General features: G+C 42.5%; 1 protein-coding gene and 1 long non-coding RNA gene across 8 annotated transcripts; one reads left to right on the forward strand and one right to left on the reverse strand.

Annotated features, from left to right (window-relative positions):
- Window positions 1-907: 907 nt before the first annotated feature.
- Ddi2 (DNA damage inducible 1 homolog 2) lies at window positions 908-45,355 on the reverse strand. Of its 6 annotated transcripts, none has more exons than XM_058571134.1 (9): window positions 45,023-45,353; window positions 34,557-34,686; window positions 31,087-31,323; window positions 28,937-29,063; window positions 26,102-26,229; window positions 22,027-22,155; window positions 16,292-16,395; window positions 14,565-14,754; window positions 908-9,260 (listed from the first exon to the last, which is right to left on the reverse strand). In XM_058571134.1, the coding sequence occupies exons 1-9, from the start codon at window positions 45,158-45,160 to the stop codon at window positions 7,441-7,443; spliced, it is 3,003 nt and encodes a 1,000-aa protein (XP_058427117.1). In that variant the 5' UTR covers window positions 45,161-45,353; the 3' UTR covers window positions 908-7,440. The 6 variants fall into 6 exon arrangements, with proteins under 6 accessions (XP_058427117.1, XP_046324881.1, XP_046324882.1 ...); XM_046468925.2 differs by having other exon boundaries at window positions 31,087-31,326; window positions 45,023-45,352; XM_046468928.2 differs by lacking the exon at window positions 908-9,260 and adding an exon at window positions 12,223-12,282 and having other exon boundaries at window positions 31,087-31,326.
- A 354-nt stretch (window positions 45,356-45,709) lies between these two features.
- Window positions 45,710-49,188, forward strand: LOC124110257 (uncharacterized). 2 transcript variants are annotated; one of them, XR_006857234.2, is made up of 3 exons: window positions 45,710-45,981; window positions 47,382-47,491; window positions 47,614-49,188. It is a non-coding gene; the product is annotated as an uncharacterized LOC124110257 (long non-coding RNA). The 2 variants fall into 2 exon arrangements; XR_006857233.2 differs by lacking the exon at window positions 45,710-45,981 and adding an exon at window positions 46,008-47,280.
- Window positions 49,189-57,393: the final 8,205 nt, after the last annotated feature.

The raw sequence follows: 57,393 nt of genomic DNA on the forward strand, positions 1-57,393 counted from the left end.
TCAGACCATAGGAGTTGCAATCAAGACCGGAAGGAGAGGACAGGGTACCACTGGTGACTGTGACTTGTCAGTGGGATGCCAGGACTAAACATAGGGCCACGTCCTTTGGGGAAATGGTATGTGTGGTCTGTGAGTGAGGAGAAACTGAAGGACTACTACCTGACCACCAAACTACTCTGGTCTTCTGGGCACAAAAGTAGATCACACATCACAGGCCCTTGCAGTCTGGTATAGCCACGTGACCGAGTTGCAGCCAGTGAATTATGGGTGGGGAGGCCATGTTCACCACTTCCAGGCCTGGTCCACACCGCATCTCCTTCCCTGGCACATCAGCTGGGTGGTCATGTCCACGGAGGCTGGGAAGCCACATGCTGAAGAGAGCCGATCCTGGCAGCTGGCCTAGGACACTGCCTGCCTGCACCAGGAGGCCCCTCCCCAGGGCACACGACTAGACAGCTATCCAGCCTCTGGGAGGTCAGCTTAGCATCCTCCAAGCCCTGAGGTTAACACTCTGAATGACACTCCTCACATCTAATGAGCCCTCTGGGTGCTATTCTCAGCACTTTACATGCATTCACTTCTTCGATCCCAGCACCACCCTGAAGAGCCTTTGGCTTACAGACAGGAAACTGAGGCACAGAAAGTCAGGCAACTTCCCAGTCACTCCTAACAAGCAACAAGCTGGAGCTCACACCCAGCAGCCTGGCTCCAGACACATCTCAGTCACCACACCCAGGGCTATAGAGGGCACGCCTTTTGTATCAGAAGGTGGCTCTGGGCTGCTCATTTCTGTTCAGGCACACAGTCACAAATCACAGTGCCTGGGTATAAGGGGCAGGGACACGGAGACAAGGACAAAAATGAAGTCACCACCTCAATTTAAAAGAAATTGATCCAACAAAAACTCTTATGATAAAAACTTTATTGTCTTAAATATCAAATGTTTTTACACACCACTTTTTTCTTCAGAAAGTTCCTATTAAAAAAGAAAATAAAGTGTTTTGATCATTTAGGGCTGACTTACATTTCAGTATGTGACAAAAATTCAAACTCAAAGGCATCTATTTTGCTCAGCTGCAGACAGATCCTATGTTCAGCCCTAAACCCTAAATGGCACAACGCAACCGACTTTGGGATTCCTGAGTTTGGTTCCCTTAAGTTCTCAAGAGTTTTCCTAACTCTCAAAACCAAAGCATTTGGGAGTGAGTGAGCCACTGGCAACCTGTCTTGCCAGCCTAGTTCTTAAGATGCAGTAGTCTCAAAGCTCAAAGAAAAGTCAAAATATCTTGCAATATATGAGCAACTGCAAGAATAAGGGAAAGAAAAGAAGGGTTTTCATTTTACTACAGCTTGCCAAATATGGCTATAAAACTGGTAAACGACTCCTTCTTGAGTGCAAAGACCATTAGCCCAACTTGCCACGAAGACGAGATTTGGAATAAAAACATAGAAATTATTTTTCATGATAGGTACACAGTGACAAGGCAAATTCAGTCAACGTGTTGAGTTGCTGTGTGGATCACCAGGATTATCTCAAAAGGATGATCAGGGCAGTGAGAACAGAAATCTACGCAGTCAGATGGTCATGTTTGGGATGGGGAACATAAACTCAAAATCTGTGGGGCTTTAAGGAAGGAGTAAGTGGTCTGGCTAAGGAGTGGACAAATCAATCTGACTAGCTCTGGCATGAAATGCAGGTCCACCCTGTAGGCTACAGATGTGTTCCTTCAAGGTAAAACAAACTCTTGTAAAGAAAATCATCTCCGTTAGATGCATTTTCCCAGGAAAAAAAATGCCCCAGCACAGTTCCTCCCTGTATGTAGCTAAGGAAAACCTTTGCATGGTTTAGAGAAACAGTTCTGTGAACGGCTCCTCATCTAGTGTTCTGTACCACCTCCCCATCATCTACACAGTAACTTCTTTAGGTAGAAGAAACATTCTCTAATGCTTACGCCCAGGGCCATCTCCTTGACAGGGTTCCTTCCATAAGATGGTGTCCTAAAACTTATTAGCGGGACCCTCTCCTGTTGTATAGCTCGAGGATCTGGATTGGTAACCAATAAACCCTTGGGAATGTTTCCTAGCTGTAAACCTCAGAAGTCACCAAGAGCTTAAGATTCAGAAATTCTACCTCTATGCTTCAGGACAACATATATTGTGACATTTTAAATACTGGGTTAGAGAATGTCTCTTTGATGGAGCGGTCCCGAATCCTTCTGTATATTAATCCTCCCTGCCACCCGGTCCCAAACCATCATTTGCTACACTTTCTGTTCTAGATTCCCATTTTCACATGTGGCACTTGGCTGCTTTAAAATAGCACTGTGCTCACTCCTGGGAGCCCAGATGGTCAGTACTCCAGAGCAGCCCCACTCAAGGGGTGTGGGAGGGCACTGCGGCATGAAAGGAGGTCTGGGCAGAAGAGGTGCACACGCAGGGTCACCTTTCACAAACTGACTTCAGTCCTGCCCACCTACCTTCAGCATGCTAACCTGACTTCTCAATAGGTGACCTCTTCAGGCACTTCTAACAGATGTCACCTTTTTTCTTCCTGATTTTGCTCTTAACATAAAAATTTAAAGAGTAATTCTAGGTTCACAGCATCTGATTCCACTATGAGCTTTCCCCTCAGTTGACTGAATTGGAACCCGCTGACTTTTAAAATAAAAAAGCATGCTATTAAACAAAAAATACGTCTTGCTTTTGAAGCTAAAATTTGCTTCGTGTCTCCCTACCAAAAGCTTCACAAGGGCAGGGTATTCCCATCTGTTTTAGTCACCCAAGTTCATCAGTGCCTGGCATGTGGGCATTTGGTGTTTGATGAATCAAGAAGTAGCAATAAATTCTTGTTCAACCTGATTGCATAGGCTTGAAGGGAGTAGCCAACTACCTTTCCAACATGTATGATTTGATGGTACAACAAAAAAACTTCTAGGAAGTGCTTTTGGTATGCCTGATGTAAAAACCTACGTAGCAACCCTCCTATCCAGGAAACCCAATGATGACGGTGAGCCAGAAAACCACATTGTGCCCTCCATCCCCAGGAGGGCTTCTTTCAAAACATTGGATTTCTGTGATATTCCCACTTTTATTCCCCACCAAAACTTGATACTGCTGCTATTTTGAGAAACTAAGGCACAAAGGAAAAGCAAGTACATCAAAAGGCCGCCCTAAGTTCTTCAGTTTATTCCATGAGCTCCTAGGACACTCTACAGAGTATAAAACTTGAACCTAGACTTCACCTCTAATTCTCAACGACAGGTTTTGAGTTGACTTTGTTAAGAGATATTGGCATTATTCTCAGGGGAACAAAGCCATTTCTCTTTTATAGACCAGTAAGAAGTACGTTCATCTTCTAGGATGAAAACTTGTGATAACTGTATTTCTATTTCAGCCGCAGACCACACTGTCACCAATCTCAAATGAGAAATTTTGGCTTTTGGCATTTGTGCTAGAGAATGCTCATTCCAGCTGGCATTCCTTATTTATATGCTTGTATTTTTTGGTGCTGGGGATTGAACCCAGGGCCTCATGTGCACTGCCGCTAAGCCACGCTCCCAGCCTGGTTAGCTGCCAATGGTGCTTGCCCCTGGTTGGAAATCTGAGCTGCACAGTCACCCTGCTCACCCCGGACCATGGCAGCTACAGGAAAAAGCATTCAGAATACAGTGTGACTCTCCAGGCTGGTTGCTTACAAGGCAGTTTATTATACAGATGGTGGGCAAAAGCCACCATAAGTGAAGAATGCGTCTAGATATCAAAATTGCTTGTTTTTAATCTATGTAAAATCAACTGTAAGACATCTGTCAATCACTGTACGTATGATAGCTGACACATGTATTTATAGACATGAGCTGAAAAGTCAAACCAACTAAATTTCTATGGCTTCTGCTAGAGGCGAGAAAACTGGTGAGGGAAGAACAGACAGCTCTCACAGGAACTGGAAATATTGAAATCAGTCTCATGTGTCCTTCCTAGGCACCCCCCTGCTAGAGAAATGCTTTGGGAGAAAATGTGGGGACTAGGAGCCTGCAGCCACAAGGCTGCAAGATAGAAAAGTGACCTTTTTTGCTGGGGTGGAACCCAGGGCCTCACAGGTGCCAGGCAAGTGCTTCTCCACTAAGCCACCCACAGCCCCTGGCGGGAGTTCCACGCGCTCACCATCTGTGCAGCTTGCTTGACCAAGCAACTGGTGACCTGTCACTGGCTAAAACCTACGCTGCAGGCTGAAGGTTCCTGGGTGGCTGAGGCCTGAACAGGCACAAGTGGAAACAGTTCGTACTGCTGAAGAGCCCAAGGAAGAGCTGTCAGGTTACCAAATGCACCTTCCACACAGGAACCCAAGAAATAGCCAAGTTTTACAGGAAAACCCTCTGCTCTTTGGTGAAGAGACCACCATTGGAGATAAGTATTGGCCACAGAATTGAGCACTGTCAGTCATGTAAAGGAGCTACCCACTGCTTCTTATGGCTGTTAGGTCAGCTGTTGACCAGAGGGCCAATAAGGAATTTTTTTTTTTTTTTGTACCAGGGATTGAACCCAGGGTCACTTAACCACTGAGCCACACCCCAGCCCTTTTTAATTTTTTCAGACGGTCTCACTAAGTTGTTTAGGGCTTTGCTAAGTTGCTGAGGCTAGCCTTGAACTTGCAATCCTTGTATCTCAGCTTCCTGAGTTGCTGGGACTGCAGGCAAGCGCCACCATGTCCAGCCCAATGATTTCATCTTATTCTTACAAGCCGATCTAGAATCTCTATATTCCTGGAGTTGTTTTTTTTTTTTTTTTGCGGTACTAGGGACTAAATCCAGGGGCACCCTTACTGAGCTACATCCCTAGCCCTTTTTGAGACAGGGACTTGCTATGTTGCCCAGGCTGGCCTTAAGCTTGCAATCCTCCTGCCTTAGGCTCCTGAGCTGCTAGGACTGCAGATGTGCACCGCGTGCCTGACTTCCGAGTTCTTAAAATGCTAAACACTGAATAAAAATGGGACAATGAAGGTTCACTAGTGCAATGTTCCGTAATACCCTCTGCATGTTCCAGAAGTCACTCGAAGGCCCTAACAATGTCAACTTTATTTTTAGACAAATGGATAAAGATTTTAAAAATCAAAAGCAACTATGAAAGAAAATGACAAAAGGGACGAGGATATTTGGCAAGTGGGTTAAGCTCATTTATAGTACTCCTAATAACTATATGACTACAGGTCTATTTGATTTTCTCCTAAAAATAAATATACATATACATACATAAAAAGCTACTGTAATGAAATCCTTTTCCAGACTGATATTACATATCCCACTTGGAAGTAATTCCCAAATATCCATGTTGTAAAAACTCAGTGGCCATGGCTCACCAAGCAAGCTGCGAGCCCATCTTCCCAGAGGGCCTTTGGAGAGAAGTCTACTATCATCAATAAATTCCCCCCCACACCCTGCGGTCCCAAGGATTTATAGGCTTGAGATACCCCCAAACCACTACCCATCAAGCAGACAAGGGGCCCTGCTGCATTGCTGCTGGAATTTGTCTCAATCATAGCACCAACTCCTCAGTACAATCACAGCTTGAAGAGTCAGCCGACAAACCCTCTGAGCAGTTTCCTAGTGCATCTCCCATCTTTGGTGTAGGGCAGGCAAAGGGTCCACAACATGTGGCTGTCGATAGGAGCACCCTAAGGGCAACTGGCTGACCTGCTGTTCAGGGCACCCTCTGGAAAGCAGTGAACCATGACTCTTTCCGTCAGCCTTTTGCTCACTTTAGAAAGGATCATGTATGTGACTTGCCATCCCCCTGCTGAACTCTCTCAGCACACATACAAACACAGCAAAAAGAAACTGGGATGGGGAGTCGGGAAATGCCTCTAAGCACCCCTAAATTAAAGTTCTAATCAAAAGCTCCTGAGATATGAGCCTCCATTTTGGTTGTGCTCAATGACTTGAATTCTGATGGGAAGAATGAGTTTTCAGAGAGAGATTTTAGACAAAATCATTTAACATGAAGATCAGAAATCACTCTTTGAAAGCTTCTGGTTCAAACAAGTTGCAAACTATAACCTGAAGTCAGGGATTATCATTCTCAAAATTCTTTTCAAGAAAACCAAGATTTCAGATTCCTGCTAGGTCCAAGGAGAACAGTTTATTTTCCAGAAAAGTTACCTAAAACCTATCCAATAGGATTATTGCACAGTGGGGCCCACAGGACAATGACTTCCAAGGGCTAGTCTTTATATTAAAAAAGGCCACAATAAATACGTCTATATATTATGCCCCACTCTAACTTGACATGGTAAACATAAATATAAGTCTTGCTTAAAAAGAAACTCCTGAGGAAAGAAAGGGATGGAAAACTCTACCAAGGCCACTTGGGTCAGAAACTACAATTACTATTTTCACTGCCACGAAGGACAAACAGACTGACCATTCTAAGCACCAAGATGAACCAGAGACAAGGTACCTATCACACTTCAGTGTTATGCTCAGATCACAGTCCAAAGCGAGCTCTTAAACCTCCTAGAAGACAGGTTAGAAATGAAGTAGGCTGCTGGCATTCAACTTGTTGGTGGAATCTGCCTTCTTCCTCAGTCATTAAGGGCTGAGATGTCAGTGAGATGCGCACAAACCCAATCTCTAGTAAGTTCCAGTGTTTACCTATTCATTCAGTCCTTGACATTTACAAAGGGAGCTACGATTGGGTCTTTCTTCCTTCCCTTTTTAAATCTGGGTAGCACCGTGTTTCACACTAACATTAATCCCTCCACCATACCCCATTCAATGTCCTAAGATACCTGGCAAGCAACTCACGCAGCAGCCTGTGACGCTCAAAGCAGCCTGAGCTTCAAACCCTTCTGCTCACCCTATTAAAATGTCAAAGCCTGAGTACACAAATAAAAACATACTGCTCTAGGAAATTAACTGAATTATTTGTTTCCTATTACAATTGGTTAATCATGACACATAGACAATGGGTATGATTCCAAACACCAAACTGTGTGGTCAAGTTTCTACACTGACGACTGAGTCAACAAGCCATCCCTGCCTACAGCACGGCCGCGGCATGAAGCCGGGCAGTCTCTGTTGCCTGGGTGGTGGGAGTTCTCATGGCTTCTGCTTTTCAAAGCATTCACTCTCATTCTAAAATGGTATGCTATACACAAAACCTCCATTTTATTCCAGAATACATCATCTTCAGAGAATAAAAAGCTTTTGTATGCACATTCTGCCAATACATTTAAAAAGGCCCAAATTTTAACAAGTAATATAGACAAATTCATCAGACAAGAGATCATAAATTACTTTGGCCGAAAAAAATCTTTAAAAAAAAAATCTGGCTCAACATTCTGCTTGCAGGTCTCTACATGTACTGTGTGTGTGTATATGATGTGAGTGTGTGTGTAGGGAGCTTCGGTTAAGGGAATGGAGTACGGGCTAGCCCACCTTCCCATAGTTACGTAGGAACTACAATGTTCTTTGCTAGCAAAACAAGAAGTGCAAGGTCTGCATTTCCACCGACTCGATGCAGAGCCCCGAGAGCTTCCTGCAGAGTAAAGCCGGCGCGGAGAATCCGGTCAATATCTGTGGCAGGAAAGACTAATGGTGGAAGAATGGAGGGACTTGATGGATGGCTGGTAAGTGGCTCTAATTCGAGAAACGGCCTTGCAGCTTCAGGGCAGACATTTTCTCTGGTTTCAGGTCTGGCTGTTACTGGATTCTGTCTGCCCTGACCCAAGTCTTTAACCAAAATGAAACTGGATGGCGAAGTTTGCTCAGAAGTCTGACTGAGTGCATCCTCCTCACCTGCTACAAGTTTGGATGAAATTTCTGCACCTAAGGTACAGTGTAACTGATTAGATGATTCAGCTGAGGGTACAGTGACACAGCTGCTCTCACTTCCTGACTCTTTAGATTTGGGGACACTTTCCTTGTCAGCCAACAGGCTATCACCTGGACCCCTGAAGTTAGTATTTCCTACACCTTCTATTCCAGTTCCAGGGACAGTGCCCAAGTTTTCCATCTCCGCTGATACAGACCTGGCCTGATAAAAGGAGACTTGTGAACACTGTTCACTGTGGCTCAGATGCTCATTTTGGGTCCATCTTTCTGAAAAGCCCTTAATACCTGTTTGGCTTTTGGCTCCTTTTTCTGATTGACAGACAACTTCTTCAGACACACTCTCAAAAGCTGGCTTATTACTAATGACTAAAAGTTCATGAAGCTCTTTCAAGGCTGCTGTTACAGATGAACAAGACTCTTCTGCTGACTCCACAGAGTGGGGGTAGCTGCTACATTCGTTGTTTGTCCCAGACCTTTCAGCACTGCTTTCTGGGGGCTGTAAATCCTGAGTGGAAACAGAACTATTGAGACTTCCCCGCAAGGGGTTACATTTTGATGTTTCTACTTCCATCAGGGGGTTACCTGAAGGGAGGTCACATGCACCAACACTCTCGGGGCTGCCTGCTGAGTTAAGAACAGCAACTAGGGACTGTTCGACTACATCTATTTCCATAAGTGTTTCTGAATCTGTGCAGCCAAAGCGTCCTGAAAGTAGGAAACTTTCTTTTGTACTTTGAAGATCCACACTCTGCTGTAGCCCATCTCCTTTCATTGTAGTTTCCAAAGATATTTCTTGTTGGTCCTGCTGCCTCTCTTCAGGAAGTTCATGAAGGTCCCTCATGTCACAAAGATGTTCTTGGTCATGTGGAGCATCATGCTGTACAGCTTCATGTGGTTCGTTCTCTGGTTCTTCGTGAGGCTGAAAGCCACTTACTTGACTCAGGTTCTGATTTTCTGGAGGCCGACTCTTTTCACCTACAGCCACCTGTGACTCATGCATCCTTGTAGCTGTGACACATAAACTAGCTTCCTGTCTTGTGTGGAGACAACATTTGAGGCCCTGGGTGCTTCTTTCAGCAGATTTCTCCAGATTATCTGCAACAACTGCTTCTTCTGATGAATTATGCAAAGGCATAGCTGGACACTGGTCTGTAGAGGAAGCAGGACCAGAAAAATCTTGCAGAGGAAGATGTTCTCTTTTTTGGGAGTTTATCTGGAATTCAGCTGAAGCTTTCAAAGCCTTCACAGCTTTAGGTTCGATGCTATCTGGGTCACTGGGCTTGGTAGGGCAGACTGAAGCAGAGACAGAGCGAGCAAGACTCGTAGGATTGCCAATCTCAGGACTCCGTCCTGAAGAAGGGGCTGGATGGTTCAATCCATCTGAAGTTGGTAAGGATGACATTCCCAGTGAGGTAGATTCTTTACCACTTTTCTCTGTAAAAAAAGGGAAACCAATAAGATTAATTAACAGATAAGAAACGTCACTAAATTATCAGATACAAATTTAAACAGGATAATAAAATTGGGACCCTAGGGTCTGGGGTTGTGGCTTAGCAGTAGAGCACTTGTCTAGCACATTCAAGGAACTGGGTTTGATCCTCAGCACCACATAGAAATAAATAAATAAAATAAAGGTATTGTGTCCAACTGCAACTAAAAAAATAAATATTTAAAAATAAAATATAATTGGGACCATAAACTTGGAATTCTCTTATATACTCTTTTAACACTCATTATGGCTAGGTCAGCACTCAGGTCTGAAGGACACTTACTTGTCTTTATTCCAGTTAGTCTAGAACTCTAGAATCCTCAAGAGTGTTTTCTTCACCATTCACCCTAAAATTGCCTGAACACTTGTTAAGCATGCAAACTCTGAGGTACCATCCTCAGAGCAGACCCAAGAATCTACATTTTCAATAAGCTCCCTAGGTGATTTTTTTTGGGGGCGGGGGGGAGAGAAGTACTAGGGATTGAACTCGGGCCCTTGACCACTGAGCCACATCCTAGCCCTGTTTTGTATTTTATTTAGGGGCAGGGTCTCACTGAGTTGCTTAGTGCCTTGCTTTTTGCTGAGGCTGGCTCTGAACTCTCAATCCACCTGCCTCAGTCTCCATCAGGGATTACAGGTATTATAGGCAAGTGTGCGCCACTGTGCCCAGAGCCCCGCTTCCCCCAAGTGATTCTTAAACACATCATGGGGGGCTGGGGATGTGGCTCAAGCGGTAGCGCCCTCGCCTGGCATGCATGCGGCTAGGGTTCGATCCTCAGCACCACAAACAAAGATGTTGTGTCTGCCGAAAACTAAAAAATAAATATTAAAAAAAAAAAAAAAAAAAAAAAAAAACACATCATGGATCTCAGGAATCCTCACACTAGAATGATTTGTGGGTCCACAAACTTTTTTGTGTTTCAAATGTGAACACTGAAATTACAAAACAGAGTCCAAAACCAGGTATACTTGAGATGGAGCAGGAATTATAAAGAGAAAGCAGAATTTACATAATGCTTGCAGGCCGCCAGAATACAAAGAAGCAAATGTTCTGTTTTATTTCTAGCCAGACTCCCCCAATCATGGTAAAACTGTGTGAGCATCTGACTCAGAAAACAAAAGTACAGACATTAAAACCCAATCATTATCCTAAGAAATACTGCAACTTTAAAAGGATCATCAGTTATCATATTAATAGAACACAACTAAATTAAGACCACTGAAGTACATTAAGGACAGGGGATTCCCCAGGGACAGCAGCGTAGGGAGATCATCGCAGTGTGTCAATAGGCAATCTAGGTTCGCTGAAATTTACTCAAGTAAGACACAGGCTTAAACACTAGCTCAAGTCAGATATCATAACACCACCATTAAGCATCAGTTTCAACCCTCCTGATGCGGATCCAGTTAAAAGTTCACCTCTATGCAGATTCTAGTACCTGTAGTTAAAAGTCCAAGGGCTGCTAAGAAGTCTGGCCACTATATATTCTATCTGGTTAGATGCAATTCAAATGATTTGGGCTGAATGTTAGCTTCTAATATGGGAGCTTAAGAAGGCAGTCGTGATTCAAACAGCTTTATGTCATTCCAAATACTGGTTTACAGGAAACATAAAGCACTATGTCAGGAAGTTACTAACTTCTTATAAAACAATCTTACCTTATTTATAGTTTAGTAGTAAGCAGGAAAACAACACGTCTCAGTGTAAACTGTTATCATTACAATCTAGGAAGTTATTATTTTTATGAATCTAACCAATAAGGCTACCTCTGGAAGAAGTCCAATTTTGTACTAATGCTCACATAAAAAAGTGCACTGTATGGGGACGAGGAATATGGCTCAGTGACAGAATATCTGCCTAGCAAGAGTCAGTCCCTGGGTTCGATTCCCAGAACCACACATACACACAAATGCATTGCAATGAAATAGCCATATCAGCAATATGCAGCGGTATTACACAGGCCTGGTATGCACTTTTATTTCTCGCGATCCTCCTGCCTTAGCCTCCCAAGCCGCTGGGATTACAGGCATGCACCACTGTGCCCAGCATGCCAATTTTATAACCATGTGAGGTGAAGGGGAAAGCAGCCTCACTGGGTTTCATACTGACCACGAGAATGGCACACAATCCCTCCTGAAGCTGAAATTTCAATTTCACCAGCCTAAGTCTCAACTGTAGGGAGGGATGGGCCAGGACTACAGGATGATTAGGAGAAGAGGACAAAGAAAATGGATATTAAGAATAATGAAATTATGAGGAATTTTATCCTGTTCTTACAAGGCAAGGGTTGGGAGAAGGAAAGTAAATGCTATGAATCAATTACAACCAGCCTGTAAACCTTAGAAAATAAAGTCCTATTATATCACAAGAAATGGAAATGGCTTGTTATTAATCCATGACCCTGGACAAGTCACTTGGCTTAAGTGTCCATTTCTTTTTCAAAGAGAATGAAAATCTGCATGCTACAAATCCAGGTAATTGTGTGCAGTATTATTTTCAGGAAAGAGACTCATGAGCTCCATAAAAACAGACATCTCCAAAGACAAATATATACACATATATATATTTTTTGGTGGCACTGGGGATTGAACCCAGGGACACTCTACCACTGAACCACATTCCCAGCCCTTTTTTTGAGACAGGGTTTTGGCTAGGTTGCCGAGGCTGGCCTCAAACCTGCGATCTTCCTGCCTCAGCCTCCTGAGTAGATAGGATCACAGATGTGCGCCAACACCTGGTGGTAAGGATAATGGACAATATACATACAAATGTCTATACAGGCCAGTTGGAAACAGAACAGGGTGAAATGGAGAATGGCAGAAGCTAACTTCTAAAATTGCAGATAAGAGACTTTGAGACCACAGACATCAACTGGATGGAAGGCTGAGCACGGCGTCTGTAAATACCTGGTCTGGGCCCACTCCAGCCGCAGCACACACACCACATGCATCATGGCTTCTGACGCTCTGTTTGGATTAGGAAACAGACAAGCAAACCTGGGTTAGCACTGCAAGCTACACAGCATGCAGGGTTATAGTCTCCATGCCTTGGCCATCTTGAGACCAGGAACGAGCACAAAGTTGGGGAATGTTTCCAGGGTTTGGGCATCCAAAAGATTTGCTGGCTGCTTCAATTCTCAACAGGTAAAGCCAATGTGTCAACTTCAAGATACTTTAATTGAATGTGTAAAGAAATCAATTTTACACATCTACACATAGAGAACTTCAGCAAATGTGTGAAAAGAGAAAAAAAGGAAATCCATTAGATGGAACTAGATGATAAGAAAATCGTCTCCGGGAATAAAGGTTAGTGAACATGTGTAAAAATCATTTTCCACATTTCTTAGTTGAGATTCATTTTTAGAAGAAACCAAACCTGACTTCTATCCTGACTTATCTTCTTTAATTTTCACCATTAGAAAACATCAGATATAGATACTACTCTAAATTAGTTTTCAATTCCTGGAAAAAAAATAAGTAGACTTTGATATAAAGCATGTATCAAAGAAACAGCTTTTCCAAAATATGTTCACCTAAAAACCAAGAGTTTTGAGGGACTGGGGATACAGCTCAGTTGATAGAGGGCTTGCCTTGCATGTACAAGGCTCTGGGTTCAGTCCCCAATACCCCCCTAAAAAAATTGATTTTGGGGGAGTGGGGGTACAGAGGCTGAAACTAGGAGTGCTTAACCACTGAGGAACACCCCCAGCCCGTTTTTATATTTTATTCAGAGACAAGGTGTCGCTAAATTACTGAGGCTGACTTTGAACTTGTAATCCTCCTATCTCAGCCTCCTGGGCCACTGGGATTACAGGCATGTGTCACCACACCCAGCCATAATTTTGATTGTGATGATACTGGAAAGTCATATTTCCAAACAAATAGGACCTGGTATTACAGAATTATTTTACAAATTAAACTTAAGAAAAAATAAAGATACTGTGTCTGTCTACAACTAAAAAAAAAAAAGAAAAAGAAAAAACCTTAAAAAATGACATGGATAAAAAGTGATTTCCTTTTAATTCTTTAAAATTGATACATACCCTTCACTGAGCTTAAAATATCTGTGGTATGTATTTTAATCCCCTAAACTTTTTATTAAAATAAGGTAATTACCAGAGAGGGTAATTATTACTTGCAGGTTAGAAAACACTGTTATCATCAGCTAGTATTTCTCCAATATTAGCATCATAAATGAGAGAGAAGAAATGGTAATATATCCTCTCATTAACACATGGTATTATCATTAAGCTGACAAATTACCCCCCACACACCAAATGATTAATTATGTATGTCCAACTCACTTAAGCTTACAGTGCTGGGTTTAAGAATAAAATGACTGCTTGTTGTTCAAAATTCTCCCCTTCCTTCAAAATATTTACACTGCAACTACAACTACTTTCCAGTAAAATGTGGCAAAATCTGCCTAAATTTTAAAGTTCGTTATCTCATCCACGGGAGAAAGCTATTCCCTGAACTGATAACTCGAGTACATTTTACTGTATTAGAAAAAGCAATGTGTGAGATTAGTCATACTTATAAATTATTCTGGCTCAAGACTTTCAAATAACCCAAACTTGGAAAATAATTCTTTTCAGCTTCTAGAAAATGAATCCCAGAGACACTGTTCTATTACAGGTGGGGATTTCAGCAAAACTGTATTGTTCCATTTTACCCAGCAGTACTGGCTCTGTCTTTAGGTTTAAACAGACTAAAACACTATAGACACTGAGAAAAAAGCATGGGTAACTTGACTACAATAGTTTATATACCGTTTTATGGCCTGACAACACCACTGTGATCTCAGAGCACAAAATGCTACATTTTGATGACTGTTCAGCTGTGATTCTCATTGCTGTTTTTTTTTTTCTCTTTGGTGGTAGCATTTTCAGTAAATTTTAAAACTTAAGACTGCTTAGTCATAATGACAATGCTACTGTCCAAAATAAATGGATTAAGGAAAGGAAAGAAAGTTTTAGGGAAATACTGCTGAACTGCAAAGTGTCTGTTTACTGTTATAATTTCCTTTAGGAAAAAAAAGATGTTTTAAGAAGCCTACCAAAATGTGAACTTGCTGTTTCTTGATCTGCTAACATAGAGTTTCTCTTTATTGGATAAAGAGATGGGAGGAGGCAGTAAGAAGACAGACAATGAGCACATCTAAAACCGATGGTGAGACTCATTACAAATGGAAAAGGTCCTTACCCCCACTGATACCACAAGCAATAAGAGCTTGGCCATCCAAATACCTGCATCTTCTGCTGATTTTTGAATGGCTTCTGCTAATTCCTGGTCTGCAATCTCCTCTGGCCGCACATCCTCTCGCCCAGCCCCATATGCCAACCGGGCACACTCTGGTAACTCTCCCTCAGGAAGGAAGGTGGTCTGTGAGCCTGTGGTGCCGATCACCAGTACATTTTTCTTGAGGTCAATGGAACACTTAGGAGGAAGAAATGAAATGACCACAGCAGATAAAGCACCAAGCAGAAAAAGTATGATCCCGAATTTAAAACTCCATTCACAAAAAGCAACAAGGACAGGGAGAGATGGCTGCAAAAAACACTCTACTTTTATCTGGAAACCATTTAAATTTTAACCTTGGTGACATTGTCTGCTAAGTTAGATCTTTTTGTTTATTTTGAGATGGGCTCTTGCTATATTGCCCTGAACTTCTGGGCTCATGGAATCCTCCTCCCGTGGACTTCTGAGTAGCTGGGACTATAGGTGTGTGCCACCATGCCCCATTTAGAATTCTTTTTAATACTCAAAGTTTATAACAGGATAAACTTTTATATTTATAAAAGTGTACAGGATACACTTTTATATTTATTTGCCTTTAAAAAAGTATTTGATCACTTCTGATTATAAATTGAGACCATACTATTCATAGTTTTATACATTGCTTCTTTCACTTATATTATACAAATTACAGCTTGAATTCTACACCAATGGTCTCAAAAGTGATAGATGTACAAGGCGAATTTTAGAAAATATTTTTTATATGTATGCTGTGTTGTTGCTTTGTTTTAGTTACCATACTGGAGATTGATCCAGGGGTGCTTTGCCACTGAGCCACATTCCCACTCCTTTTAAAATTTGAGACAGGGTCTTGCTAAGTTGCTGAGGCTCACCTCAACTTGTGATCCTCCTGCCTCAGCCTTCTGGGTCAGAGATTACAAGCATGCATCACTGTGCCTGGCCATTTCTGTCATTGTTGTATCAACTTAACATAGGATAGTTGCACACACATATATTTATAAAATTGAAGAGTTTTGGTTTATGCTATGACTAACATACAGAGAAAGATAGTAAAAGTTAATGAATTAGGATTTATGTATACATATATACATAATGTTAAGTCAATACGATGCAAATTCTTTTCTAGGATTTTGGGGTGTTTGTGTGTGGTGTTGGGAATCTGACTCAGGGCATCACACACACTAGGTGAAAGCTATGCCACTTAACTGCATACCCAGCTGGAATTAAATTTTTAAATATTCAAAAATAACATGTGAGGTACATGCCTATTATCCTAGCAACTTGGGAAGCTAAGGCAGGAGGAATACAAATCCAAGGTCTAGGCTGTCTGAAGTCAAGGAAAAATGCTGGGCATAATAACTCAGTGGTAGTTTGCCCCTGGGTTCAATCCCCATTACTGAAAAAAGAAAAAAGACATAAAAATACCGACTACATATAAAAGCCCACTATGAAAGTTTTATTACCCAGTGAACACTATTTCTTTAATCAGGGTGTTATATCTTAAATTATTAGGCTTCAGGCTAGAAATAAAAATATGACCATGAATTAATATATATTCAAATTATTGTCTCTTTCTAATGATGCATCACTTCAACCTTGGAACAACAATCAACTAAGGATTGACGTTGTGGGTATGAAAGTCACGCTTCTTGGTTTTGCCACAGAGATAATGGCCACAGAACACACAAGAAGTAGGTACAAACAAGTTCTTCATTACCTGATGCCGTTTAAGCATGTCTAGTCCCAGAAGCATGTCCATGGGCTGCTCCTCAAGTATAGAGAAAGAACATGCCAGGAAATCACCTTCAATTTGAACCTGAGCTAAAGCACAAAGAGAACAGGTTACTGATGTTTGCTTCAAAAGACCCAGGTGAACTCTGGAAATGAACTGATCATTATGTGTCTCACTTCCTGCAATCAATCAAAGCCAAGGCAAAGCATGTTAACAGTTGAGTTAGCCTGAAAATCATCTGGGCAACTTAGCAGAACTGTCTCAAAAAATAAAATAAAATGTAGCTGGGCATTGTGGTTCATACCTATAATTCCAGCAACTCAGCGTCCAGGCAAGAGGATTGCGAATTCTAAGCCAGCATCAGCAACTTAGTAAGATCCTTAATAACTTAGCAAGACTAAGACTCAGTCTCAGATAGATAGATAGATATGGAAATATGGGTCTGTGGTCAAACATCCCTGGGTTCAATTCCCAGTACCAAGAGAAACAGAAAATAAAAAAGATATTTCTCAGATTTTTTAAAAAAAAAGAGTATTTTGCTATCATTAAACAGCAAGCTGAAGAATATATAAAATTTATTATAGTGGAAAGTATAATAAACACCCACGTCAAGTGCAGGGCACAACTTGGGATGCTGAGGCAGGAGGATTGTCAAGTTTGAGGCCAGCCTCAGTACTTCAGTGAGACCTTGACTCAAGTAAAATAAAAAGGGGCTGGAAGTATAGCTCAGTGGTATAGTGTTCAACCAGTACCTGGGCTCAAGCCCTAGTACTGCAAAAAACTTAAAACTGAAAGTTGGGACTCATTGTCTATTCCTCTAGTTAAGAGCCTCATGTACACCCACTCACCCTCCTCACTATCCTGGCTTTGTGTCAATCATCCCCGGCTTCTCCTTGTTTTTTGCCAGTTTTGTACGTATTTCTAAGCAGCACATTACTTCCTAGTTTTGAACTAAGATTTACCTCTTTTATTAAAAAAAGGCTGGGGGGGCGGGGGCGGCTGGAGTCGCGGCACAGTGGTAGAGCACTTGCCTAGCATGTGTGAGGCACTGGGTTCGATTCTCAGCACCACATAAATAAACAAATAAAGCTCCACCAACTACTAAAAAAATATATATTAAAAAAAATTGAGATACAGCCCAGCAGATGCACATGCCTCCACTACTCTCACTTTCAGCCCCCCCCAGAGCACCGCAAAGGCCAACAGCCCCCACTGGTGCCCTCACTCGCAGTGACTGGGCTCCTTCGGCAGCTACTGGTCTCTGCTGACCTGAGCAATGGGACTGTCACATGGTGTGTGGCCCCCTTGTCTACCTGAACCTCTCTAAAATGCATTTTAGGAAGTAAAATCCCCAGGTTCTGGGTGTGCTGTGTCAACCTCACTAGGTGGTAGTGAATTATCCTCAAAAATGATTCCAGCACAATGAGCTCCTGCTGCTCCATGTTCTCACCAACATTTGATAACAGATTTTAAATCTTTGCTAATCTAGCAAGTGAATTTGTATTTCCTGTATGAATAATGAGGTTGAGCAAATTTTCATATAATCATTAACTATTTGCATTTCCTCTTCCAGTGGAAAGATAGCTGAATTTCCTGTTCAATTATTGCCATAAATGTTCCTCTTTTCTCTCCCACCAAACTGGAGAACACAGATACAAACACAAACCCTTCATTAGTTATGTTACTGAAGTTCTTTCTCAGGTTGTTCACGTTATTTGCAGTATTGCCCCTGCTCACATACTGGGGATTGAATCCAGGGGTGCTCTACCACTGAGCCACGCTAGCAGCGCTTTCATTTTTTTAATTTGAGATCAAACTTGCAATCATCTGCCTCAGCCTCTGTCTGGAGTTGTTGGAATTATATGCATGTGCCACTGTGCCCAGCTCAAGTTCTTAATCTTAATGTGACTGATGGAACATAGTAAATAAATAATTTCCTTCCTATCTTTTAAAGAACTCCTTCCCTACCAAGATATCCTTCTACATTCTCTTCCCAGAGCGCTGACTCTGCCTTCCCAGCTCTATCTTGACTCCACCTGGTCTGACTTGTGTCTATGGGGTGGAGCAGGGTCCAATTTCTAATCAATCCATTTTTACACATGAACGCCCAAATGTCCCAGCAGCATTTTCTGAAACATGACATCTGCTCTGTAAGGACATCATCTCTAATTCATCAAAGTTCAATTAAGCATGAGTATGTCCCTTTTGGTATCTTCTAGATAGTCCTTTGACTTGATATCTAGAACAAAGACTTATTCTAGAGCATCTTGCCTTTCTTGCTAAGTAACAGGCCCACACAAAATTTAAAATTAGCATACATAATCTTATTTAAAAAACCAGAATTTGGATGTTATTGTGACTCTGTAGACAAATATGGTAATTATGATCTCCAACAGAGTGTCCTAATCCATGGGAAAGCTTTTATTTAGATTGTTATACAGGTTTTCTTTATATCTGTCATGCTAGAATTGCAAAACAGTCCACTCACAAGGACACAAGGGACTGGAATTTATTTTGTCTCTTGGGGTACTAGAGATTAAACTTAGAAGTGCTTTATCACTGAGGCACACACCCACCTTTATTTATTCATCCATTTATTTATTTATTTGGGTGCTGGGGATTAAACTTAGAAGTGCCTTATCACTGAGGCACATACCCACCTTTTTATTTATTTATTTATTTTATTTATTGGAGACAGGATCTCGCTAAGTTGCTGAGGCTAGCCTTGAACTTGTGGTTCTCTTGTCTCAGCCTCCAGAGTGCCTAGGATTACAGCCTGCCTGTATCTCCTATTATCTTCTCACAACCATGAAAAACCTGAGAATTCAGCCTCTAAAGCAACCAACCTGTACTATTTCTGCTCAATTCTTCACTCCTACTGTGCTTAGGACATGTAAGAACAAGGCATTTAAACTCTATTCTAAACAAATCAATTAAAGAAATACAAAGATCCTAATACACAGCCCATATAGTTCAAAACACAGGTTCAATTAAGCATGAAAGGAAAAAATGAACAGGTAGAAAAGCTACCATTTGCAATAAACGTAACAATAAGAAACCACATTTTTTTTCCAAAAAAAAAAATTTTTTTAATTGTAGACAGGCACAATACCTTTATTTTATTTGTTTTTATGTGGTGCTGAGGATCAAATCCTGTGCCTCACACATGCAAGGCAAATGCTCTGCCAACTGAGCTACAACTCTAGCCCCAAGAAACCACCTTTTTTTAATTTACAAATTTAAGGCAGAAAATGAATAACATTTAATAGTATAGGACATTAAGATGAATATTCATAAAGTGGTGGGTAAACTAAACTGGTACAAGTTAGCAATATATGAAAAGCCTTAAGGCATACACATACACACACACACACACATTTTAGGGGGCAGGTGGGTACCAGGAATTGAACCCAGGGGTGCTTAACCATGAGCTACATCCCCAGCCTTTTTTTTTTTTTGGGGGGGGGGACAGAGTCTTGCTAAGTTGCTTAGGGCCTCATTAAACTGCCGAGGCTGGCTTTGAACTTGAGATCCTCTTGCCTCCTGAGTCATTGGGATTACAGGTATGCATTACCATGACTGGCTTTGCATTCATTACTTTCACTTGGTAATCTCACAGGAATTTAGGCTAAGGAAAAACACTCAAAATGTGCATAAAAATCTACTGTCATGTTATACTAACAAAATATTGGTGTGTGTGTGTGTGTGGGGGGCATATCCCAAAAGCTGATCATTTAGCCCATAACAGAAAGCTATGCACTTATCTGACTGATTCTTATGAAACTTAAGAGTGATACTGGGAAAATGTTATGTTATTTTTTCTTAAAGCTGAGCAGAGCTGGATGTAGTGGTGCACACCTGTGCTCTCAGCAACTTGGAAATCTGAGACAGGAGCATGGCAAGTTCAAAACCAGCCTCAGCAACTCAACAAGATCCTGTCTCAAAATAAAAAATAAAAAGTTCTGAGGATGAGGCTTAATGGTTAAGCTCCCCTGGGTTCAATCCCTGGTACCCACCCCCACCCCAAAAAAGCTAAGCATAAAACTATATCCATTATATGACCACCTTTCACAAGCGTGGGAGGGCACAGGGCTGGGGATGTACCTCAGAAGTAGAGCACTTGCCCAACATGTATAAGGCCTCTGAGTTCAATCCTCAGCACCTCAAACCAAACCACAACACAAAACAACTTTGGAACTGGAAAGCAGATGACAGTGAAGAAAGTGGCCCAGTTTATATCTCAGACCCTATAAGGTCAAAGGCAGCTTTGCAAACAGGCGAAGGTGGCAGAAGGAGAAGGCAGACCAAGTATGAACAGGTCCAATCAGCTCTTGGGATGCCTCTTATACTCTGCCAGGCTGGTTACCTTTCACTCCACTGGCAGACTTGGGTGTATATCCTAAAGAGGCGAAATGGGCTCTCTCAGCAGAGGTGGGTACAGAGAACAGCAAATACAAAGCAAGCACCTGACTGGAAACCAGGAGGATGAGGGAAAGATACTAGACTGACTTTTTGATCCACTTTCAGACCATCCTTCAGTTAAGATATCAAGCACTATGGATGCCCATCCAAATAACCATTCACATAGACTGGAATGTCCCTAGAACTGAAGGACGTGAGTTTCCAGATTAAAAAGTTCATCAAGTAGCCAGTGCAGGAGATGGACAGTCGTACCTAAGTACATCAAAAGACTCAAGTCAAAGAGAAGGTCTACAAGCTACAGGAAAAAAAAAGGGACCAAGACCATACAGCTGCTCTTCAGCAACACCGAAAATGCTAAGGGTAAGGCACGATGTCTCAAAACTATGGATGGAAGGACTGCCTCAGTTGTACATTGCTTGCCTGGCACACACAAGGTGCAATCCCTAGTATAGCAAGAACAAATTTTAAAAAGGGAAAGACATGGGATTCATGTTAATACAACACAGCAGAGGAAAAAGGATTCTCAGGACAGGATCAAGAGAAATTCCCAAAAAACAGCCATGGAGCAGGTCTAGAACCATTATCCAGGCTTTGAAAGAAGTGTACAAAACACTTGCATAATGAGGAAGTGTCTGGAGATGAGTGGCACATAACAAATGACACTCCCCAAAAGGACAATTAGTAATTCTAAGAAAAAAAAATACTATACATAAAAAAGAAAAGCAATTATATTTAGTCAGTCTACCTCTCAAAAGCATTTGCATAGTCATATCAGTAAACAGCAGTATAAACCCATTATGTAGAAATATGGAGGTAAACTCAGGATGCTGAAGCTGAGGCAGGAGGATCTCAAGTTTGAGATAAACCTCAGGAATTTACTGAGGCCCTAAGCAATTTAGTGAGACCCTGTCTCAAAATAAAAAATAAAACCCGCAGGGGATGTGGCTCAGTGGTAAAACAACTCTGAGCTCAATCCCCAGTACAAAAAACAAAAGAAAGATAGAAGAGGGAGAGGGAGAGGAAGAGGGTGGGGGTGGGGATGGGGAGAAATCAGCCAAAATAACAGGGGTGAATACCTCTGGGGAGCAGGAAAGCAGGAAATATAAGTGTGTAGTCTAGTTTTTTGGTAACCAATGAAAACATGTACATATAATCTTGGTAAACACAGGATTTCGGGGAATTAAAGTTTGCTGAATCCAATGTACCCACAAGAAAGACAGTTTGTCCAAAATCTTAAAATCTATCATTCTATACATACCCTACAAAAATACAGCAACACCCAAGCAGCTTTCACTCACCTAGATGTACCCTTCCAATAATCTTCTGGGTGCCCACTCCTTTGGCAATCCCTGCCCACCGACGGTCCACCAGCCTCATTATATTACACCTCTCCGCACAAGCCTGGCTCATTATGGTCATCTGGGCACCTGAAGGGGGAGAGGAAAAACATTAAATGATAAAAAAAAAAAAAGAAAAATCCATATTTGTGGTAAGATTCACAATACAACACTATGAACAAGGCAGAAGAAGAAGAAATTATGTCATTTGCAGGAAAAATGAATAAAATTTGAGAGTATGTATTTAAGCAAAATAAGCCCAAGTCTGAAAGTCCAGGGTCATGTTTCTCTCATATGCAGAAGCTAGAAAGGAAAAAAGAAAAGAAAGGATCTCATGAAAATCAAAGCTAGACCAGTGGAGGAAAGGATCCAGAGGGAGGGAAGGAGGGAGGAGGACCAGGGGAAATACTTGGGAATGAAACTGACCAAATTATGTCGTCCTGTCATGTGTATTGGTAACAACGAATCCCACTGTTTTTAATCAATAGAGGGCTGGGGTCATGGCCTAGTGGTAGAGCACTTGCCTAGCATATGTGAGGCCCTGGGTTCGATTCTTAACACCACAGGTAAATAAATAAATAAAGGTCCATCACCAAAAACAAACTAACAAAACTTTATCAATAAAAAGGTTGTGGCTCAGCGGTAGAGCGCTTGCCTCGAATGTGTAAGGCCCTGGGTTCGATCCTCAGCACCACATACAAATAAATAAAATAAGTATATTGTGTCTAACTACAACTAAAAAAAAAAAAAAAAAAACAGCAAAAACTACCTAGAAAGGGCCTCCTAAAAGCTCAAACCATGACTACTATTTCTATAAATAAAAATGATAAAATACCACTAACAGTTTTCATGAAGCCTCCCTCCTTTTATTTTGGAGGCACTGGGGATTGAACCCAGGGGAGCTCAAACACTGAGCTACCCCTCTATCCCTTTTAATTTTTTATTTTGAGATAGGGTCTTGCCATCCTCTAGCCTCAGCCTTGCAAGTTGCTGGGATTACAAGTGTGCACCACTGTGCCTAGCTTCAAGGAGTATTTCTAAGCATTTTATCACTTTGGTAGCACACTTGCCTGGCATGTGTGAAGCACTGGGTTCAATTCTCAGCGCCACATACAAATAAATAAGTCTATCAACAACTAAAAAAATAAAAATAAAAAATAAATATATCCTAAGGCTAGGGATATAGTTTAGTGCTAACAGCACTTGCCTAGCATGCTGAAGACCCTAGGTTTGATCTCCACTAACACACACACACACACAAACACACACGCACGCACACACAAAATCAACCAAACAAACAAACAAAAAAACCCCAAAACACACTAACCCGAAAAACTATATTATCCCAAGAAACAGAAGTGAAGTCCTCATTCTTTGGGCCCAAATCAGGCCTTCTTCCTGTTAAAGTTGAGGCCATTTAGGGTATCTTCTCCTGTCTGTATATATAGGTATTTAGCTGAAGTTGGCCCACATAAAAGACAACTTCCCAGGGCTGAGGTTGTGGTTCAGTGTAGAATGCTCACCTAGCACATGTGAGGCACTGGGTTTCTGGGTTAGATCCTCAGCATCACATATAAATAAATTAAATAAAGGTATTGAGTCCATCTACAAAAAAAAAAAAAAAAGACAACTTCCCAATTTTCACCTATAATCCTAACATCTCCCTTGAACTCTAGTTCCACATTCCTATGTGTTGGACATGTCTATCTCAGAGCCAAAAGGTATAAAATTTTTCTCCCTACAAATAATTCTCACTTTGGATTTCTTTTTCTTTGCAATGAAATCATTTCCTTGTAGTCCTAAAACCTGGGCAGAACTCACTGTTGATTTCTCCCATGTTCCCTCTGATCTCACACTCTGTCCTAAACATATAAACAAATAAATTCTATTTCTGACCTTTCCCTTTATTTTATTATCATTTTTTTTTTTTGTAGTTGTGTATGGATAGCATGTTTTACTTTATTTTTATATGGTGTTAAGGATTGAACCCAGTGCCTCACAAATGCTAGGCAAGCACTCTGCTGCTGAGCTACAGCCCTAGCCCCAACCTTTCCCTTTCTAACCATAGCTATTGACCTAGCTCACACCCCCTCCTCTTGAAAATGGACTACCTCTCTGGCTTCCAAACCACTCTGTGGATGTGTAGTTTAAAGCAAGGAAACAGTTATGACCCTTAGGGGGTACAGATTCTCCAGATCTGTCTCTGCCTTCTATTTTACTAAACTATCACCTTCGAATCACTTTTTCTCTCCCTTTTTAGTAGTCCTCAAGGGTTTCTGCTCTGCGTTAGACTGTCAAACCACACCTCAGTATTTCTATCCAAGTCTTGCACTGCCCCTCCCCAGGTTGTCAGGAGCAGGACCGAGATTCCTTTGCCTCTAGCTCCCTTGGGTCCCTACCCTGCTACCTCCAAGGCCCAATTCAAGACCTACTTTCCCCTAAGCAACTCCACCTCTCATTCAATCGAGCACATCCTGTTCAGTTCACCCATTAGAACCCTACCCCTGACTAGCACGGAAAGCTCCTGGCATTTGAGAAAGGAAAGACTCAACAAGGCCTAGAAATAGTCAAGAAAAAGGGATTTTAAGAGGGCAATCCTTTTTATTTCCTCCTTCCTCACCTTACTTCAAAATAGTTAATTAATTGTTAATTAATTAAATAGTTACAATAATTAAAGTAAGCACTCCAGGGTGAATGGCCCTTTCCTTGTTCTCCTGCCTCTTCCCACGCTTCAGCTTAAACATCTTCTCTTTGGGAATATGCTCTGCACGCTCCAGTCAGAAAGAGAATGTGATCTTTATGCCCACCCAACACTCAGCTGGCTTGGCGCAATGGTGAAGAGTTCTGGCAATAAGCAGATCTAGGCATGAATCACACTCCACCACACATCAACTCTGCATGCCTGGGAGAGGACTTTACCTCTCCCAGCCATTTCCTTTCTGAAAAACAGGAACACAACTCTTGGGATGGTCTGAGGATGAAAGACAATGGCCTGATGGTACTCATGAATAGCTGGCATGGCGCTTGGCACAGTACAGATGGGTGGTAAAGCAGGTTCCCACGTGGGTTTCTCTCTTGCACTCACGCCGGAGCCCTCTGAACCCTGGTGAGTAAGTCTTCCCACTGAGCACTCAGCACAGGCACTTTATCTCTAAAGCCCAATCATTAGATTTACTTCTCAAAGGGTGCAGTGGCTCATGCCTGTACTCTCAGCGGCTTGGGAAACAGAGGGAGGAAGATCACAAGTTCACCCTAGTCTCAGCAGCTTTGCAAAGCCCTAAGCATGAACCTGTCTTCATCGAGACCCTGTCTCTAAATAAAATATAAAAATGGGACAGGGATGTGGCTCAGCTGTCAATCCCTAGTAACAACACCCCCCCCCCAAAAAAAAACAAAAACTCCCAAGAATGTTTGCATCTCAAGACACAAACTCATGACAACAGCTAAAGCAAAGTATATGCTCAGGGTCTCTGGTGAACAAAGGGAGGCCACTCATCTGAGCAGGGGCTTCTCTGTTCCAGGACTTGCCCTACTCTACAGCCTGGAGTGAAACACAGGAACCAGGATGCCTAAGACACTTGGTCACACCCCAGGGGGCAGTCACAGTGTGCTCATGCTAAAAAGCAAAGAGTTACTTTTGGGAGAAGAGGTGCCAATTAATACATAAACTACCTGCAGCCTTGAGAGGCAAGCTCCCTTTCCTGCCTGGCCGCTAAGTTCTGTACCCTGTTTGGCCTGATACTCCTCACAGCTCCTGACCAGGTGCTGGCACACAGACCAGGTTGAAATATTTTTGACCTATACCTTACACAGCTCCTCCCTGAAGCTCCTTATTCTAAATCTATTACTCCCAATTTCTTATAGAATTGCCTGAGAAAATTAGGGGTGCTAAATAAGGGGAGGCAGGAAGATAAAGGAGACACTGCAAAATAGAAAACTGGTTAAGAAGCAATTTAATAAATGATCTCTCTAAGCAAACACTCCGGGGTCAGATCAGGATGTGGGGGCACTGAGATATAAAAGATGGAGCCGTCACCTGAGTCAACAAAGGCTTTCACAGGGTGTCCGTTCACCTTGCAGTTGATATAGAGCATCACTACTTGGCCAAAGCTCTCCGGAGCCTCTTCCATGGCTATGGTCATGTTCTCCTCAATGTTCTGTTGCCTGTAACAAACCAAAACCAGGCGCACTAAAGCACCGTTTCCAAGAAGAGAGATCTGTTTCAAAGTCACGATGTTAACAACAGGTTTGTACATGTCTTCTGCGCTAACTAGAGCAGCTGAGTCATGGGATAGAAACTGGTGTTCTATCCTACAGAAGGGCTTAGTAGGAGGTGATGAGATCTGCAGCGGGCAGAAAATCTAAAGGCACCAAAATTACCCTCATGTAAAACAAATATGCTCAAAAGTAGGAAAATAAACTTCTGGAGGGCAGGGTCATGACCATCTTTATACTGTACAATGTTAGAATTTCATAAAAGCTCCAATTTTCACTGAGGACTTACTGGGCAGTAAATATACTCCCCGTAGCCAGCCCATTTAACACACTGCACCCAACACACAGGTACTTCGACTGTCTGAACTGTACTGGCTGTGTACACCTAACTCTACCTATAAAATGAGGATAATGATAATTTCCTCCCATCACAGGGGCTAAGAGGGGTAAAGCAACTAGTGGTGGAAGAGCAGATGTTCAAAACATGCCTCTATCTATTGCTGAAAACTGCATACACTTACTATGGGTTCACCAGGCTCATCAAATCATTTCTTTGAAAATTCAGCGTAACTAATTCTTATACAAGAGAAGCATGTAAAAGGGAGTCGCGGCTCACTCCAGCAACTCCCAACTTCATTCCCAACTTCTTCCTACAAGTACTACCAAATGCCACCAGGTCAGCAGTTGCACAACTTACCTGAAGAAACAACAGGGTCCAAGATTGGTGGTAAACTACACTGTCAACCACGGGCTGCCAAACTGCAGCCCAGTATCAGTTTGAGTTAACACATTTTTATGTGAACACAGCAACACCATGCATTTTACATGTTGTCCCACTGTCTATGGCTGCTTTTAAACGGCAGAGGCAGAACTGAGTCTAGGCTCAGAGATCGTATGGCCGACGAAACCTAAAATATTTACAACTAGTCCTTTATGGAAAAGTCTGCTGACCCTTGCTCCAACCTACAATACTTGTCCTTTCTGTAACGACACTCCAGCTCAACTGAGCTGACTGCGTAATCAACTGTTCTATAATAAAATATTAAACTTCCCAGAAAGTCAAAGGCACCCTTGTTTAATTTAGTTAGGCAAATAAGAAGGCTATTACAGCTCAGCGTACACATACCCTATGTGACATGCCAGATAAAACTTTAATAGGCATTTGATATAATTACATAGATTTTATCCTGCTGCTCATTATTAATTTTAGAAATAACCTAAAATTAATTGTGTACCCTGATCCTGAATTGACTCCAATTCAATTTAAGTTTCAGCAAAAAATCCTCTAAGATAATACCAGTTACTTTGGCTATTCTGGGTTCTGTATATGAAGAGCTTCTTCAGAGGAACAAGGTTTTCTCCTTTCAAGAATGGATGCATTACTCAGTTTCCTTTACCCCACCCATGGAAGGAAACATGAGACACATGGACATGCTCCACTTCACTTCTGTTCTTCAACAGCTCGGTATTGTAGTTTGCATATGACGCCTTCCCACCCCTTCTGCTTCCTGGGCTAAACGCAACTATTCTTGACCCGCCAGGTCTCCCTTATAGCTTCAGTGCAGTATCTTCTACATTGTGCTCTCCCTGGGTAGCTTTACTAGTGAGATATTTCTCAAAGATGCTTACTATCTCTCTCTCTCATACAATTAACAGAAGTCAACAAGAACATGAGTGAATAGCTCAGAACTATCAACTGATTTTGGCACACAATTCACATTTCTTTGATTTCAAGTGTAGTCAAAGAAATAAGAAATAAAAAAGCATTATTTGACTTCCAAGTAACAGAAATACAAAAACCAAGTTAGGCCTCATTTAAGTGATCAAAGATAAGAAAATAGCCCCATAAAAGCCCCTATCATACACAGTCTAACTGGCATACTGGTTCAGTTATGTTCTTCGTACTTAAACTAAGACCTTTATAATTAGTAACAGAAACTAAATTGGTGGGGAGGCTCAGCTGTTCTTCTATTCAAATAGCACCTTACTTGTGACTAGTTATGTGCCATGGCTGGCACTAGCAGACTGCACTTGCTTAGGCTCCACTCCTGAGGAATTCTGATCCATTAGAAGGGCCCATGCATCTGCATTTTTAAAAGCAGCTTGTGTGCTTTGATGCAGTCCAAGGTGAGGACCACTGCACCATAGAACTGGAGCTAGAAGTGAGTCCGGCTGTCAGCTAATTGGCCAGCACAAGAACAGCAAAGGAAGACAGACGGACGACAGGGCCCCACCAAGCAGAGCTATCTTGTTAATCCAATCATCTTCAAGCCCTGAATTTAATCAGGACACACACAACATGTCTAAGGAAAAAAAATCAAATCAGCCGCTGTAATCAGCCTAGCCATCTCACCAGATGGGGTTTCTACTTAGTCCTGGGGTCACCAACCTGGAGCTGAATCTATCTATGTGCTACTCCACTATCTTTGTAACACTTCTTGGAAAAAATGAAAGTCATTAAGTTAGACACCTGGACCTTTGTAATGTTGGATCAAAATGTGAGGAAAATAGAAGAATTACCTAAAAGACAGGTTATTATCTCAACTTTGAAACAGGGAAGCTACCTCCAAGCAGATGTCCAGCCAATGCCAGATGCCCTGCAGTGTGGGAAACCCGGATGCTCTGAGGCTTGCTCTTAAGGTGAACAGATCATTACCTTATATCTTCTTCTATCTTTGCCTGAGCTTCAAGATCAAAGGGGTCAGCAGAAAAGAGACGAATTCTTTCTTGTTCTCTCCGGGCTCGGTCCTGCTGCTGCTCTACTAGAACCCTGGAAAATTTCTCTTCAAAAATAAGGGAGAAAAAATCTTAAGCTGCACTCTATTTGCATTATTTACCAGTAATTTTCCACACCAATTTTTTATTTGAGTGGTACTGGGAAGTAAACCCAGGGTTGCTCTACCACGTAGCTATATCCTCATCCATTTTAAGATAGTGGTCTTGCTAACTTGCCCAGGCCAGTCTTAAACTTGTGATCCTCCTACCGCAGCCTCCTACGCAGCTGAAATTACAGGTTTGCGGCCACCATATCTAGCCCACACTAAACAATTTCTCAAAATTCGACTGTAAAAGATGTGAACAGAGGGGCTGGGGATATAGCTCAGTTGGTAAAGTGCTTGCCTTGAATCCCCTGGGTTCAATCCCCAGGACCACACACACACACACACACACAAAAAAAAAAAAAAAAAAAAAGACATGGACAGGATGCCTAAAAATTTTTTGAAATGAGCATTTTCTTTCGAATTTCCGAGGCATCACTGTTTCTTCATTTAAATTCAGTACAAAGAAACAGTTTTTTCAGATGGGTGTGATAGTGCACACCTGCAATCCAGTGACTCAGGAGGCTAAAACAGAAGAATCTCAAGTTCAAGTTCAGCCTCAGCAACTTAGTGAGGTCCTGCCTCACAATATAAGTTAAGAACAAAACAAAACAAACAAAAAAAAACTGGCTCAGTGATAGAGTACCTAGGGTTCAATCTCCAGTACTGTTAAAAAAAGAAAAAGGGAAAAAACAGTATTATCAAAAATCTTTAATTTTTGTAACAAGTTGCCCATTGTGTACTGTTTCTACTCAGATAACTTTTCAATTTAGCCAGTAAGGAATGACTATCTGAATGGCACATAAGTGTCTCTAAGCCTCCCTGCCCACTGTCCTCATTATCCTGTTACCTAAGAAAAAAACAGAGCACTCTATAATCCCCTTTCTCTTTTTCTATCTTCATTTCCTTGGTAACACTGTGCCTTAGGCCAGATAAATTAAGTGCAAACCAATGTTAGTCTATCAGTATTTTGTGTGTACTGATGAGGAAAATTAGCAAAAGGAAAAACAAAACAAAAAACTACTGCTTGCTACAACAAGATGTAAGTATTTTGCCATTTTTTAAATGGTGGTACATGAAATGTATAAACTTAAATGTGCTATCACCATCGTCTCTGATCTCTGGCAATTAGGTGTGATAACCAAAGAAACCAAGGTCATGGTCATTTGAACTATTAGCACACACAATACGGCCAAATCCAAGAATTCAGTGAAGTAAAAAGCTAACACAAAGGGGGCTGGGGATGTGGCTCAAGCGGTAGCGCGATCGCCTGGCATGCATGCGGCCCAGGTTCGATCCTCAGCACCACATACAAACAAAGATGTTGTATCCGCCGAAAAACTAAAACTAAAAAAATAAATATTAAAAAAAAAATTCTCTCTTTCTCTCTCTCCCTCTCCTCTTAAAAAAAAAAAAAAAAAAAAAAAAGCTAACACAAAGGACCATACATGCTATGATTACATATACAGCAAGTTCAAAAATATACAAAACCAATCTATATTGAGTATCCATTGCAGCCTCCGGGGGAGGAAAATGACTAGAAGGGAACACAACGGAGCTTTCTAGAGTGAACAACAAGTTCTGTATCTTATTGGGGTTACATAGCTTGTCAAAACACAGTGAATTAAAAACTTCAAATCTGTGTACTTCTCTGTAAGTAAAGGCCACCTCAACTGAAAAATAATCAATTGAGGAAGGAGTTATTTTGGTGTCCTAAACTAAAAGCTCTTCAGCTGGGATAAGCTCACTTCCTGGAGATCTTGAACTTGAAGATCTAACTGAGCAGGTCAAAATATCAGAACCTGGCTCAGCTGCTGCTAAAACAATGAGAAACAAAGTAGAGACCAGTTCAGAGGGTCTCAGTTCTAGAGCCTACTACTGCCCTTCATGCAGCCTCGAACACTAGCACTGATTCACACCTCACACAAGACCACCAATATGGCCAACTAATCACCTCACCTCCAACCCTCCACACATAGAAGCTTACCAAGATCTCCACTGAGCAGCGCCTCCGCCAGCGGCGGGTTGCGCTCCTTCAGCAAGGACAACTCGTGTGGGTTGGCCAGCAGCATGTCTCGGAGCAGGGCAGGGTTGTCCAAGCCCTGAGGAGAGGATGTCGTTTCTCCAGGAGATGAGTGGGGCTGTTGTGCTCCTTGAGGCAGGCGCTGCCGGGGGCTCGATGTGCCAGGCACGGCTATACTACTGAAGTCTATCCGGGGTAGGTCTGCTGCGGGAAGAAAATCAAAAAACCAATCACCTTTATCCAAATGACTCCAAAAAACAAGTACTTAAAGGAAACAGTCAATACTTGCTCAAATGTGGTATGCAGTGGCCAATGGTAATGGCAGATAGGAATGGCTTTCCCCATTGTTTTTTCTCACTTGGAATCTCACTAAGAGTCAACCAACAGGAAAGAATAGAAAGGAGAGCAGGCAATGGTAGTAACCACAAATTTTGGGCTTAAAACTATCTCAGACCAGGTTAACAAGTATTTATTATGTTTCCAGAAAATTAAAGATAGTCTCAATAAATATAATTACATAACTCTGGATGTGGGTCTTGAGAAAAATCCTAGTCTGGTTTAACATGCTTCAAAGAGTTCTGCCACTTGAGGTAGAACACTATACATACCAAGTGAACCGCATAAACACTGGATGCTAAACTCTGCAAGTCTATGTTAAATACATTGATTTGGGGAAGTCCCTCCAACCTACCCTAGGAATTAAACCCAGCAGCACTCTACCATTGTGCTATATGCCCAGTTCTATTTTTCTTTTCTTTCTTTTTTTTTGAGACTGAGTCTCCCTAGGTTTCAAGGCTGGCCTCAAACTTGCAATACTCCTGTCTTTAGCCTCTGGAGTCACTGGCATTAGAGACCTGAGCCACTATGCCCAATGGAAGAGCTCTTAGTAGTTCTTTGAATTTATACACTCATCTGTACATCACCATTTACTCTTCTCATTACCTTGGAGCTAGTGGGTATAATCACTTTATAGGAGAGAAAAACTGAAGAAAAGGAACTGCACAGGATCTTGTTGCTGGGTCCACCAAAAGCTGTCACAGGTTTAAAGACTACAATTCTCAGGTGCTGTACTCTAGGCTGAGCTGACCTTATTAAAAAGAAAGAGCAGGGCTGGGGCTAGGGCTCAGTGGTAGAGCTCTTACCTCACATGTGTGAGGCACTGAGTTTAATTCTCAGCACTTCAAACAAATAAATAAAATAAAAATAAAGGTCCATCAACAACTAAAAATTATGTTAAAAAAAAAAAAAAAGTGCAGGAGCCCTATTCCTTACATAAAAGACCTACACATTGCACAAAATGTTCAGAAAGAGTACGTACAAAGAGACAGAAAGCAGACTTGTGGAGCATCCGGAAAATATGAAAGACTGCTAGTAAGTAGAGGTGATAAAAATGAACTAAAATTACTTGTAGTGATAGAGTGATAGTTGCACAACTGTGAATATACTAAAAACCACTGAATTGTATCCTTTACTGGGTGGATAATACGGTATATGAATTATAAAGCTGTTATAAAAAAAGAAGAAAAAGGAAAAATAAATAAGCAAAGCTAGAATGGGGCAACAAGCTTGAGTAAATCTACATTTTTCAATTTTTTTTTTTTTATTTTGAGGCAGGGTCTCACTAAGTTGCTAAGGCAGGTCAGGAACTTGCGATCTTCCTGTCTCAGCCTGCTAAATTGATGAGATTACAGGTAATTGCCACCACATCTAGCTCCCCCCAGAATATATTTAATGGTCAAACTTGTCCAAATTCTGGTGCAAAAGGACCTCAAATACAAAAAAAGGACAGGTTAAACTCAGGCCTAAAATTTTGGCCTTGCAGTATGAGTTCAACAAGCTACTGTCTTCAAATAGACTTCAACTGATGCATATTTTGGAGAGAGAGACAGACACAACAACTACTGAAAACAGCACGATCTCTGTGAGGTCACTAATCTACACCAACTAGCAAAACATATGGACGGGCCTTCTTGGCAGGTCAAGAAATTTTATCTCTACCCCCGTTACACATTATCTTGAGAGTCCACTCACTTCAAAACTATTCTGAAAAACTTGTTTACTTTGTAAACCAGATCCCTCCCACTAACAACATATTGACTGTCTTGTCCACAAGGAAACAACACAGAAAAAAAACAGTGAGTCTCCAGTACTAACAACCTCAACAAATTAACCAAAGAAAGATTCGGTTTTTGTTGATTAGCATACTTGAACCTAGACTACTCTTTGTAAAGTTTAGCAGTAGCCCCAAGGGACTAATGCAATCCAGATCTGAAGAAGTCAGTGCTTAATTGTCTTACACAGCTCCAGTTTCAGGCTGAATGGAAGCACTGTGTTCCAGGCTAAGTCTCATCACCCAAGACTCCTATCATATGTTACCACAGACTTTAAAACCAAGTGACCTGCTGGTTAACACTGTTTAGAGAATGGTGACAGAATATGGCAGAGAGTGGAAAAAACCAGTACCTCCCGACAAGTAATTCGACACAAGGATCTAATAAATATTTTGTGGATCATGAGTATCTAAGGAAACTATGGATCTTCTCACCACTGAAAGAATGTACAGGTGGATACCCACAATTCTGCCTGTTATTTCAGGGACACAGAAATCTCTAAATCTAAATGCAGACAGCCAAGACACATAACAATTTCTTCTCACATCATTAATACAGTTCTGGTATGAAAGAACCAGAACTTGATGGTTCAGCTGCTTAAAGTTTACCAAGTCTGGTATAATGGAAAAAGCACCACATTTTAATTCCTGTGCCTTCTGCTTACTAGCTATGTAAAATATAAGCTTCTTCTGTTGATGAAAATTGTAAAGAGAGACCACAACCAAGTTCTATGAGTGCATATGAAGCATGGATGCCAATTCCTGCCTGGCTATAAGAAGCTTCACAAAGGCAGTACACTGTTGGCCAGACACAGAGCAGCAAGAGAGAACTAGAATGACAGGCTACATAGTCCCAAATTCCTCCCAGGATAAAGACTATCATTGGCAGCAGAATAGAAATTATGATTGATGTATACACATTCCATGTATGTATTATATGTCAAAATACATTCTGCTGTCATGTATGATTAAAAAATAAATAAATAAATCGTATGGTTTAAAAAAATCCAATCAAAGAAAAAAAAAAAGACTATCATCATCACTGATAACAACAGAAGCAAGCATTTACTGATGGCTTGCTACGTGCCAAAGGTGTTATTCTCACTTCAGCTCTAAGAGCTAGAGTTAAGTAATTATGGCACCTTTCTTATAGAAGAGAAAGCCAAATTAGAAGTCAAACCACGTCCAAGGTTGTAAAGAAGCAGAGTCAGGATCTGTACCCTAGTAGTCTGGCTCCATGATAAGCCCCAAACTCAGAACCACTATACTCTGCTAACTACTGTTGCTCACGTGAGGGGATGCTAGACAGGAGGCGCCAACTTACTTGGGAACTGCACTGAAGGCCGAGGGTCTGCATTCTCCTTCTGTCGTAAAATCACAACGTCCCCATCTTTCAAGCCGTAAGACGCCAATGATCTGTGGTTGTCTGTGAGAGGCCTTTCGGCATAGACGATCTATAACAAGAAAAGATTGAGCAGCATAAAGCACTGGGAAGTAACATGGTGCAAAGCAAAGGACCACCCTTCCCACGCAAGCCCTCTGATGGTTCTCATCCCACCTAAGAGGAAATCTGAAGGCCTTCCTGTCTGTCCCCTAGCAGGCCTCGGGCAGTCTGCCCTTACCTCATGCAGAGACTGCTATTCCTCAACAGGGTCTACTGTCCCTCAGGGCTGTTCCACTTGTTCCTCTCTCCCTTCACTATTTTAGGTCTTGGATAAAATATTATATCTTCAGAACTCTTCCCTAGTACCCTGTATAAAATGGACCCCACCACAGGCTGGGGATCTAGTTAAGTAGCAGAGTGCTTGCCTAGCATGTGTAAGCACCACAATAAATAAATTTTTAAAATAAAATGTACTGTCACCTAATATACTATTAATTTGCTTTCTTGTCTTTCTGTTCCACTAAAATGTAAGCTACTTGGGGATGACTTTGCTTCATTGACCATATCACAAATGCTTAGAACAGTGTCTCTTCTACAACTGATGTTCAAATATTTGAATTAAAAGATGAATTGCCTTTGAAATCCTGACCCCTCCCCTCGTTAAGATGGTTTGTAAACCTCTATTTCTAGCCAGTCCTTTGAGTCACATTTTTCTGTGAATTCAAGCATACCTACAGGAATTAAAAAAAAAAAAAAAGATGAATTGGGGCAGTGGCTGTGGCTCAGTGGTAGCGCACTTGCCTGGCATGTGTAAGGCACTGGGTTTGATTCTCAGCACCACATACAAATAAATAAAGGTCTATCAACAACTAATTTTTATTATTTATTTGTTTATTTATTTATTTATTGTGGTGCTGGGGCTTGAACCCAGGCCTTGTGCATGCAAGGAAAGCACTCTATCAACTGAGCTAAATATCCAGCCCCAACAAGTAAAAAAATATTTTTTAAAAAGATGAATTTATAAAATAATGAATGTAATTTTAAACTTAATTTTAATTCTGAGCAGGAAGAAAACTGGAATTATTTATTCTCAATATGCTAACCATAGTACTATTAAATAACATGTACTTTTTGTGTGTGTGTGTGTGTGTGTGTGGTGCTGGGGATTGAACCCAGGACCTAGTGCATGCGAGGCACACACTCTACCAACTGAGCTATATCCCCAGCTCCATCACATACCTTTTCAAAGTAACTTGTACACTGGCAAGTCTAAAAAGTTCTCAAATACCAGCTTTCCTGCATTCTTTCATCTCACCATCCCCAAAGTTTTATCATAAACATTCTTATGTTTATAAGGGAAAAATAAAAAAGTGAAAAGAAGATCAAAAAGAACAATTCAACATAGGTGGAAAAAAAATCATGTTTTTTATGATATATAAATCAACATTCAAACACTGAAGGCAAAGGCAGCAGGATGCAGTGCACAACTCAGGAGGTCGGGGCAGATGGATTTTAAGTTCTAGGCCAGCCTGGGCAACATAGCAGGACCCTGTGTTAATATAAAGTGAAAAAGGGCTGGGGATGTAGCTCAGGGACACAGCATTTTCCTAGCACATACAAGGCCCTGGGTTCAGTCCTCCACACAACAAACAAACAAAATAAAATCTTGAAAGCACAAAAAATATGCTGTGAAAGAAAAAACAATGGACACAGAAAAGCATACTATAATAAAACCTGTCCTGCATTATAATACTCCAAAGAAGCAGTCAGAATAAACTGGGGCTTTGAAAGGTTTTCTCCTTACAGATCTACTTTACACTGGCCCACATACAAACTGAGGAATTTAAGTTCTCCCCTGGCCCTGCCAATAACCAAAGGGCCTGCCACTCAGCTGGTACAGGCCTCCCATTTCCCATTTGTCAGGCAAGCAGCTGGGCTAGATAATCATTACAGCTGTCCCTTTCACTTCTTTCTGCTACACTATCATGCTACAATGCTCCCTCACCTCTTCTCAAAGCTCTCCTCATAAAATTACCTGGCACAGAAACTAAAGATACAGCATTTAAGCCAGATGCAATAGCACATGTCTGTAATCCCAGTGACTTGGGAAGCTGAGGCAGGAGGATCATGAGTTCAAAGCCAGCCTCAGCAAGTTAGAGAGATATTAAACAATTCAGTGAGAGCCTGTCTTTCAAACACAATTTAAAAAAAAAAAAAAAAAAAGGAAAAAAAGGGCTCCAATGGTTACATGCCCCTGGGTTCAATCCCCAGTACCAAAAAAAAAAAAAAAAAAGATACAGCATTACAGCATTTAAACCAGAGTTGGGGAGTGATTCTGTCTTATCTGCTCTCAGAACTGTGCTGAGCAAAAGAACTAACCCTTCATAATCAAATTCTTCTAGGGGTAAGTGAAAAAACTTTGCAGAACTTGAGGTCCAATTATACTTCATATGTTTCACACATGAATAGAGTAAATACTGTGCGTCTCACCTTCAACCTGAAGAGTAAGACTCCTTAACAGACTGTGGCTGTCACTATCACCCTGGGCATATGCCTCACATCTCACAGTAAAAGTACATCAAGATCAACACATCGTTTGCAGTACAGCCAAGAGTCCTATTATAATTTGTGTGGCATGGAGAAACAACTGTAAGTTAGAAGTGACAAGTGTCATGGGTGAGGTATGCAATAAGGAAGAGGTTACCAGAGATATGCTCCATAGTCAGGCTTGTACTTGGTGGCTCCTACACTGTGAAGCCACTGTAATGAAGTCCCCCAATATCTAGGGCCTACTTATTTATCTTCCCAGGTTCAGAAACACAACTGTCAGTATATGTAGAGATGTGACTGATCTCCCAAGACACGTTCTCAATCTACTGGTAAAAGAAAAATTATTTATTTACAATGAGAAATCAACTCAGGAAGATCGGGAAGACTGTAGGGCTGAGGACAGAGCTCAGTGGGCTTGCCTAGCAAGCATGTAGCCCTTGTTTCCATTCCCAACACTGGAAGAAAAAAAAAAAGATGCTGGAATTACAAAAATATTCCTGCACCAGACCACAGACTGTGTGCTACAGTAATGGGACAAGTTGAAAGTTGTCCCATGGATGTCTCCTTTCACTCCTGCCTGGGAATATCAGCTACAGTATGTAACATCTGGTGCCCACCCATCTGGCCAACCAATCCTGTTGGATTAAAATAGGAGCCAGTTACCACTGAGTGAACCTCTACCAAGCTAGCAGCAAGCCAGGTTCTCAGCCTCCCACTTTGTCCCCTCATTTGAGTATCATAATCATTTTATGAAGCAGGCATTATTTGTCCCATTTTATGGACCAGGAAACAGAGGCCACATGGCTATTAGAAGTAAACAGAGAAATGGGTATGGAGGTGCATGCCTGTAATGCCAGTAACTTGGGAGGCTGACACAGGAGGATTCCAAGTTTGAAGCTAGCCTAAGTAACTTAGGCCCTAAGATTCTGTGTCCAAAAAAAGAGGGTATATTAGTGTATGGCTAGAAATGTTGCTCAGTGTTAAAGAACCCCTACCAAAAAAAAAAGTGAATTGAGATTGGAACCACATCAACTTGACATTTAAGCCTCCAAAAAATAAAGGGTGAGTGTACTTGTGTGTGGCTGGACATGTATAAAAAACCCCTCCTAACCCTAAAACCAAACCCATTCTCTTCTCTAGTACCATAAAACTTCCCAAACATAACCCCAAAGTGAGCTGGTGAATTAATGACTTTAACAAGGGATACTGAGCCATCCATCACCGAGAACCTATACTCTATACTTGCCAGGAGGATCAAAACGCTGCCCTTGCCCTGAATATAAAGAAGCACCTGGGCCAAGCACAGTGGGGTGTGCCTATAATCCCAGCAACTCAGGAGGCTGAGGCAGTAGGATCCCCAAGTTTGAGGCTAGTCTGGGCAACTTGGCCAGACCCTGTATCAAAATAAAAAGGACTGTGGATTTAGCTCAGTGGTAACATGCCCTTGGGTTCAGTTCCCAGTACCAAAATAAACAAATACACACACACACCAGGGATGGTGATAACTCACTTGCTAGCATACCAAGTCTATGGATTTGATACTCAGCACCTGGCAGGAAAAGGGGCAGAGACACTGCCACTTTGTATTCCCATTTTACAAATGCTACACATGGATCCATTGCTGCTTAGTTGCCACAACATTTCCTCAGGAGAGGATATCACTTTTTTAAGGAACAATGAAACTGTAAGGTCCAGACAGACACTAACATGAAGTGTTATTATTCATGGAGTGCTGCTAACACCCCCTATTTCCTAGAAATAAAGGATGAGAACCCAGGGGAGGAGCAAACATTCCTTACAGATGAAACAGCAGGTGTGCTCCATTTTAGTCTAAATACATGAGTAAGACAAACTAAACTAAAGCTTAGTTGATTGCAACAAAGAACTACTTCTCAGGAGACTGAGGCAGGAGGATCGCGAGTTCAAAGCCAGCCTCAGCAAAAGTGAGGCTACTGAGCAACTCAGTGAAACCCTGTCTCTAAATAAAATATAAAATAGGGCTGGGGATATGGTTCAGTGGTCAAGTGCCCCTGAGTTCACTCCCTGGTACACTCCCCCCCCCCAAAAAAAGAACCCATTTCTTTTTGTTAAAATGGGCTTAAAATTGTGGCGCGTGGTGGTCCACACCTGAAATCTCAGAGGTTCAGGATGCTGAGACAGGAGAATCGCAAGTTCAAAACCAGCTTCAGCAATGGTGAGGCACTAGGCTAAGAGAGAGACCCTGTCTCTAAATAAAATACAAAATAGGGCTGGGGATGTGGCTCAGTGGCCAAGTGCCCCTGAATTCAGTCCCCAGCACCCAATCCGCCCCACTCCCCCCACAAAAAAATACGATTAAAGTGTCTGGGGATGAAGATCAGTGGTAAGAGTGCTTGTTTTGCATGCATGAAGCCCTGGGTTCAATCCCCTGTACTATCAAAATAAATTAAGATTACAAGAAAAACAATTATTTTGTAGCCTGAGTACTAAAGCAAATCTGTGTTTTTAACTAACTTAACAAGCATATCTACTGGACCAATGGTTTCAAATCTCTACCAGCCAAGCTGAACTCAAAGAGCTACAATGCTCAGGACTCCAGTTGTAAGAACATACCACAGGAACTTTATTCAGGTCTAAATCCACAGAAATGGCACAACTGCTAGTACTTACTCTAGAGAAGACACCCTAGAGACTGAATTCTATTCTTAACATTTAACAACAGGTTAATTAATACAACTCCAAACTTTTAATCATGAAGCCAATGTTTTCTGGTCTTATTATTTTTTTTTTTTTGGAAGGACTGGGTATTGAACCCACAAGTGCTTTATGACTGAGCTATATCCCCAGTCCTTTTTGAGAAAGGGTCTTGCTAACATGTTGAAGGTGGCCACAAACTTGGATTGCCTCAACCACCAAAGTAGATGGCATTAGAAGCATGTACCACACCACACCTATTTTCTGGTCTCTGAACTAAAGCCTTCATTTAACAGAAATCTTTTTTTTTTTATTTGTTTTTCAGTTGTAGATGAGCACAATACCTTTATTTATTTTTATGTGGTACAGAAGATCAAACCCAGTGCCTCACACATGCTAGGCAAGTGTTCTTCCACTGAGCTACAACCCCAGCCCCAATTAACAGAAATCTTAGCAATACATTTCCAGCACTAAGGACCGTGAACTGGCCACAAAATCTTAGAATTATATCTGGTGGCACCATAATACTACTACTATGTATGCCCACAATATGCCAAGTTATTTACATATACTATCTCATGCAACTAACAGCCGGTTTGACTTTTTACAACCTTCTTAGGAGGCAATTTGTCAAGTTACTAAAAGTCTTTCAAAAAGTTTTATGCCTTTGACCTGGAGACTTAGTATCAATTTATTCTGAGAAAATAATCAGGAATGGGGGACAAAGCCGATGCATATGGATATTATTCATAACTGCTTCCAATTTTCCCCAGCTCAAAAGTCCAGTAACAGGAAAACTACTGAATAAATTACACTACACCTATATAATGGTGCATTATGCAGGTATTAAGAATTAAATTTGGCCTGGCCCAGTGGCACATGCCTGTTATTCCAGCAACCCTGGAGGCTGAGGAACAAGGATCACCAAATTTGAGACCATTCTCAGCAACTGAGTGAAACTCTTGTCTCAAAAAAATAAAAAGCAGGGGCTGGGGTTGTGCCTCAGAGGTAGAGCGCTTGCTTGATATGTGTGAGGCACCGGATTCAATCCTCTGCACCACAGAAATAAATAAAATAAAGGTCCATCGACAACTAAATAATATATCTTTAAAAATTAATTAATTTATTTATTAATCGAAAAGGGCTGGGGTTCAATCCCCAGTATAGAAATATATAAATGCAAAGAATTTGAAATGTTATGGGAAAATGCTGACAATGTAGTGCTGATTGAAGAAAATAAGAAATTATTTTACAGGGACTGGGGTATAGCACTGGTAGAGTGCTTGCCTTGCATGCACAAGGCCCTGGGTTCAATCTCTAGCACCATCACACATACAAAAAAAGTTTAGGACCTATCATGTTTAAAACACCCATTAACTATAAAAGTAAAAAAGCTTAGAAAGAAAATACATGGAAAAGTAAACTGTAATTTCTCTGGGTTGTGAGGTAATAAGTGACCATGTTCTTCTTTATCTTTTTCTGTAAGATTCCTATACCGTATTTATCAGGGGGAAAAAAAAAAAAACATGAAAATTACCTGAGAAAATAAACATGCCCAAACTAGTTAAATAGAAAATTTCAGTTCCACTTTTTAAAACAGTGTTTCACAAATCACCAATCATGCTGGATAGAGCAGCACTTCCAGGATCACAGCTATTGCTATTACCTGGCATTTAAAAAAGCCCGAGGGTCCTTCCATTCTGTACATGCCACCTACAGAGGCAAATTATAATGATGTTTAAAAAATACCAAGACACTAATTTAAAGAGAAGCTAAATCCTGATAATTGTTTGAAGTTCACCCAGCCAATTCTGCATCAAAGCACCACACAGAGCCCTGACTGGTTTCTAAGCCCACACTTGTACTGAAAGAGGGAACATGCCCATCTTTAATCATACACAGACGTGGAAACGGTTTCTATTCTAAATTTGTTATCATTCCATTGTAACTACTATAATCAGACTAGAGCTGTTAAAAATTAACATCTTTCCAAGGGTATGCTTATGCACAATTGATGCTGATATCAAACACTAAATTCTAAACCAAGGATGTCCAAAGTGGGGCAGGCATGCATAACAATTCTTCAAGGATATGGAAAGAAAATAAAAATACCAGAATTTTCATTTTCATTTAAGTCATTCTTCCTTGAGTTCTATTCTGTAACTGAATAGTTATGTTGAACAACATAAGATACTACTTCATGTATATTATGCAACTGATGTACAGAGGATATTACATTCACATACAATAATGCATACATGTTATACAATATAGGATATTATACATACATACAGTGCATAAAATATTAGTTTACATATATAATGTACTATATACATAACAAGAAATATGTTATGAAACATTTTACTACTAGGGATGTGTGGATAAAAATGTCTGGAGAATAGTGGTCTGAACACACAGTGGTAGGTAAGACCAGAAACATCAAAAAAAGAGCAGTCGGGCAAGGTGGCAAATGTCTGCAATCCCAGTGGCTCATGAGGCTGAGACAGGAGAATATTGAGTTCAAAGCCAGATTCAGCAATGGCAAGGCACTAAGCAACTCAGTGAGATCCTGTCTCTAATAAAATACAAAAAATAGGGCTGGGGATGTGGCTCAGTGGTTGAGTGTCCCTGAGTTCAATTCCCATACTACACCCGCCAAAAAAAAAAAAAAAAAAAGGTCCTTGAACAAAACGGAGTCAGGCATGGGAGCGAAGAAATGAGAATGGGGGCTGGTGGTGATTGCACATGCCTGTAATTTCAGTGATTAGGGAGGCTAAGACAGAAGATCACAAATCCAAAACCAGCCTCAACAACTTAGAAAAAAACATAAAAAGGGCTGAGATGTGGCTCATGGGGTGCCCCTGGGTTCAATCCCCAGAACAAAACAAACAATAAAACAGAGACACAGAGAACAGAGACAGGTAAACAGACTAGAAAGGGAAAAGACACCCTGGAAGGTAAAGGGCAGTTGTGGGGTGGATTCAAACAAGTAAAGAGGATTTGTGGGGAAAACTATAATGATGTTTACTTTTATGATTTGCCCAAAGGAAATGACTCAAGTGTCTAAGGTGGATCCTGTTCCTGCCTGATGGGCAAGCCAGTGAAAGAAAACCCACCACCAGACATCTTAAAATAGATACTATGTTGTCAGGTTACAAGGGAGCCAAGAGCACAAACTTGAAAAACAGGGACTGTTTACAGTTATCTAATACAGGCTTAACATTAGCTGGAGCCCAAGGATTCTAATATGCTAATTTGGCTTGGGAAAAAAGTAAATGCAAAAAATATAAAATTGAGAGGAAGAATTTAGAGTTAACTTAATTGTTCAACTAGTAAGGAATTCCTAAATTTCCAAATTGGCAGAAGACAATGTCTGCCTTGATCATACAATTGTCTTTCAACGTGACACCTTTTTTAAAATTCCCTTAAATTTTTGTTAAAGCAATCTCAAAAAGTGCAGTGGGCTGGAGACATACTTCAGTAGTAGTTTGCTGACTATGAGTGAGATCCTGGGTTTCATTCCTAGAACTATATCTCCCCACCCTGCCCCCCAAAAGTGAAGTTACAACAATCACTCTCTCCTGTCCCAAAACCTAATAACAAAATTGATTACGCCTTTTTTTTTCCCACTTCCCCTACAATTGGTGGTTACAATCAGGGTAATGTAACTAGAGAAAAAAACAACTAAAACAGAATTAAAAAAAAAAAAAGAACAAAAACTGAAAAAAAGTCACCTTCAAAAACTTAAGAATTTATTTTCCCAACTTGTCCTCTTTTTAAACTGTCCTTTCCTGGTTCTTCACATGAGAGATGCATTGCAGAAACTGGATCCTGAGTTTCTGTGTATTAACTTTTTATAGAAAGGGGTGGGAATACCCAAAATCTTACAGTTTCTTTGTAGCACTTGCCAGAGTGCCCATTTGAATGACACCTTGGGCCCTGAAAGAAATTTGTTCTGAATAGGTTTATACCAGGGTCTAAAGTTCACACTGTGTAAAGGAATCCTACTTCTGAACAAAATATTGACACATTTGTTTACCATAAGTCAGGGTAGAACAAGCTGTGTAGTTGGGCAACAGTTTTTGGAACTATTTCATAACTGTGGTGGGAAATCAAGATTTATATTCTAGGGCCTTGGAAGACTTGCATTTCCTAATGTTTGGAATATGTCCCCCAAGTCCCACTTTATCAAGTCAGAATCTCAAGTGTTTTCCTGTAAAGGCTTCAGGAGTTCTTGTCACCTACTGTTTCTCACCTATTCTGCTTGATTAAGACTATTGGTAGCCTAAAAGCATTTTGAAAAAAAATTACTTTGCATATTTTAAACTATAAAAGGAGCTGAACTCCTTTCCAGAAGCAAGATAGGGAAATGAAACCAAATCCCACTGAGAAGATACCAAGGCCATTTTCAATCTAATATCCTTATAAAGCACAGAGCTTTGAACTGACCCAAACCGAGCTGTAACCTGGAAGGAGAGACTTTGGCTTACTACCAAGGAAGAAAGTAGAGAAACAAATGACCCGAGTTGAACCAAGGATTACTTTCTTAAAAAAATAATAATTCAACTCAAAAACGCATGCGATAGTGGGAGGAAGCATTTCCAAAGACCTCAAAACGAGGTAGTGAGTCTTAAAAAACTTTTTTTTTTTTGCTGCCTCCCCTAAAGTGCCAATCAGTACATTTAAAAGCAAACTGCGTATATTCAAGCAGGAACCCTCACCCCACCCTACCAAATAAATTTAAAAAAATAGATGGAAAAGTCTACCAGTCATCCAAACTGGTATTTCTGGTTGGGGAAGCAGGCTGTATGAACCCTGCTTGCAATCCCAAGGGCTTCTGCCTGGGTCCACGGCGACACCCCAAACTCGGGGTTAGAAAGGATGAAGAGGCCACAGAGCCAGAAGGTGGGGAAGGCTGCCCGGCAGTCCACGTGCCCCTCACGCCGCAGCTGGTGCGTCCGCGGCCAGGTCCTCCCTTCCCTCGCCCGGCCCGCACCCCACCCCATGCCGCGGAGCCGACCGGGCAGCTACGGATTCCGGCTCCCTCCCAGCTGCGGGGGCGAACTGGGCACCGCCGTCCGCGTTCCCCCCACCCAGTCCTCCACCAGCAGCAAGGGGAGCGCGCGAGGCCCCGAGGCCGGGAGGGCCAGCTCCGGGGCCGCCCCGCTCGCTGCCCGGCGTACCTGGCTCTCGGCGGCGGGGATGCCGGACTCGAGCTCGCACAGCGCGCGGAAGTTGTGCAGCTCGAAGTCGGCGTCGACCTGGAGGGAAAAGGTCACCTCGGAGAGGTCCCTCCGCACACAGTACACCGTGAGCAGCATGGCCCGGGCCCGACCCAGCTCGGTTCGGCTCGGCCCGGCCTGGGCGCGGGGCGGCGGCGGGGCCTGGCTGGTGCTGCGGGCGGACGGCGCGGGTTGCTCGCTCGCTCGCTCCTTCCCTCCCTCACACACGCTCAGTGACTCACTCCCTCCCGCCCTCACTAGCGAGCACGGCCGCCGCCACCCGCCTGCGAGTCCGTCTGCCTGCCGGCCTGCCTCCCACCGCTGCCGCCAAGCGCGCCGGCCGCCCGGCGCCCCGCCCCGCCGCAACGCGGCTGCCGTAAAGCCCGCCTCGCTCCCTCCGCCTTCGCGACGCAGTGCGGGGCGGGGCCGGGCAGGGGAGGCGCGAAGGCAGGAGAGGATTGGCAGGGGAGGAGTGGGAAGGAGGCGTGGGAGGGAAGGAGCGCGAGAAAAGGGGAGGAAGGCGGGGATCGAAAAATCTGATAGGCTGACATCCGAGCTGAACTCCGCGGGGGGCTCCAGTCTGATTTATTCATCCAGCAGGCGTTTAGTGAGTGCCTGCCACGTGCTAGGCGCTGGGGACACCTCTGAATAAAAACACTCGCCCTGGCCTCGGACTCCGCGTCTCTTAGGGAGACTGGCAAACAAGCAGATAGTTCTAAAACACGGCTCTGAGAGATCAGTGCACTTCCTCTCCTGCTGATTTAAGGATGAAAACTAAAACCATCATCCTGCCTAGTCTGCAGAGCCGGGCTCGCTCCGGCCCCTGCCTACCTCTCCAGGGCTGCCCCTCCAGCTCCTGCCAAATGTCCTCCCCGCTGGGCAGCTCACTCAGCTCCTCCAAGGCGCCACTCCCCGGCCTTGTGAGTAGTTTTCTCCTTGGACTGCGCCAGTTTCCTGTCTCTGGCAATGGTGCCTTTATTGGTCACACAGCTTAGAAGCTACTCCCATATTGGCTACTTTAGTGGCCTCTTTAAGGCCACATAGTTGATGAGTGGTAGAGTCCCAGACGTGAGGATGAGTAAGAAAACCCAAACCGCAAGAGGAATACAAGATGGAGGTGAGATTAGCATCTCCCCCATTCACTCCCACTCCCCCCTCTTCTAGCATACTAGGAGGGAAGGAGGATACAGCATGCAGCTAGGCCAGGTAACAGGAAGGAAAGAATTTCCAGCTGAATACATTAATAAAGGCAAAGGGGAGAAGCAGGGGATTGAGGAGAGTGGTCCTATCAAGCTACAAGTAACAGAAAGCCTGGCTTGCAAAAATGAAAGGAAAATTATGATTAAAAAAACAACAGGGAAAGAGCTTTTCAAAATGGAGTCCCCAAGCCATCAAGGGAGATCGAGTTAACAATCCAGCTGCTGCCTAGGGATGTGAACTTTGGCCACCTTCACCCTTTGCAGGCATCTGAAACTGATTACATTGGGTTGACCTGGAGACTGCAGATGCATGTCAAGAGGTTATGGGATTCTTGTTTCATTGGGCTCATAACCGCTATCATTACAGTACCTGTTCTTCCTCAATTTCAGTAGCATTTTTCTCTATAAAGAATTTTTATCACTTTGTAGTGCTTCAGGTTCAGGCCCCACTTTTCTTGCCTTTCTTATTTGGAATCTGTGTCTCCTGAGTTGGAATGCCAAAGACTGCAAATAAACTCCTTTTTACCTTTGCAGTTTCTAAGTTTGGATTGATCAGTAATATCACTGGCTTAAACAAATAAGTTTATTTTCTCATTGGGTAGTAGGCCTGTAGTTAGATAGCTGCATTGGTTCAGTGACTCAGTGATATCAGGGTGAATACTTCTACAATTTTTTTGGCTTCTCCCTGAGGGTTACAGTATGGCTGGAAGCCTCTAATCCATGCGTCATTTTACTTGTTCAATACAGGGGCTTGCCCAGAAGTAACTCAGCAGATTTTTGCTTGCCTCTCACTGAACAAAACTGTATTACATAGATGCAAGAGAGGCTAGGAAAATGAGTATTTTGCCTTTTCAACCTATGTCCCCCTTTTGTGGCACAGGGGATTAAACCCAGGGCCTTTGCACATGCCAGAAAGTACTTACCACCGAGCTCCATCCCCAGCCCCCTTTTCAACCTCTTCAATGGACATTGTCAAGAGAAAAAGGATTTGTGGGTACAGAAAAGATTGAAATGACCATTGTAAGTTGAAGTAAATTGAGCACAGAAATTATACAGGATTTCCAGGTGGTGTCAGCTGAAGTTGGAATAACGATTGATTTCTCTATTGTGTTTTTTTCTAGTAGTGCTCAGGTTCCTAGCTCTGGCAGAATTAATTTTGCAGACAGGCACAACAGTATCTCCCATCCTGTGTGTTCTTCCTGTAACGTGGTGACATTCCTCCCATTTAGAGGTAAGGCTTATGTCCTTCCATTTAGATCATGACAGAGTGACCCTGGCATAAGTGACAATGTATGATTTCTGAGACTAAGTAATACATTTTCTCCTTGCTTCTTTTGGAACACTTGATCTCAGAACCAGAAGTTTTGCTGCGAGGGAACCCAAATTACTCCATGCAGTGAGACCACCGTGCACTGTGTATAGATATTCCAGAAAACAGCTCAGCTGAAGACAAAACAGGTTATGAGGAAAATCCACCAAGTCAAGTATATGAGTAAAGACACTCTCAGATGAATCAACCCCAGCGGTGAGTCATCTCCAGCCTTTGAGTCTTTCCGGTTGAGACTTCAAACATCATGAAGCTGCTTTCGGCTGTTCGCTCCTTCAAATTCTGACCCGCAGAATTTGTGAGCATAAGAAAATGTAAATGCAAATTAAATCAACAGTAAGAGACTACTCAGTCCTATTAGGGTGACTATAATAAAGAAGTCAGATGATACAATGGTGGCGAGGACATGGGAGGTCTGGAACCCTAATACACTGCCACTGGGAATGTGAAATGGTGCAGCCACCTTGAGATACAGTTTGGCAGTTCCTCAAAATGTTAGCTAGTGGGGGTAGGCGGGGTGTGGCTTGCTAGCATGCTGGAAGCCCTCAGCATAAACAACTCAAGCCCAGTTTGGTGGTGCACACCTGTCATCCCAGCAACTCGGGAGGCTGAGGCAGGAGGATCACAAGTGCCACATCAGCCTGAAACTCAAAAAACAATACCCAGTCAGCATGTCTCAGGAACCAAGATGTACTCTGTGTTAAAACAGGATACAGACCCAAGGTCCTAGTGTGTGGAAGCAGGGGTATATTCTACAAGCCTTCCTACCTAGATCCACCAAGCTCATGTGGCAGGGCCCTCTGCCAATAGCTCTGCTCACTGGTTTAATGGCCCTGAACTCCCTCTTACCTCTTAAGAGAGCTACTCTGGAGCACAGAGTTCCCTCAGCTCCTCACCAGTCAGCCCCTTTCCTATTTGGACTCTGATCAGTTGCCTCCTGGGATTTGGCTCGGAGTGTGAACTTTTCTCTCACTGCCCCTGAGATAGACTTCACACCTCTATTACCTGCAACCACTAATGGCTTGAGAAGTTTCTAGTACTTAATGCCAAATCAGGATGGGGTGGAGTGGGGTAGAGGTTAAGAGAAGGGAGGTCTCAGAATCTGAAATCCTGCTCTAGACCAGCAGGGCTACAAAGAATGGACCCTGTTAATTGCTCACTGCTGCCAGAGGCAGTGGTGCCTGCCTGGAATCCTAGTGACTTGGGAGTCTGAGATAGGAGGATCACAAGTTAAGGCCAGCCTCAGCGATTCAGGGTGACCTTCAGCGTCTTAGCAAGACCCTGTCTCACAAATTAAAAGGGCTGGGGATATATCTCATGGTAAAGCATCCCTGGTTCAATTCCCAGTACAAACAAAGCAAACAACAACAACAAAAACACCTCACTACTGTGTGTCAGGCACCTTGCCAATGATTGCTGACATTTACTGAATGCTGTCTTCTTTTCAAGCACTGTTCAAAGCACTTTGTGTTATTTAATCCTTGTAAAAATCCCATGAGGTACTATTTCTATTTTACAGATTAAGAATCGAAGGCATAGAGAGGGGATAGTCTCTTGCCCAAGGATCCAAAAGTAATAAAGGTCAGCTTCAGGAAATCTGACTGGAGCCCACAGACATTTTCCTTTCTTTTATTTGGGGGTGGTGATGCTGGGGATTGAACTCAGGGACACTCTACTACTGAGCTAGCCCTTTTTATTTTTATTTTGAGACAAAGATCTTGCCAAATTGCCCAGGCTGGCTCACACTCCTGAGTAGATGGGATTACAGGCATGTGCCACTGCACCCAGAAAGCCCGCAGTTTTTGTTTGTTTTTTATTTTGGTCCTGGGGATTGAACTCAGGGGCACTCAGCCACTGAGCCATATCCTCAGCCCTATTTTATATTTTATTTAGAGACAGGGTCTCACTGAGTTGGTTAGCGCCTCACCATTGCTGAGGCTGGCTTTGAACTCGCCATCCTCCTATCTCAGCCCTCCAAGCCACTGGGATTACAGGTGTGCGCCATCACACCTGCCAAAAGCCCACAGTCTGAACCACTTTGTTACACTGCTACCATGTAGGATCTCATGTTATTCTTTTAAATGCCCTCAGAAGGCATTGTGTTCATCAGTTTGTGGTCGCTATGACCAAACTGCAAGATACAAGCTACTTAAAGGTGGAAAGATTTATGTCGGCTCACAGTTCCAGTTCATGGTCAATCCATTGCTTTGGTCCTGGGAAGAAGCTGAATGTCATGGCAGAGGGTGTGGTACAGGAAGGCAGCTCACCTCCTGGCAACCAGGAAGTTGAGGGAGAAGAGGAGGGGGCCAGAGACAAGATCTAGTCCTGAAGGGCATGCTCCCAAGGACCCACTCCCTCCAACTGGGCTCTACCTCCTGCAGTCCTCACTACCATCCACTAATATCATCAGATGACTAATCTGTCAATGGACTAATCTGCTGAGAGTCCTCAGGATCCAATGAATTCTCCTAAGTCTTGCATTTGAATTTTGCTGTGTTGGGGAACAAGCTTCCAGCAAGTGAGGCCTTGAGGGACATTTCAGATCCAAACTGATACGGGCATCCTTCCCATTTCATAGGTAAGGCAACTGAGGCCTGGGCACTTGGATCAATTTACCTGTGTTCACAGGGTCAGTGAGTGGCAGACTCCTCACACTGGAAACAACTTTAAGGGCATCAACATTTATTCCAACCTTTTATCTAGAACCCAAATGCTCTGCCTATGCATGTGTGTGGAGTCACCTTGTTCTGCTCCCAAACCCTTTCTCACCATGGTGACCACCCCAATCTTCCATCTCTGGGGTTCTTGCCTAATTCTTTTCTAGTTGAAAGAACACACGTCAAAAAGGCATCTACCTCAGTTGATTTTTAACATGCCTATAGTACTATAGTAGGACCTAAATCTCTCTAACATAGTCATACTTGGTTTGGTATTTGGGAACTGTTTTTTTTTTTTTTTCTTTAGGCAAGTATATATTGTGTAGAATTTCCCCTTATCATCATTTCCTGGTTATGTTGCTCAAAGAAGCCTCTCTCAACACTGTACTATTCCTAGCATATTAATTGACAGCATATAGAGCTTCATTTTACTGGTTTTACTCTAATGCAAAAACTTTCTGTTTCTTTGGCCAGAATATGTGATTCTGTTTAAGGTGACATCTCCTCCCTTTCCTGCTTATCTTTCTGAAGATCCAGTGGTGGTTTAGTCAGTTCCCAGGCAGCCCCTCCTTTCCAGTGTTCCTGGAATCATTTCTTATCAAAACATCTTGAGTAACTATGGACTTTTCTCACCTCTGAGTTCAGGTCCCATGATATGCTGACTCACATGTTTGGGGCTAGAAATCAATATGTAGGATTGCGAGAATCCGCCCTGGGCAAAACTAGAAAATAGGCGAAAGTTTGTCCTTGCACGCTCAACTTTGTGCCCCCTCCCCCTCCCTGGACTGTCTCACCTATCAGTTTCTGAGTTCTTACTTTCTTCACTTTCATTTTCATTTTTTTTTAGTTGTAGGTGAACACAATTCCTTTATTTTATTTATTTATATGTGGTGCTGAGGATCGAACCCAGGGCCTCACACATCCTAGGCAAGCGCTCTACCTCTGAGCTCCAGCCCCAGCCCTGCTTTCATTTTCAAAAACTTCTCTTAAGAAAGGATCTGATCCTCAGCACCACGTACAAAGATGTTGTGTCTGCCGAAAACTAAAAAAATAAAATATAAAAAATTCTCTCTCTGTCTCTCTAAAAAAAAAAAAGATCTAAAAAAACAAAAAGAAAAAGAAAAGAAAGGATCTGAACTAACATTAGGGTATTAATGATTGCTGAAAATATGATTGCTCTTAGGTTACTTGTATTTTAATAGGGGATAAAGTTGTCGATCATAAGCTACAGATTTCTAGGTTTCAAGGAACTTGGGGAAGGTAAATTTTCCCGAGAACCTTCTGGATTGAACAAGCCTACTTCACTCACTCACTGTTCCTGAGAAGGGCTTTGTTGATCTATTATTGACACATCTAGTTCATACCTACCTTCATATTCAATTGTTCTTTTTCTTCTCTCTCTTCCGGAAACATTTCATTCTTTACACACAAAGAAAACCTTGGGTGTCCCTCTTGGAACACCACATCATAGTTATGGAGGAATATCAAGGCCAAGATTATAAAGAACCAGCTTTAAAGGTACAAAGTGGATACAGAACACTCTGAAGTGGACACTGCCAGTATTGTTGGAAGCCTTTTACCCACTTGGAACACGGGTCCACTCAACATAAGAAGTAACAGAACCATATTAGGTATAGAACATTTATGCATATCTTCAACAATGATTAACACCTACTACATGATAAACATTGTCCTAGGTACTAGTAGTTCAACAGGGAACAACTGTCTATTCAGGTGGAATTTACATTCTAGTAGGAGGTGATGGACAAAGAACATAAAAATGTGTCAGGTGGTGATTAAGTGCTATATACCAAGGGGAAAGCAAGGAGTGGAACGCGGCATGGAGGTGGGTTGACAAATGGAGGCAGTGGAGTAGTTGCTACTTGGTACAGGGTGGTCAGGGAAGGGTCCCTTATAAAGTGACATTCAAGCTGGGCACAGTGGTTCATGCCTATAATCCAAGCAACTCAGGAGGCTGAGGTAGGAGAATGGTAAGACCCTCAGCAATTTGGCAGTATCCTGTCTCAAAAATAAAAAGGGCTGGGGATTTAGCTCAGAGATAGGGTGCCCTGGGTTCAATCCCCAGAACCATAAATAAATGAAAAATATTCAAGTAGGTGAGTGAAGTATAAGACAGGTGGACATCTGGGAAGATACTCGACACAGGTAAAAGTGAATGCAGAGACCTCATGGTGTTTGCCCTGTTTGAGAAACATCATCAAAGGCAGCACTTTTGGGAGAAATGAATTAAAAGGCAAGTGGATAGGAGTCTGTGGGACCAGATTACCGTGTAAGTAATTGTGAGGACACTGACTTATTGACTGAAATAAGAAGCCACTGGAGAGAATTTGTTGTTGTTTTGTTTTCTTGTGCAGAGGATCAAAACTAAGCAATGCTGTACCACTGAGCTACACCTCCCACCATTTCTGGAGGGTTTTGAGCAGAGAAGTGATATGATGTGGCTTGTGTACTAAAAAAGATCTCTTTTGGGCTGGGGATGTAGCTCAGTGGTAGAGCATGGGCTTTGCATGGTTCAGTAACGAGCACCAAAAAAAAAGAGGATAAACTGGGCGCCATTGTGCTGGCCTGTAATCCCAGCTATTTGGGAGGCTGGCTGAGGGAGAAGGATCACAAGTTCTAGTTCAGCTTCTGCAATTTAGGGAGACACTGTCTCACAAGAGAAGATAAAAACGGCTGGAGATGTAGCTCAGTGGTAGAGCACCCCTAGGTTCAATCCCCAGTACTGAAACACCAAACACCAAATACTTCTCTTGCTCCAGGTGAATCTCTCTTCAGAGCTGAATAAACACTGCCCAACTCATTATCTTTAACTCCTTGTCTTGAAACATCGTATCACTTAACATTTGCGGCGTTGAACCCATTGGTCAGAACTTCCTCTGTTACTAGAGGAAGCCTCTGACATAGCTGTTTTTCTTTTTCTTTCTTTCTTTTTCTTTTTTCTTTTCTTTTTTTTTTTTTTTTGGAGAGGGTTGCTCGGGATTGGACCCAGGAGTGCTTAACCATTGAGCTCATCCTCAGCCCTTTCTGTTTTTTTAATTTTGCGAAAGTGTTTCACTAAGTTGCTGAGGCTGTCCTTGAACTTGAGATCCTCCTGCCTCAACCTCCCCAGTCGCCAGGAGAATAAGGCGCCCACGCGCCTGGCAGACGTCAAGTCTTATTCAGAGGAAATGCTCCTCCACGACCAATTCAGGACCGTTTCACGCCTAGCCACGGCGGGCGCATAAAGGCCTCGGTGGCCACGGCTGCTTCTCTGGTCCTATCAGCCGAGGCCTGGACTCTGTACCATGACAGGGCGAAACTGCACCAAGCACCTTCTCTAAAGGACCTCGGCGATCGCGATGGGTGAGAGGTTGGCAGTGCCGCCTCACGTGACCGCCGCGCCCTCTCCTAGTGGACAGTGGTGCCTGCTCACGTGATGGGAACTGGCCAATGGCTGGCCTCTGCGCGCTTGGCTCCTAGTTGCTAGGCGACCCGGTGGCGGCCGGTCCTCCTCGGCTGCGGACGTGCTGCGGGAAGTTTTCGGTGGCTGTGGAAGTTCCTTGTGGCTGCCGCTTTCGCTCCCGCGGGAGTCCCGGGTGGCAGCCCCTTTCCAGGCTTGGCCCAGGCTTCCCGTCTCCACCGTCAGGCGGGCGCTGGATCCTGGAGGCTGACCTGGCGGCCTGGGTGCTGCAGGGGCGGGCTAGCCAGCGTCCACCCTGGGCCTCTCAGCTCAAGGGAACGGGTCGCGCTCCACGTCCGGCAGGGACTTGGCGTAGGCACTGGCGGGCAGAAGTGCTAGGACCTGGTAGTAGCGCCAGGCGTGGCTTCCTGCGGCTTCCTTGTTGTGCAGGCCAGGGCTCTTGCCTGGGCTGGAGGAAGTGCGCGATGGGGACTCTACACAATGCTTCGATTAAAAAAAAAAAAAAAAAAAAAAAAAAAAACCCAACTTGAACCCAGAGGTGTAGCTCAGTAGTAGAGTATTTGCTTAACATGTACAGGGCCCTGAGTTCCATCCCCAGCACGCAAAAATAAATAAAAATGAAAATAGTATTCAAAGCATCAGATAAGGGCAAATCTGATTTTCTTTTCTTTTTAAAAAATTTGTTCTTAGATTTACATTACAGCAGAGTGTATTTTGACATACACATACACGGAGTATAAATTCTCATTCTTTTACATAATGCCGAGTTACTGGTTCCGCTGGTCATGTATTCATATATGAACGTAGGAAAGTATGGGATTCATTCCACTGTCCTTCATATTACCATCCCCTCTTCCTTCCCTTCATTCCCCTTTGTCTAATTCAATGAGCTCTATTCTCTGACCCCCACCCCTTATTGTGTGTTAGCATCCATATATGGAAACATTTGGCATTCGGGTTTTTGAGGATTGGCTTATTTCCCTTTGTATAATAGTCTCCAGTTCCATCCATTTACCAGCAAATGTCATAATTTCATTTTTCTTTATGGCTGAGTAATATTCTATTGTGCATATGTACCACATTTTCTTTACCCAGTCATCTACTGAAGGACACCTAGGTTGGTTCCATAGCTTAGCTATTGTGAATTGAGCTGCTATGAACATTGATGTGGCTGCACCTCTATAGTATGCTGATTTTAAGTCCTTTGGATATATGCTGAGGAGTGGGTTAACCGGGTCAAATGGTGGCAAAATAGTTTCTGAATACAAAGACAGAGCAATGAAGGTTAACACACTTTTGTTCTATTTACAAGAGAAGAAATTTCTCAAATTATATAGGAAACATTTGGGTATCCAGAAACCCAGTGTAATGATTTATAGGCTTGATGGGATTTCATTTATGTAAAAGTTTACTGGAAGGAAAGTGACCACAACACTCGGAGCGACCAAGAGATCTTTATTACAGCAGTGCAACAGAGGAGAAGAGAGAGAAAGAGAAGGAGAAAGAGAGAGAGAGAGATAGCAAGAGAGAAAGCAAGAGAGAGAGGGGGCCCGGCAGGAGGGAGTTTTTATAGCCCAAATCTAATGAGGTCTCTGGGTCTGCAAGCTGCCTGTTGGCACAAGGGGGGTTAAGTGTTCGGCCTTGAGAGGGGGCTTGGGCGTTTGGGCTTGAAGCAAATAGTTGATAAAGAACCAGACAGAGGGTTTGAGTGGCCAGGTCATCCTGCAGCTAACTTTGTTTGGCATGCCCTGCAGACAACTTACTCAGCCTGTCCTGCACCTAACATTTACAAAAATCATTATATTGGAATTATGAAATTCAAATGTCTCAAGTAAACTTTGACTCAGATAAAGAACTATGGTTTTCTTACAGTTTGTTGTTCTTGGAGTTCACTGAATTGTTTGAATTGCTGAGGTTTTAATTTTCATCAAGTTTGGGAGAAATTTGAGGTCTCCAATTGCACATGCATTAGGCCACTTGATCTGACCTTGAATTCAATGATGCTTTATTCTCCCTGCCTCCTCTTTCTTTTGTCACTCACCAACTCTTGGTATCCTCTATTACTGTGCTTTTCAAACTTAACTAATTTTATTTCTGTTTGTGGTGGGGTCTCTCCTGGGGCCTCATACATGCTACGCAAGAGCTCTCTCTCTCTCAGTCAGACTTACTAAATTTTATTTGGTTTTGTTCTGTTTTGTTTTTTCCTTTTGGTTGTGGGGTTGAACCTAGGGCTTTGCACATGCTAAGCATAGACTCTACTGATTCCCAGCCCAAACCTACAATTTTTGGGGGCAGTGTTTAATCTACCTTTAATCCTGTCTCTTGTGGTTTCAGATATTATAGTTTTCATCTATAGAAGTTCAATTTTATCTCTTATGTCTCTATTTAACATTTGGGACATGAAATATAGTTATGGTAACTTTCAATGTCATTGATGCTAATTCTAACATCTGTGTCACTTCTGGGTCTCTCTCTCTCTCTCTCTCTTTCTTTGATACCAGGAATTGAACTCAGGGGCGCTTAACCACTGAGCCATGCCCCCAGCCCTTTTTTATTTTTTTGACACAGGGTCTCACTAAGTTGCTTAGGGCCTCACTAAGTTGCTGAGACTGGCTTTGAACTTGGGATCCTCCTACCTTAGCTCCTGAGCCGCTGGGATTACTAGCATGTACCACTGCACCTAGGGTGTTCTGGGTCAGTTTTAATTGATTGCCTTGTCTCTTCATTATGGGTTATATTTTCCTATCTCTTTGCTTGCCTGGTCATTTTTTATTAGTTGCCAGACATTTTGAGTTTTGAGTTGTTTGGTCCTGGGTATTTTTGTATTCCTGTAGATCTTCTTGGGGATGCCATTAAGTTACTTGGAAAAATTTTTACTCTTTTGAATCTTTTAAGATTTGTTAGGCAGAACCAAAGCAATTCAAATTATTTTCCTAAGGAAGACCTTCATAAGTACTTTTCCCAATGCCCCATAAATTATGGGATTTTTCCAGTTCAGCTGGTAGCAATAGGTGTGATCACCAGACACCTTTCCCTCTAATCCTATTATCTCCTCCTCCTCCCCCTCCTCCTCCTCCCCCCTCTCCTCCTTTTACATGGTTCTTGTCTATTTTGCAGTGCTGGGATTGATCCCAGGGCTTTGTGCATGCCAAGCTCTTGCTTTCCCACTGAGCCCCACAGTAGCTCTTTCCCAAACCTCAGCTAGCTTGCTTGCTTGCTTCCTTCCTTCCTCTCTTTCTTTTCTTTCTCAGGATCTTGCCATGTCACCCAGGCAGGCCTTGAACCCTCAGACTCCTGAGTGACTGGGATTGCTGTTGTGCACCACCATGCCTGCCTGCTGAGAGCCATTGCCAAGTAGGAATGACGCATGGTAATTTCTTTGTCAGCCTACCCCATGTTGCTTAGAGGAAGGACTCTCCATTGTGGACCTAGGTCATTTGCAGTGACATTGCATGTATGTTTGAGAAAGGTGACCTTGCTCAAGGACCAGGGCGGATCTGGGTTTAGGGAGGATCAGGGTTTAGGGCGGATCAGGGTTTAGGGCGGATGGATCAGGGTTTAGGGAGTATCCCGCTCCTTGGGTTTAGGGCAGTTCCAGGTTTAAGGTGGACCCTGCTGGGAATAGGGCGTATCCTGCTGCCTCAAGCGACCGCCCACGCCTTGAGTTCCCCTTGAGTTCTTGCGGGATTCAGAGAGTATTTGGGATTCAGACCACGGTGGAGAGGTGG

Source organism: Marmota monax, unplaced genomic scaffold (assembly GCF_021218885.2).
Source record: "Marmota monax isolate L192 unplaced genomic scaffold, Marmota_monax_Labrador192_F-V1.1 WCK01_AAM20220418_F8-fsc00008, whole genome shotgun sequence".
Lineage (NCBI taxonomy): Eukaryota > Metazoa > Chordata > Mammalia > Rodentia > Sciuridae > Marmota > Marmota monax.

What these genes read in the sequence shown, in the direction of transcription:
- Ddi2 (XM_046468925.2), bottom strand. Translation starts at nt 45,160, where the DNA reads ATGCTGCTCACGGTGTACTGTGTGCGGAGGGACCTCTCCGAGGTGACC. An exon ending in GCCTTCAGTGCAGTTCCCAA is followed by an intron (nt 31,327 to 34,556) that starts GTAAGTTGGCGC and finishes TTCTTCCCGCAG; the next exon opens with CAGACCTACCCCGGATAGAC. An exon ending in GAAAGCCTTTGTTGACTCAG is followed by an intron (nt 22,156 to 26,101) that starts GTGACGGCTCCA and finishes CTCCCCCTTCAG; the next exon opens with GTGCCCAGATGACCATAATG.